This window comes from Salminus brasiliensis, chromosome 4 (assembly GCF_030463535.1).
Source record: "Salminus brasiliensis chromosome 4, fSalBra1.hap2, whole genome shotgun sequence".
Taxonomy (NCBI): Eukaryota; Metazoa; Chordata; class Actinopteri; order Characiformes; family Bryconidae; genus Salminus; species Salminus brasiliensis.
In genome coordinates this window covers 3,193,005-3,264,558 of record NC_132881.1, presented here as the reverse complement: position 1 = coordinate 3,264,558, position 71,554 = coordinate 3,193,005, and the positions used below count along the sequence as shown (strand labels likewise).

General features: G+C 42.4%; 4 protein-coding genes across 4 annotated transcripts; 2 read left to right on the top strand and 2 right to left on the bottom strand.

Annotated features, from left to right (window-relative positions):
• Positions 1 to 16,048: 16,048 nt before the first annotated feature.
• On the top strand, positions 16,049 to 27,491 carry sh2d4ba (SH2 domain containing 4Ba). The gene is made up of 8 exons (XM_072676767.1): positions 16,049 to 16,226; positions 17,148 to 17,307; positions 17,832 to 17,979; positions 22,294 to 22,432; positions 23,092 to 23,392; positions 23,537 to 23,664; positions 25,971 to 26,191; positions 27,399 to 27,491. Exons 1-8 carry the CDS (start codon positions 16,049 to 16,051, stop codon positions 27,489 to 27,491), a joined length of 1,368 nt encoding a protein of 455 aa, XP_072532868.1.
• A 3,275-nt stretch (positions 27,492 to 30,766) lies between these two features.
• Positions 30,767 to 32,811, bottom strand: LOC140553969 (immunoglobulin kappa light chain-like). Its single transcript, XM_072676766.1, has 4 exons — positions 32,749 to 32,811; positions 32,309 to 32,597; positions 32,000 to 32,037; positions 30,767 to 31,143 (listed from the first exon to the last, which is right to left on the bottom strand). Exons 1-4 carry the CDS (start codon positions 32,801 to 32,803, stop codon positions 30,815 to 30,817), a joined length of 711 nt encoding a protein of 236 aa, XP_072532867.1. The 5' UTR covers positions 32,804 to 32,811; the 3' UTR covers positions 30,767 to 30,814.
• Positions 32,812 to 35,808: 2,997 nt separating this feature from the next.
• Positions 35,809 to 38,435, bottom strand: LOC140553968 (immunoglobulin lambda-1 light chain-like). Its single transcript, XM_072676765.1, has 4 exons — positions 38,362 to 38,435; positions 37,933 to 38,220; positions 37,636 to 37,668; positions 35,809 to 36,295 (listed from the first exon to the last, which is right to left on the bottom strand). Exons 1-4 carry the CDS (start codon positions 38,405 to 38,407, stop codon positions 35,958 to 35,960), a joined length of 705 nt encoding a protein of 234 aa, XP_072532866.1. The 5' UTR covers positions 38,408 to 38,435; the 3' UTR covers positions 35,809 to 35,957.
• Positions 38,436 to 41,985: 3,550 nt separating this feature from the next.
• On the top strand, positions 41,986 to 62,990 carry lbh (LBH regulator of WNT signaling pathway). Its single transcript, XM_072676764.1, has 3 exons — positions 41,986 to 42,135; positions 54,540 to 54,642; positions 59,930 to 62,990. Exons 1-3 carry the CDS (start codon positions 42,107 to 42,109, stop codon positions 60,149 to 60,151), a joined length of 354 nt encoding a protein of 117 aa, XP_072532865.1. The 5' UTR covers positions 41,986 to 42,106; the 3' UTR covers positions 60,152 to 62,990.
• Positions 62,991 to 71,554: the final 8,564 nt, after the last annotated feature.

The following is a 71,554-nucleotide window of genomic DNA, read 5'->3' as shown; positions in this document are numbered from 1 at the left end:
TGTGACAAAACAGACAAATAGAGAAAAAGAACACTGTGTGCCAGATCTGTGATGCATTTTTATAGTCCCTGGTTTACTGTTTGTTCCCTTGTGTTGTGATCTTCTTTGTAAATCTGTCCTACATGTATCCTACAATATCTGCTGTAACCCAGAGGACACTGAGTTGCCTTTTCAAGTCTTGATTCCTCTCAGCGGTTCTTTGGATGGGTTTTCCTGCCACAGTCTCTCTCCGCAATGCTCCAAAAGACAACTTAATTATCAGCACCCTTACATAATTAATGCAGTTCTTTGTTGTTCATTATCACATAGAGATATTGAAGGGAACACGAGGTTGCCAGCACATTGCTCCTTTGCATCTTTTAATGTAAGTTCTTATGCTCTTCTGCTTTCTTAAACATCTACCAAAAAAAGCAGAAACCACAAAGATCTCCAGATCTATCTCAAAACCGCATGTTTCTGTAAACCCCACCCCAAAGTGGCAATCATGAACTGTCTACTGATGCCAGTTGTGAAAACAAAACTGCAAATACACAAACCCCTACTGAAGTCATCATGCTACTACAACAGTGGGGGATCCCTTGAGGCATGCCCTAAGAACACTTGATACTGCAGACACTGCAGGGTGATCTCTCTCTCTTTCTCTAAAAGCAATTCCCTCTACCTGCAACTCTTCTTCTAATGAAAGGGGACCCATATAACATCAGCTTGCTGGGTCTCTGGAATTAACTGGACCACACCAGAAGAGTTATAGGCCTCCTGTGGAGCTTTCTAACTTTTGTCCCTTCAAATTCACAGCTAGGGGTACTAGAGGATGCAACTGACTGCATTCTAATTGGAAATGGCCACATTGCTATGCAGCATACACTGTTAACACTCTTGGTAAAGATGAGGTAAAAAAACTGAACACTGAAAATGTGAGAGAACGCTTACCTCAGTAGGGTCAAAATATTCATCATTCAGGTGAGATAGCTTTGAAGTGCTGTTGCATAGACTTTCTGATTCGGAGAAATGTAGAAACTTCTGGACAGGCTAGACATGCAAAAGAGCCATTGTTAAGTGGCCAAAACTGCCATATATATACAGACACACACACACACACACACACACATATATATATATATATATATATCATTGCTGTCCCATGAAAAAAAAAAACATCTCCAAAATAGTGACTTTACAGGAGAGGGAAAAGAAGTCCTTAACTAAGTTAATTTAATGTAAATTAAAAGTTTATTCCAAGTAATTCAAAGCATTTCTATTGTAAAGAGTCTTGTGTACAGAGAATCTGCATGAAGATACATGTTTTTCATTGGACAGCATTTTAAACAGTTGTGCTCTTGTAGTCTCTAATAGAGATTGTGACATTTAAATATTTTTCTCCATGCTTGCCCCTAGGTCTGTAGTGCCCTATGAAAAAAAAACTAGTGGTGTTGTTTCATTTTGTGTTATGTTATTTCAAGTATCAAATTGCATTAGCTGTCTCAGTACCTGTACTGTGTGTCATTGATATAAAGTATGCAAAATTGTGTGTAATCTTATATTTTTAACCCAGTTAAATGGTCATGGTTTCCTTCATGTATTGAGAATGTATTGAGATAGCTGCTGCTGATTTTCCAAGCTTGAGGAAAATGTCGGTTTGCCATGATGAGCCTTTTTCAGGATTTAGTAAACATGACAGATGACAGGAAGGTTTAACAGTACACTGAAGCCATGGTTGGGTTTACCCCATGGTCTGGACATCATGGTTCTGTATGAGAGTTCATCACTCTGTCATAGTTCACTGGAAATTTTCCCTCACGGCTAATTTGAATAAAACGGGTAGGTTGTCTGTGTCATTTGCACTTGCCGTATTTAGATGCCAATCAGTTTAGCATGACAACCTGTGTTACCTTTCCTGATAAATACACCTCCTGAGTTCAAGGCTTTTTTCCCCACAAAGCTCCAGGCTTAAGTGAGTTTCAAGGTACCCAGAATTTGTGTTTAGAGTTATGGGCCAGAACTAAAAATACGTAAGCCATGCGCTCTCTTAAACTGGCTACTAATAACTCAAGTGCCCTCTGTACTTGATGGCAATGGTCAAATCCCCGTCATCCCTCAAAATCCACAGAAGACGAGCGTCCAGACTTTTTTCTGTCCTGGCATCAAAGTGGTGGAACAAGCTTCCCCTGGGTGTCCGAACAGCAGAGTCCAACGCTCGCTGTCTTCAAACCCAGACTGAAGACCCTCCTCTTCTGAGAGTACTTGGGCCTTATTGACTTGGGTTTAGTAGAGTCTAAACTTGGAGGTATCTTTGAATTATTAGTCTATTCAAACTAGCTGAGGTTTTTCTTGGGTAAATTGCAAAGCACTTTTGTAAGTCGCTCTGGAGAAGAGCGTCTGCTAAACGCCTTAAATGTAAATGTAAATGTAAGCAAGGCAATCCATACCATGCACCAAATGAACTGCTAAATATAATACAACATTTAATAACCTTGTCAGAAATTTTGTCCATTTTTAAGCACAAATAATAATAAAAAACGATGTTGAAGCTACAGTGCTAGATAAAAGAAACAGTCTAAAACTCCAACTTTAAAGCAAGCACTCTGAAGCCATAACTAGCACTCGGCAAATGGGAAATGGTAGCCACTGAAGGGCACTGGAGTGTATCATTAGTGCGCTTCAGTACCACTACACAGGTCAGTGATGCTAGCCTTCCGACATTACAGAGCAGCTATAGATTGCCCCACTGTTTCGAAATCGGCTCTTGCGATCACCGGCCCTGGTGCAGCAAAAAAAAACAGAAGACTCTGCATGAGGTGGATTACACATTGAGATAATTCAATAAGTGCTACTGCTTTCTGATGACGTTCAATACATTCACGATGAAGATGAGTCAGAGCACAGCAGGGAAAATCTCCTGCAGCATCAGTGAGGAAAAGAACTAGTGCTGGATTTCTGGCATGTCAGGGGGCTGTGAAACCAGTCACCATCAGTGCGGAGGTGGTTCGATCCTAAAAGTCCACCAGAATAGCAGACTGAACAGGAAATAGTGACGCTCTCTAAATGTCCATAAAGTCTGGAATATGGTATGATTATGTTCCCTCATTAAAGGTTCTGAAGACGTACCATTCAGGGTACCACCCCAGTGAAAGATGGGCACAGCTTATTATCTACTGAGGAGCAAAACGATTATTCTTAACTGGTCAAATGAGCTATCGCTTTTAATGCCCTTTTTACAGAGCCTCTGAGATGACATTTTTTTAATAAGGTGTGACCACAATATCACATATTGAGGCCACAAATTAAGCTGCTAGCAGCCACAAGATAATCTATTCAGGCCAAGAAATAATCTGTTGATGCCATAAGATAATATGTTGATGTAACTAACCATAATATAATATCTAAAAGCCACAACTACAAGATATGTACAAGATATATTGAAGAGACAACTACAGGGCAATATATTGAGGCGTCAAGGCACTGCATTGAGGCTACAGGACAATATATTGAATTCATAAGATAATATACAGAGAATGTTATATTACAGATCATGGTCACAAAATAATAATGTGGTTATGATATACTATATTATGGTAACAAAATAATATTTAGAGATTATGAAATACTGTATTGGGGTCACAAGATAATATGTTAAGGTCAAAAAATAATATATTGCCATAAGATAATATATTGAGTTCATGAGTTCAATATTAAGGCAACAAATTAAACTTTTTTATGACCACAAGATAATCTAATAAAGCCAATAAATAATCTATTGAGGCTACAAAAATGAGATAATGTATTAAAGCCACAACCACAAGATAATATATTGAGACCACAAGGTACTATAATGAAGCCATGGGATAATATGATGATGTTATTAGATAAAATATTGAGGTCACGAGATAGTATGTTGAGGCCACAACTGTAAGATTTAATGGCCACAAAATAATGGAATAATATGTTGACGGCCATGAGATAATATATTGAGGCCATGAGATAATACATAACAGCCACAAAATAATGGAACATCATATTAAGGGGCATGGGACAATATACTGAGGTTAATTAGGTAATATATTGAGATCATGAGATGATATATTGAGGCCACAAGATAATATACTAAGATCACAACCATGAGATAAAGTATTAAAGCCCCAACCACAAGATAATATATTGAGACTACAAGGTATTATAATGAGGCCATGGGATAATATAATAATGATGTTATTGGATAAAATATGGAGGTCATGAGATAGTATATTGAGGTCATGAGATAATATACTGAGGTCATAAGATAGTATGTTGAGGCCACAAAATAATGGGATAATATGTTGACGGCCATGAGATAATATATTGAGGCCATGAGATAATATATAACAGCCACAAAATAATGGAACAATATATCAAGGGGCATGAGACAATATACTGAGGTTAATTTAGTAATATATTGCGATTATGAAATAATATATTGAGGCCACAAGATAATACACTGAGATCACAACTATGAGATAAAGTATTAAAACCCCAACCACAAGACAATATATTGAGACTACTATGTACTATAATGAGGCCATGGGATAATATATTAATGATGTTATTAGATAAAATATTGAGGTCATGAGATAATGTACTGAGGTCATGAGATAGTATGTTGAGGCCACAAAATAATGGGATAATATATTGAGGGCCATGGGACAATATACTAAGATAATCCTAAGATAAGATAATCCTTTATTAGTCCCGCAGTGGGGAAATTTACAAATTTCTGAGGTTATTAGGTCATATATTGAGGTTATGAGATATATGTTATATATATATATATATATATATATATATATATATATATATATATATATATATATATATATATATATATATATATATGAGGTTATATTGATTGTATACTGATGGTCATTAAAGCTTTATAAAAATATTAAGTGTAAATAAGCAACTTTTTTTAATAAATGGACTGTGTGCCTTAGCTGTATATGTTCAGATCAGTTTGAATCTAAGCTGTAAAGCATCTGGCAAGAAAGCAGCTGACCAAAGGCTTACAGCTGAAAAGAACTGGGAGGTGAGGTCACTCTCCTCAAGAAATACAGCAGTGTCCAATACCACCATTGTGGAGTGGTGTTATTTCTCTGACAGCCTAGGGTAAACTAACCTGTATGAAAAGCAAGAGTGTTTTTTTTACCTTGCATTTTTGTTGCTATGTGAGGTTTTTTTTGTTCAGTGAAATTGCATTTTAAAGTCGATTAAATTGCTTTTTGTGAAAAAAAAAAACTCCCATATGGTACTGCTGTTCAGTCGCAGATCCTTCATAACACCCTTCCCCGCAGCTCTGCAGTTTTACAATCTGTTATTACCGCCACTGACAAACACTGATAGTGTTCTACAGCATGGCATTAGCAAAAACATGAAAATCAATGCTGGCATTCGCGTCGCACACTTTGATTTAAATGCTGGATTGCTGCCTCTTGAAAGAGGGATCAAACTCAGGCTGGTCACAAGCCCTATCCTCAAAGAAGGACATAAAATGCTCATTACTGATGGCCTAGATCACAGCTAATACATAGTTCTGCCCAGAGGACATCTCCGAGGTCCATTAAATTTCCAGTTGACTAGATGATCACGCCGAAATGAATATAATTTTAATCTCATTTCATGTTTTTTTCACATTCTAACTTTTTAGAAAACAGATTTAAAGTTTGATTGAGTGAGCTCTGAGCGGCTCTGCGAAAACTGAGAGTTTGGGAAGAGTTTTTGGTTGGTTTGTAGGTCTGGAGAGCCCTGCTCATATCTGCTATAGGTTGCATCCTGTAGGCCTGTAGCTCTGGTTGCTCACCAAAGCCTCATATTTGATGGTCAATAATAGGAACGAGGGGTTCAGTTCTGATATGGTGTAAATGAGCTGACAGAACATCTCATAAAATATGTACATATAAGACTAAATGTACACCCTAAGACAATTGTAACATTGTACCCAAATCCAGTAAGATCCATACATATTTTACCACTCACACTACACCTCCCAGCCACTGGAGGTGCTGTTTTGAGTTGTGCCACAGACTTTGGTGTTGCTACAGATACATGCATACTGCTCTGTTATGGAGCTTCTAAAAGAAGAGCTGATGGACTTCCTGCAAAACCTGTAAGAACTTTCTACACATTCCACTGTGGTTAAGTTTGGGTTTGGTTGAGGTGTAGGTTTAGGCAATAACACTGCCTGGATTAAGGTAAGGGTTAGGTTAAGTTTATGTTCGGGTTGAGGTGCTGATGAGTTAAGGTTGGGTTAACATTAGAAGTAGGTTAGGTTTAGGTTAGATTTAGGTTGAGGTGTAGGTGGGGTAAAGTCAGGTTAATGTTAGGACTAAATTGAGGTGTAGGTTAGGTTAAGTTTAGGTTAGTTTAAAGTCAGAATTAGGTTTAGGTGTAGTTTAGGGTTAGTTTGAGGTGTAGGTTAGGTTAAGTTTAGGTTCTAATTAGGTTTAGGGTTAGTTTGAGGTGTAGGTTTGGTTAAGTTAAGGTTCTAATTAGGTTTAGGTTTAGTAGATTAGGTGTAGGGTTAGTTTGAGGTGTAGGTTACATTAAGTTTGGGTTAGGTTAAGGATAAAATTAGGTTTAGGTGTAGTAGATTATGTTTAGGGTTAGATTGAGGTGTAGTATAGGCTATGTTTAGGTTTAGGTAAAATGTAGAACTAGGTTTAGGTGTAGTAGTTTAAGTTTAGGTTGGGGTGTAGGTTAGGTTAAGTCTAGGTTAAGTTAAGTTGGGTTTGGGTTTAGTAGGATAAGTTTAGGTTTAGGTGTACATTAGGTTAAAGTTAGATTAAAGGAAGGTTAGAATTAGGTTTAGGTGTAATAGGGTAGGATTAGGTTGAGGTGTAGGTTAGATGAAGAATAGAATTAGGTTTAAGTGTAGTAGGTTTAGTAGATTTAGTAGAATTAGGTTTAGGTGTAGTCGATTATGTTTAGGTTGAGGTGTAGGTTAGGTGAAGGATAGAATTAGGTTTAGGTGTAGTAGGTTTAGTAGGTTTAGTAGAATTAGGTTTAGGTGTAGTCGATTATGTTTAGGTTAAGGTGTGGGTTAGGTGAAGGATATAATTAGGTTTAGGTGTAGTAGGTTTAATAGATTTAGTAGAATTAGGTTTAGGTGTAGTCGATTATGTTTAGGTTGAGGTGTGGTTTAGGTGTAGTAGGTTAAGTTAAGGTTGAGGTGTAGGTTAGGTGAAGGTTAGAATTAGGTTTAGGTGTAGTAGGTTAAGTTGAGGTTGAGGTGTAGGTTAGGTGAAGGTTAGAATTAGGTTTAGGTGTAGTAGGTTAAGTTGAGGTTGAGGTGTAGGTTAGGTGAAGGTTAGAATTAGGTTTAGGTGTAGTAGGTTAAGTTAAGGTTGAGGTGTAGGTTAGGTGAAGGATAGAATTAGGTTTAGGTGTAGTAGGTTTAGTAGATTTAGGTTTAGGTGTAGTCGATTATGTTTAGGTTAAGGTGTAGGTTAGGTGAAGCATAGAATTAGGTTTAGGTGTAGTAGGTTAAGTTGAGGTTGAGGTAATAAAATTTCACTGGATGCTTTTTAGCATTCTCTGTTCACACCATTTGCTTTCTGCTTGTCTGGGTTGCATCAGTGCTTCCTGCATACATATGAGGGTCGACCTATATTTAGTCCCCATTGTATGATCCGTGAACTGGACTTGTAGCTGCATACATGGAAATTCCTCTTGAGACCAGGCTGGATATAAGGTCATCATCAATCGGCCTTTAGTTGGTGCTGGTTTTTCTTCAGCTTGATGTGTCTTGACCTTTAGTCTGGGCCATCAGCTGCCCTCTCCACCTTGCTTTCCATTTCAAGGGATTTGAGGTCTTGTTATGACAAAACACTAATTGGATTATCCCTGCTAGTCTCAACAAACCCATTCTGCGCACGTGTCTTCCTGCCGATGCCTTTCATTTATTACCATCCCAGCTTCTGATCGTTAGAAAACATCAGCATCCTATTTCTGTCCTCGTCATTAAGTATTTGAGCATCGTTAAACACAACGATAAGCATTATTACTTACAAGAAAGACGCAGACCACGTTCAGCAGAAGAGGTAATATGCCAGCCATTGAGCAATGAACTGCATGTCATTTCAGTTCTATAGCTGTTTTTGCTCTCCTCATATGTTCATCCCTTTGCTGTAAAGTGAATAAGGAGGCTGTGCTTGGAGAAAGAGCAATTACCAGTGCTCTGCCTTCTTCAGAGCTGTGATCATTATAACAGCAGTGGTTTTAGACCGTTTGTCTGGGGCACACGGAGTGACAAACTCCAAAATAAAATGTACTGATGGAGTGGTTCAAAGCCATGCTGATTATCTCAGAGAGCAAAACAAACAGCGCTTGTTCGTGTTGACAAAATGACACAATTTATTCAATTTATTCATGTGATTTGATTCCAAATGATTCACAGTAATTGCAGATTCTTTTTCATGCCCGGTTGTCTCTCACAGATGCATTTCTGCTCAACGCAACATCATTATGCTGAGAAAACTGTAGGCAATTGCTAATATTCCAGCTACAACTAGAACATAATTCGCTTGGACACACAGCGTAAGGAACGTAGGGGAAAGGCTGTGTAATTTTTACAAAGCTCTCTAAAAACATCTAAACAACATCTGAAAGGTTATTCTGTGGTTCATCATTCCCAATTGTCCTCACAAGGGTCCAGAGTGGCTTTTTTATGTTTTTTTAATGCCATACAAACTGGAGCTTACCTGACTCTACTTGATTGATCAGTTGATCTCTGAGTTGAGGTGTTTGGGAATAATAATCTGTACCCACTCTGGACCTTTGTGGAGAAGACTGCACACCCTTGATCTCCAGAATGGCTCCATATCCCAGCTAATGTAGGGTTCACATGGTTGGGACATGGACTCAGTGGGTTCCAGGTGGGCATGGGCTTTCCAAATGGGAACATTCATTATTACAGCCCACTTTATTAACAAGTGGGATCCATCCAGGCCACATGTGCCGTGTACAACACAGATGGAGCCATGCTTAAACCCTTCCTGGTTCCTTCACTGACCCTAGTGGGCATCCATATGTGGGGCCAACACTTTGGCCATGTTATATATGATCGTCTTTCATGGTATCTCTGTAATCTATGGATCTGGACATTTCTGGTATCCATCAAGAGATCCTGTCTCTCTGAGCTCCTTGAGAACTTTCCATGTAGAGCGACTGCAGCCTTTTGTGAACCTTTTTTCCTCAGTCTTCTTCAGATCTGAAAAATGGCGGACACTTCACTCACTGCATTTACGAGTGCACTTCCAATGCCGGGGCACTATTCATCTATATACTATTAACGGTTCCAGTGTGCGGTTTGCCATTAATGCTATGTAACTGCAGCATGGCACAATATACGAGTACATGTGCCCAGTACTAGCCATATGTCTTTTAACAGGTTCCACAAATCTGGGCAGGACAAGGCTGTAATAGAGGGAGATATGATTCACACATCCCATGTCCCTTCATTTAAGCCTATATAACAATGCAATGACCCCCCCAGGCACAGCTATATCCCACCTTCAGCCAATCTAGAGAAGAGCCTCTCGGAGTTTCAGTAAATGGACTGGCTATATCCCTCATCTGCTAAAGCTCTGCCCAGTTTGGTGCTCTTTGTAGTCACTGCCAACACGTCCTCACACAGTGTGTTGCACATGCAATCAGTGGCCAGTGATAGACCACCAACTGCTCTATTATCCCTCCTACATCTCCCAGTGAAATACACGACACCTTTTACTGAATTATTTCCCACTTGCAGCTCATTGGAACGAGCAGAGTCGCAGGAGTGGATTTTGAGTAAATCAAGACTGCAGAGAGGGCCATTGTATTAAACTATTGCATAGTAGATACTCAATTAATTATAGCTGTTAATGAATAATTCACAGTATATACTGAAGAATTCATAGTGGATACTGAATAATTCATAGTGCATACTGAACAATTCATAGCATATACTGAATAATTCATAGCATATACTGAATAATTTAAAGTGGATACTGAATAATTCATAGTATATACTGAATAATTCATAGTGCATACGGAATAATTTATAGTGCATACGGAACAATTCATAGTGCATATGGAACAATTCATAGTATATACTGAATAATTCATAGTATATACTGAATACTTCATAGTGCATACTGAATACTTCATAGTGCATACTGAATAATTCATAGTATATACTGAATAATTTAAAGTGGATACTGAATAATTCATAGTATACACTGAATAATTCATAGTATATCCTGAATCATTTACAGTGGATACTGAGTAATTCATAGTATATACTGAATAATTTAAAGTGGATACTGAATAATTCATAGTATACACTGAATAATTCATAGTATATCCTGAATCATTTACAGTGGATACTGAATAATTCATAGTATATACTGAATAATTTATAGTGGATACTGAGTAATTCATAGTATATACTGAATAATTCATACTTGACACTGAATTGTTAATTGCTGTTACTGAATGATTCACAATATAAACTGAATTATTTATAACTGTTGGTGAATAATTCATTGTGGATACTGAAAAGTTCATAGCTGTTACTGAATTATGTAAAGCTGAATATTTCCTAGCGGGTTCTGAATAATTAATTGTAGATACTGAATATTTCATTGGAGATACTGAATAATTCATAGTTTTTACTAAATACTTCATAGTGAATGCTGAATAATTTGACTTATAAATTCTTTATTCCTTTTCCTTGTGCACAAGCAGTTGTCAAAGCATTTCATTGCTAGTGGCACTGTGTTTGACTTTTGATGTGACAAACAAATTTGATTTGATAATTCATAGTAAATACAGAATATTTCATAGCTGAAATAATGAAGTAGTTACTGTGAAATTCCTTGTGGATACTGGAAAATCCATAGCGGTTACTAAATCGGAATAATTCATACCAACTGAATCATTTATACTCAATGCTGAAAAATTAATAGTAGATACTTTGTAGAAGTTACTAAATAAATCAAAGCAATTACTGAATAATGTAGCTACTGAACTGTTAATAATATTTACTGTTTAATTATTAGTAGATATTAAAGTACAGTTCATAGTAGATGCTGAATAATTGCGGTTTTTATATTCTGGGCTTCTTAGAGTTAAAGAGTTCTGTCCTGCTGTCTTTAGTTTCAGGCAGTGTCTGCCTGGCCGAACGGTCTGCCTTTGGCCAAATGAAGTGTTGGAACAGTGACAGTGTCTGATGAGGATATGCTTCTACTACAGTTCGCCCACCAGCTGTTCTTCTCTCTCTCTCTCTCTCTCTCTCTCTCTCTCTCTCTCTCTCTCTCTCTCTCTCTCTCTCTCTCTCTGGGCCCTCCCTCTCCCTTTTTTCTAATTCCCTCTATCTCTCAGCAGGGAGAGCTGGAAGACCAGACTCCTATCTCCTACATCCTCTTAGATGAAGACATAGTTAACATAATTAACAATTGTTCATCATATTCATACTAAACTTCCTTTTTTTCAATGTTGTGGTGTGACGTTTCTGAGATCCTCCACAGTGAAGTGTCTCCTGAAGAACCAGGCCTCAGCGACCCTCACTTTCTCCAACCTAAAAGCACATCGGACAGAACAAACATGTGGATCATCTAGAATTCGATCTGAGGACCAGGTTTAAAAAATGATCTGTTTTTGTGCATTAGATGTTTTTCAGAGTGATGAACATCTAAAGAACCTCCAAATAGTGTAAGATAGTGTTCTCTACCAAGCTTTTTTTTTCATTTTGCCTGAGGGTGAACTGAGGGTGGAGTCCAAAGAGTCAGACAAAGGAGGCGAAAGAAGGAGAAGAGAAGAAAGAATGATGAAGGAGAGGAAACCCAGGGAGACAAAAGACAGAGACAGAGATGGAGAACAATGAGAGAGAGAGAGAGAGAGAGAGAGAGAGAGAGAGAGAGAGAGAGAGGCACAGAGATGCTCCCAGGGACCACGAGAGAAGGAGTAGCAGACACCATTACTCAAAGCCTGGCACTAGACTGTGACTGACGGGTAGTGCCAAGCTGGCCATGGTAGCCTTGCTTCTGATTGGCCCTTAATGTTTGGGAGCCTTGCTGTTGATTGGTGCCGGTTTGGAAGAAGCTCCTTTCTTCTGGCTGCCAAACGTTCAATGCCAGTTCAACACTGCCCCCTGTCTTCCAGCATGGACATAGACTCCTGTTCTCAAATGTTCTAAGACTCTAAGGTTCCTAAATGGTAATTGTCCTGTCCAGGATCTTTAAATTTAAGTCATGTGCTGAAAAGGTTTCTTTGGGGAACTAGGAAGTGGTTCTTCATAGCATTTATTTTTTTTACAGAACTGCTTTTGGCGGCTGTATTTTGTTAAACCTGTGAAAAAAAAAACCTTGAGGGTTCCCTGTTCTACTTTTCATGTTCTTAAAGAGGTTCTCCTCCCTTTTGGCCTTTCTTCTTACACTTTCGTCTTGGTACACTTAGCATTGGGCTTGGCTTGACCTAGGTTCATAGAGGGCAGCTCCAAAGTGCCCTGTTCTTTTGGCATTGCCTTCCTATGGAGATCATACAATACAATGCCTCTAGCTCTATAGATGCTTCTACACCCAGTAGCACACACTTCAGGTAGCTCACTAAACCAACAACACCTCAATGCAACCTCAGAAGCATGATCTCTTTGTTCAGACCTTCAGAATTGTTTGTTTTTATGGAATAATAAGGGAAGCAGGCCCACATTTTCAGCCTGCCTACTTGACAGCATCTGTGCGGTCTGGAAGCTGTCCTGATCTGTATCGCAAGATGCATCTGGGGCATCGAGGCATCTGGTGTGGAAATTAGAAATGGCTAAAGGAGGTAAACACTGCTTGATTAGCGCAAAACGCCATTAGTCACGCAGCAACACCTATGGATGTTTCTCTTCATTCTGCCAATCGCATTGACTTTGCTCCCAACAGTGAATTAATTGAGATAATGAATTCAGTTACGTCACCATTACTAAAGCTTCATATTGCAAAACAGAGTGTAGATGAATATGCTAAATGCCACTGTGCATTTTGCAGAGCATAACAACCATTTAAACATTAAGCAAATGTTTAAAATGTGAAAATCTTAATTCTTCAGTATCAGGCAGCATAATGCCTTTGTGAAGCCCATGTTAAGCTTTAAAGCTCCTAATGAACTTCTAATGAAGTGTAAATGCACACAGTATGTGTTATAGAGATCTTCCCAAAGTCTAATAAATGTCTGCTGTATTTCACCCAGTATTGCCCTCCTCTCCATATGGAATGGTTGGTCCCGAAGCAGCAACTTAGCTGCTGCCCACCGTCCACCCACCTGTACCCTGCACTACTGGCGTAGTGTGTAGCCGGCCACTGTGGCACAGATGCCGAACTCGTGGCTCGAGCTTGAATCAATATATGGGCTGGTAGCTTGGTTCCAGATATCAGAACCTCAGGAAACCCTAAAGAAACTGAAAAAAATAACGAGCCAGTAGATGGCGCAATGACAGGCCGTAATGAAAACAAACGAAAATGTAACAGGAGTAACGAGGCTGTTTTTAAAATGTAAGGCGTAGAAAGTTCAACTAATTGGGTGAAAATGTGAGAAGTAGGAGTAAAAAGTCTGATAAATAAATGATTACTCCAGTAAAGTTTAGATAACTAACATTTCTACTTAAGTAAGATAAAGATGTATTTGTACTTTGTTACTTGACACCCTTTTGGTCTCACCCTAGATGATCTCATTAGTTTTAATAGACTTAACCAGTTGTTGAAAGTGCTACAGATAAAAGCAACATGGGATTCAATTTGCTGGTCGAGGGGATCACTTGCTTTTTCTAGCCTGCACCATGGATGTTTACTCAGTGTGCTCAAAACAACCGTGTATGTCTATATATAATGAATATATTGAATATTCTATAATTAAGCAATAGAAATGCTCCAAAATGACTTAGACATCAAATCTTTTCCCATTGATGTCCATTGGAAGTTAAAGTCAACAGTTGTCATTTTGGAAATTTTGGAGGCTTTTGGATGACATCAGCAGATTGTAGATGTCAGCCCCTCTGTATCGCGCCCTCTCCCGGTGCGATTCCGAGCCACCGCCCACAGGCCCAAATAAGGACTTCCTCCTCGTTTGTGTTTATGTTTGGTCCATTGTGTCAATTCAGTGTCTTGTTTCATGTTCATGCGTTTCACCTGAGGCTGGGGATATTTAAGGAGCCTCGACACTTAGTTTGAGGCCGAGAATTGCATGCTTGGAACCTTGAGGTAGCCCGAGGTTCCCGTTACTGCCTACGGTGTGTTAAGGCCAGCTTCTGATCTACGTCCTCGTCCGCGAGCAGGCCACCCGGCTAGGCAGCCCACGCTCATGCAGCAGTGCCAGGTTTGGTCGGCCTAGCCGTTCTTGCCTCGTAGCTGGTCTCTCAGCTAAACCCCCAGTCTCAGGTGTGTTTCGTGCCATGACAGTAGAAAGTAGATTGTAACCACTAGTATCAAACCATTGGAGTGCACTGGCTTATAGACATTAGCAATGTAGTGTTAGATAATATAATAATAAACGATGAGTGATTAAAGGAAAAAAGCAATTACAGTAAAATATTGCTGGAAAAAAAGTCTTTGTTAGCCAGGCAAAGACAAGGTTGAGGTCGTGTTTGTTGAAAAAAATCGCCCAACACTGGTCTGAAGGGAATTGTCTGAACGGTGTAAACAGCACAGGCTGCAAAGAGCATCAGGCCTTCATCTTCAGCTAGGTCTCTCCCTGCTCGCTGCTATTTACCAACATCAAAAATTGACTTTGCTATTCAATCCTTTTATCATTTATGAGTATCTCTTGAGGGCACAATTTAAGAGCAATGAATGTCAGCCGTGGCAACTTTCAGAATTCGGCTGGCTGCCATTTAGCATGAGTTGTACAACTTCGGGTTTCATGGGTTCAGAGCGAGCGGAGAACACATGTCACTGCCATGCATAATTTACCTGCTCACTGGGACTGTACTCGCAGGGAAGAAAAAACTGCTGACTTTTATCGCTGATGTCTTAATATACGTTCGTAGAGAGTTGAATTAATGAATTATTTTCCGGTTTAAAAAAAGGATTTCAGGCTATTACCGGGAAAGACGTGCCGCTCTCATCACGCTTTCTGCAGGAATTATTGCTGGTGCATAATGAAAGGGTGGACGTTCCGAGCAAGGCGGTAGGAGGTAATGGCTCGTTTCTTTTCCAAGTAGGGCGTCTCTCTCTCTCCCTCACTCGCTCACACATACAGATCCGGTTGCACTGGCGTGTTTTGCTTGGGCAGTGTAGGTTGACAGCAGCCTCCTCCTGTCCTTCAGTGGTGCATGGCGGTCGCCTAAAAGCCCAGGGAAGCTGAGACGAGGGTCATCACAGCAACGCCACAGTCATACTGAGCACACTCTTCGTTCGGTTTTTGGACCATGGCTTTAAGACACCATGTTCATCAAGATCCTCCTGGTTTCAGTCCAGGCTTCAGTGCCACGGCCAGAGGTTTGATGCTAGCTTGTCACTGAGGCATCTGTAGAACCTACGACATGAAGATTCAAGGTTAAATCGGATAGTATCTGAGGTATGTTCAAGTTTAAGTCTTAAAGGGGTTAACCTTGCTTGTGCAGTACTACGAATCCCACATGGGCCAACGGTGGCTCAGTGGTTAGAACCCTAGATTATTGCTCACAGGGTTGTGGGTTCGATATCAAAGTCTGCTAAGCTGCAACTAGGCCCTTGCAGCATGGCTTCTTTGCTCCAGGGGCACCATACCATTGCTGACCCTGCTATTCTAAGTTGGTCCTAGTCTATATGTATAATGACAGTACAGGCACTTAACTTAGCATGTAAGGTATATCGTTAAAATGGTCAGAACCTGAAATGTGGACCCATGGACCCTTACAGTTTAAGGTTTTAAAAGTAAGTGGACCATAATCTTTATCTCAGACATCTGCAAGGTTACCTACCTACGGTCTTGGTTAAAACCTTGGATCGACCCACTGAAACGTTTTTGCCCCAAAAAGCAACCGTCAGCTCTTCCCAACCTGGTCCTCAAGGCCGAGGTCAGGATGATGCAGCAGATCCTTCGGGACATGTACGTGGAGCCGGAGCTGCTGGCGGAGTTGAATGAAGATCAGAAGCAGATTCTCTTCTACAAGATCCGTCAGGAGCAGGTGCGGCGCTGGACTGAGCACGAGTGTCAGGGGGACGGCTGGGAAAGGTGCCCAGCTCCACCACGGCAAGAGGGTGAGTCAAGCCAGCATGGTCTTTTCCTTTCTAGATCGCCCCTTCAGAGCTGGAGGACAAATGTTGCTGGGTGCCTTCCATAAGCTGATTGTCAGCCTGATATCACGCTGTGGTAACTGTCATGGTGCATGCTGTAGACGTTCTTGCCAGAAATTAAGAAAGGCCTTGTTTCCATAGGAGCCGTCTTGCTGCCCATTGGAACTGCCATGTAATTCCGTGCCATATTTCCCTTCTCAGAGTTGGCCTGGAAAATGTCTTTACTCTTAAAAATGAAAGGTTCCTATATGGTTCTTGTTTTAAATTAATATAGAAGCTCACAAGGAGGGGTTTTAAAATAAAAAAAAACAGTTTTTTTTACATTCATCATCACCAAAACACCAGTAGAACATTGTTTAGGCACTTTTACTACGTATTTTTGGGAGACTTGCTTTCAGATTTTCCACACCTCCAAACATCAGTCTTAGAAGTTTTTTGTGTTTTTTGTTTCTCACCATCTGCTTCTCAAACAGATTTAGGGATGTTGAGGTCTGGACTCAGTGCATTGTTCTGAGAACACCTGTTTGCTTTTCTCCGAACAAGCTTCTTCATAAGCTCCACATTCTTTCAGACCCACATCATTAGCTAAGTCGTCTTCTCACAGATGAAGGACAAATGGAGTTTTGGAAAATCCTGTTGTTTCCCTTCTTAAAGATCTACTGGACTGTGATGTATTAGTCAAGCAGATGTACTGCAGACATACTGGGTACCTCAGTAGAACAGCATCTGGTCAGACTTGCTTGCATAATCTGGTGATTGACCTTTTCAAATAAACCCAGTTGGGCATCACCAGGACTAGTGACTTCTACATCTACAGTGGGTAACAGCTCTGAGCTCAACATTCATTCGGGGGTCGGGGATTTCTAACAATGCCATGGTCCCCAGGTGAGAGAAAGTGTGTCCGGTGGCTACATGGCAGCGATGGCGAGGTGTGGGTGTGGGTGATGGGGGAAGCTACTGGAGACATCCCTTACGAGCACATCATCAGAGAGCTGATTGAGGGGAGAGCCCGACGTCAGGCCCAGCTAGAAGCTCAGGAACTGTGGTAAGTGGCAGGAGACCTCCATTGAGACAAAATGAGTGGAATAAATATGACGTGTGAAACTGTGTGATGAGTGTGCTGGGGTTTGAGATGTGGCGTTATTGATTTGATAGGCAAGGTTAAAGTATTCACAATAAGTTAAATATATGATATTCACACATTATATATGACTAAGGCCTGGGAATGAATGGACTGGATCTCGGAAAAGAACCCTTAGGGCCTTCTAGGCCTTTAAAGAAGGCCTAATGACTTCTGAAAAAGTCATTTTTAATTCATTGCTGGCAGCTCTTGATCACTCTGTACTGCAAGAGCTAGAGTTAGTGCTAAAATAGTGTTAGAACTCAGAAATTAGCATAATAGAAATGGGGTTTTTGTCCATTTTTTTTTACATTTATGACCCAAACTAAAAGCCTAGGTGCACCACTGCTGGATATAAATGTTACATTAGGCCTTGAAAATTAGAAATACATCACAGTTGCTGGGCTCAAAATGGTCAGTAATGTTTCATGTCTTTCCTTCCCCTCAAGGCGAAGGAAAGAAGCAGAAATCAAGCAGAAGTTCAGGGATGCTGTGGCTAAGGAGAAGGCCCGGCTGGTAGCGGGAAAGTGGAAAGAGGAAGCAGAGGACAGGAAGGCAGCTAAACGTGAGGAGGAGCAAATACGGGAGGAGCTGAAGGTGAGCTGGTTTGCTTTGAGACTGGTGGAAATGCTCCCATTGCATTTGCGAAGGTTCGAAAGATGCTCTTCTGGAACGCTAACGTCTAAAGGCCAGTTTATGCTTCTGTATTGAATGTACATCATAGCCTAAGCGTAGCCTATACCTAGCCAGGAGGCTTACGCCGTAGCCTGACGCACACCTCTCCAGAAATGTAACTATGCATTGCGATGATTTGCGACCGCAACAACTGAGATTGGTCCACTCGGTACCATCGTATTTCCACCTTAGCCTTCCAATTCGGTTGGAAAAACATAGATCATGGATGTGAGAGAGATGATTGCTTATGATGAACCAGTTGTCAAGTTGTCAATCATTGTGTATCTCAGTGGACAGACAAGTTCAATGCCTCCATCATTTTAATGGCCATATGGATGCATTCTCTCTCTTTCGTTGCGGAAATTTTAGTAAAAGTGAACAACAGCTATTTTGCTCCTATTCTAACATAATCTGCTCAGTTTCAGTTCAATCCGTTGTTTGTAATACGCCAGAGAGTCAAGCCCCCCAAGAGTCAAACAGAAAGGCTTATTACACACTAAGGTGTATTGCTTAGTACCTACAGGGACTTCCGTACAAACTGGTAGGCTGTAATTTAGTAATAGAGCCCGCCAGCAGACCATAGGCTGTTAACCCCCTCCCTTGCCAGACTAGTGTTTTGGCTGCAGAGCTTGTATAAATGCTAGCAATGCTCGTAGACTCTGCAATGGCTCAACGCAGAAGCACAAATCAGCCTTAAATTGTCACACAACAGATTCAGTCACAAGATCCTGTAGCGTATTGGCAAATGATGGCACACATACACTTACTGGACATCCAGCGGTTCTTAAGAGACCCAAGCTGATGTCCACTTTAAAGGTCGTTCATTTGCTGGAGGTTTTGCTCACCAGTAGCTCACCAGTATTATACAGCCCCCTGGGTTGCAAGGTCAGGGTTGTGGAGAAGATTCATCCAGGTCCCACTGGGAGCCAGAGATACGAGCAAAAGATTGAGCGATCAATACCCAATCCGAGCGAGCGTCCAGCAGGGGAGTGTTCTGCTTCGGGAGGTGGAAACGGCAGCTCTGGATGTGTTGCATGCACACCGTGTGCCTCCAAACCTTTCTGAGGCTAATGACTTTCTAAGTGCTTTGCTGCACAACAAATAGATGAAGCACAAATGTGCTATGGTATGGATTCAGCGAGGAGATATGTTATATTTGAAAGTGCCAACTGCACCAGACGGAAAAATAAAGAAGGAAATGTACGTTGTTGTTGAAAGTTTGGAATCAATATTTGTTAAAAAAAAAAAAAAAATATATATATATATATATATATATATATATATATATATATATATATATATATATATATATATATATATAAGATCGACATTGATCCTGTACACCTTCATACACATCACAGATGTAACAGGGTGGTATACAAACATTTGGGCAACCCTGGTCAGAATTTCTGTCACTGTGAATAGTTAAGTGAGTGGAGGAAGACCTTTGCTTGGAGGGTTTTCACTCATTTTACCTTAAAGCTTTCCGCACTGCTCTTCTGAGGTCTGTCTACAGATTTTGGATGATTAGTTTAAAGTTTATAAGTTTGGACATCTTGAGGTGGTCCATTGTGGATTTTGGGGTGTTTTCAGGATTATTACCCTGCTGTAGAAGCATTACCCGACTTTGTTTTACTCTGCCTTCTGCCTATAAAATGTTCCCTGTGCCACTGGCTGCAACCCAACCCAACCTCAACCATCTTTTCATGAATTTCTGCACCTTTTTTCGCCCTGTTTAAAAGGTTACTGCAGCCAAAAAGCTTTATTTTGTCTTTTTTACCCAAAGTAATTCTGCCAATTAACCCACCCATTCGTAGCCCCCAGCCCCTAGCATCATCACTTCTTTTTAAACTGCCACTGATGCTGGGCTGCCATGGCTTCCCTAGCTCCACCGCACCAGCTAACAGATCCCTGTTTTGGCCAACATCGCTTAAGAGTGATGTGGGGAGAGAGCGCCATCTACCCACCCGGAGAGAGCACAGACATTTGTGCTCTCTCAGACTCCGGCTGCTGATGGCAATGGTAGCTCCCGGGCATGGTAGCAGCACATTAGACTACTGAGCCACAAAGCTCCGTTTTATCTTCAGCAGGCTTGTTCTGTAAACCTCGGACACTGAATTTTAAGGTGAGGCTGCAGGAATGGGTTTTCTTTGATGGCTCTTCCATGAAGGTCTAGAGTCTAGCGGTCAGGCCTGGAGACCTGGAGGTCTATTTAATTTAGACATTTCTTGATGACTATATAAAATGGTTATGTGGAACCACTTTTGGATCTCCTTATAGGATTCTCCTGCCTGGTGGGAAGCAATTTTAGGGAAGCAATTTAACTGATGTCCAGAGCAACTAACCAGGTTACTCATATTACAGAGGCGAGCCACCGTAACGTTAAGAGTCTTGCCCAACATTGTCCTTATGTAGCACAGCATAGATAGTCACCCAGACCCGAAATCGAACTCCAGTCTCCCACATTGTGTGGTAGCTTACTGGCCGGTAGTGGTGTTATCGGTTGCGCCACACCAACCGTGTTCAGAGTGCTAGCCAGCTGCTCAGAGAAGCACATAGCTGAAAAGAATGGTCTGTGGTCAACGTTATGCCTTTTGGAGATCAGTGTCTCTCCTACTCACTAAACTATCTACGGTAAGAGAAGTTTTGACCATGGGTGGTGCACTGTGCACCACTGGTCAGTTTCCTGTAAGAGATGAAAAACCTGGGTGGTTCTGTGACCTCCATTTCTGGTTGGAACAAATGAATGCAATATTAGTGTGGGAGACTTTGCTTGCCATTAATTTAGATTAGAGAAAAGAGGAATTTGGAGCCTCAGCTACCATAAACGCTGAGCAATTCCTCTTACAGACCCTGCAGGGGTGGCCTTATCTTCCCAAACTTTATCATAGAGCGAAAGAAGGAGATAACAAAGCTCGCTTTGGAGATAGGGCAGGCAGGGTACTACGAGCTCCATTTTTCAATATCGTCTGCTCAATAGATCCCCATTGAGGCATTGATGGTCACAGATTATTTAGGACCCAGTAATGAGATCTTCTTAAGAAACTCATCAAATATTAAAGAGCTCGTTTATCACGGACTGCACGCAGATCGGCCTCCCTGCTGGATGGAGCTGAGTCATTAAAATTTCAACCATTTTTTTTGGGCTCCCAGTCCTTCACAGAAATCTCGGAAAAGGACTGTCGACATGAATTGTGGTTGAAAAGAACCAAGATTGCCTCCCACACCTACGTCTTTAGTAGTCAGCTATTACCCTGGCTTGTTTGTACCTTGGAACGACTATGCACTATGAAGGGCGAACTGTTGTAAGTCATTACCTTGAAGTATAGCGGACATCTCAGACCAAATAATAAGAAACGAGCCAGGTGCCTGCTGACATTTTCTCCCCTGGAGAAACTTAGCATGGCCTCATTTGCTTATGTCGTTTAGTCCTGCTGCTGGTTTTCCCTATAAAACACCCTTTTCTACGTCTCTACTGTCTCCACTACATTGCGTAGATTGTTTTGCTGGATTCTGGCAGTCAACTTTTCCACTGCCCCCTTAAAAAGCCTATAGCCGTCCGGTGGGCTGAAAGAGTTCTTCTATTAGCAGAGAATAGCCCCACCAGTTTGTACAGACGCCCCTGTAGTTACTGAGGAATATGCCTTAGTGTGTACCACGCCTTGAAGTGCTAAGGGGTTAATTGTGGAGTTACACATTAACAATGTAAAGACATGTCAATGCATTGCATGTAGTGCTAATGTGCAATCAAATGGTTGGTAGAGTTGTGCAGCTTCCTTGCATTAAACAGTGAGCAATCCTGCTCTATTTTGTGAAATGCGAAGTGCGTAGGGTTGCCCAGGCTCTCCACTACTTTTACTTAATTGTAACGGTGCAGCCAGTGGGCCTCCATTCTAAAGCAGCACCTTTGCGGCAATTAGCCCTTGACACGAATTATGAAGTTTAATTGACTCATTACTAAAAGGCCGCAAGTTAGACCCCTGGGCTTGGATTATTCTGCCAAATTATTTCCACTACATAGATGATGAACCGTGGGCATGTATTTATCATTGCTATTAGCACTAGCACATGATTAGTGTTATTAAAAATATATATATAAAAAAAAACTGGCCTGTCGAGGCAAACATGGTAAACTAAGGCGGATTTGAAAGGTGACCGCTCATTTGGCCACATGCTAACTACTTTTGTCGAGGTGACTGTGTGTGTGTCAGAAATGAATGAGTGCTCTGCACACAGAGGCGAGAGGAGGAGGAGAGGCTGAAAGGAGAGGAAGAGGTGCGATGTGTGGAGGAGAAACGGGCGAGAGAGCTATACATCTCCCTGGAGCGAGAGCGGAAGAACAGTGAGCAGGATAATAAGGAATGGGAGGAACAATGCAAGTACCTCTTAACTGTGTATCTCATTTACATTCCACCAGCAACGCACAACACTGACAATGTGCTCCATGAACCCGAACCCCTGAACTACATGAGCTTTGATCTACATCAATGCAAGTCTATGCTCACCGGCCACTTTATTAGAATCCCCTACTTTGTGCTTCCACTCACTGGCCACTTTATTAGAAACACCTACTTTGTGCTTCCACTCACTGGCCACTTTGTTAGAAACACCTACTTTCTATAATCACTCACTGGCCACTTTATTAGGAACACACACTTTGTGCTTCCACTCACAGGCCATATTTAGAAACCCCTACTGTGTACTTCCATTCACTGGCCACTTTATTAGAAACACCTACCTTCTATTATCACTGACTCATTACTTTCATAGAAAAACATACCTTTATCTAATCTGGCTGGCCACTTTTTTGGAAACACCCACTTGGTACCAACACAGCCCCTTGCCTTATAGACTATTACAGCTGTAGGGATGTCAGGAGTCGGTCACTTTAAGGTCTGACTAGGAGAATCTCCAGACCTCCATCTCAGGCCCCCGAGTCTGCTGTAATCCACAGGACTGTCGTTAAGGCAGGCAAAACCAAGTGCGATGCACATAACCAAGTTTTGTATCCCATCACCCCCTATCTTTCTCTAGTGCAACGCTCAAAGGAAGCAGATGAGGAGATGACAAGGAAGGCCCGCTGGGCAAGAGATGAGTATAAACGCCAGTCTCTCCGAGCTATTGAGCAAGGCCATGTGGCCTGCCTCAGCGGGCACTTCCAGCAGCAGCCCCACATCAGCAGGAGACACAGTGCAGTCATAGAGCAGACAGAGAAATCGTCGCCCTGCAGCGAAAGCCGTCCTCGGCCTGGCCTCCAGCCTGCAGCTCCACCCCTGTACCGCCGGAGACAGAGCCGCAGGCACAGCACCATAGCGACCCAGCCGCTGATGGACAGGTGAATGGTCCAGAGCACAGGGTCACCCCGGCAAATTTGCTTCACCTGCTATCGTATTTCCTCAGCTTCCTCTTCAGTGTTAGACCAAGTGATGATCTCAACGTACACCCCTCACTCTCGCTCTCTCTCTGTCTCTGTCTCCAGTCCTGCCTGGGTGCGATCTCCTCGTCCGAGCTGCAGAGAGTCTGTCATTTTGTGGTTCTGTGAAGACCAGAAGCCCAAGCGGGCTGGCTACGAACGGAACAGTGACACCATCGCTCCGTGGTTTCACGGTAAAGCTTGTTATCTTGGTAAAACTTGGCTGGCTGGTATTGCACCTCAGTCCAACCTTGCAACCGTTTGGGCGACCACTAGAGCCAGCTAAGAGTCCTTTAATCCTTAATTTGGTGGTGAGGACACAGGAAAGGTGGTCTTCTGAGGACTCTTCAGTGGGGCTCATGTTTGTGCAGGTGTTGCTGCACAGTAGAACAGTGCACCACCACTCAGTGCCACATCTTCCTGGGCATCTTTTGCATCAGACAGGCCTTCTGATTTCTAGGAATTTCTAGGAATCCTATAGATAGGTCTCTTGAACATGACCTCGAGTATTCTTGCTAACTGCATTTCCTTAATTATTTTGCATCACCTGTTCCTAGCTAATAAGGATCGTCAACAAGCCGTTGCCCTTTATGGTCTGGGACCTTGGTAAAAGTTTCACAGATCTGGGAGTTGTTTGCCTTTCGTGCTTTACTCACTTAACTATTCACATTAACAGGTATTTTGACCAGGGGTCATTTCTGGGGCTTAGTTCCCGTAGGAAGACTGAATGTCCTGGGGCGTGACATCATTCATTTGTAAAGCACAGGCTACACAGCAAGCCTGTAGACTATCTATCATCGCTCTCAGGGCAGGAAAACAAGCTCTTCTTTTTTGCTCCTGCACGTACAACAATGCTCAGAGAGCGAAATGGCGAGCAGATGGCCTGGTTTTGTAACCAGACACTCCAACCTAACAGACAGTTGGAGGGCAGTGCCGTGTGAGCCACAGTCAGGAGAGAGGGATGGAGGGGAGCCCTAAATAATTCAGAGGCTTTACTAGGCTAATTACTGGCACAACTCCTGCAGCTTTGTCCTGTCAGGATGTTTCGGAGTGGGTGACTCCTGCTTAATTGACAAGAAAGCTGATTAATCGGCTCGCAAGTGTCAGAAATTCCACTGGAACGTGGGGCGTTCTTATCTTAATGAAGGTAAGAGTGCATGCGCGCAGACAAGCACCCAGCCTTGGGGGTAGAGTTACACCAACAATGCTGGTTCAATTACTATGGGAAACATAGTAACTACTCCCCAACTTGTGCTTGATGCCTTGTCTAGTAAAGAGATGACAAGATTACAACAGATGTAGAGTCTTTGTGCAAGTATTGAGAATAGGGTCATCTCAAGGTTACTTCAGGGTGGAGCTTTCTTCACCACTAACCGCTAACGTATCCTCTTATTTGTCCTTATATGTCCACTATATTCCCAACAGTGTCCAGATACTCCTTCTATTTAGCAAATCTAGCTACTTTAATGTGCACATGTATACACACTAGTAAAGCATAGCCAAGAGAATGGGCTGCTCATGAGCCAAAGTTCTCAATACCCAGTGACAAGTACTTGATGGAGGGTTTAGAGGCTCTCAGAGTTGGGCAAATCAGATCATCCAAGGACTTCCAAGTTCCATCCAATAGGTTTGGTGGCATTTTCCTGAACTTGAGTTGATGAGATGTTTCTAAACACCTCACCTTGGTGAAGATGAGTAAGCTGGTCCATATAGCAGCCATACAGACCAAGGCAATAATACCCCACCAAATGTGGTGGTCTGCTTGACCTCCAGCTCTTGTTCTCGCCATTGCTCTGATACAAGTCAATACTGGGCCCCTGGTCCCTGACCTTACTGATTTCTCGTGTCTATTTACAACCAGGTCCCTACAGCAATGTTCCTGCCAACAGCCTTTCCAGAAGAGTAGAGCCTGTTACTTCAGTAAAGGTGGCCAAACCTTTAATTAATACTCTTGATTTCATCTGAAGGGCTGGATGAGCATGTGCCTTAACCCTATGTTAAGCCTAATCATGGGCTATAAAAAACAAATTCAATGATGATACATCAGTGACTGTGCAAGTTAGTCTGAGACTAAAGACTAAAACGTAATCTACATCTTGGAAACTTGGCTTATGGAGAGGTTAGGAAACTTATGTCTTATAAGCCACGTTCATCTAGAAATTGGATTAATTGTGGACCACAGCCAGGATACACTGTCAACTGTGTTTATGGGGCACATGACCATAATTTTAATATCTAGAAGAGTGCTATATTAGATATTCGTAGAGATTCCTCATTAGAAACGTGATGATCCATAATGCCCTCCTCCAACCACTTTGGGGTTAAACCTTCTGGACCACCAATACCATCATATCATCTGAACATCCCAAATGCTTGTAGAAGTTTGAAATGCTCATACTGATGATTGATGCTTAAACTGATACTTCACACTGATGATGGACATTTGAGGCAATGTTCACAGCCATCCTCCTTATCTTCCGGCTATGATTTCCCCCTGCAGGAATCATCACACGAGAGAAGTCCGAGAAGTTACTGATGAATAAGGCTGAAGGATCTTTCCTGGTCCGTGTCAGTGAGAGGATTTGGGGGTACACTCTATCGTATCGCACAGCCAGCGGCTTTAAGCACTTCCTTATCGATGCCTCTGGGGACAGCTACAATTTTCTGGGAGTCGACCAGAACCGCCACGCCACTCTCACTGACCTCATCAACTTTCACAAGGTAGGCTGGCTTAAGGCTAATGGAGCTTGCAGAAGTTCACCCGACATGTTATCGGCTTGTGTTTGCTGACCTAAATGTGGACATGTCGTCATCCTTCAGACTTCTTCTTTCAAGTGGCTACAGGTTCAAATTGTAGTGGTGTCCATTAGGGACAGTACACACTGAGCACATGTTGGGAAAAGGCTTATTACTTAGTTACTACATGGGAAACAAGGCAAAATGAGTGTATGTACCTGCCTTTGACCACAGTGTTGATTTTCTGATCAGAACTGAAATCTAAACCACCTCCAGGCTTTCAGGCATCGAGAGGAGCTGTCCTTCGAGCATAACAAGGAGCTTTTCAGGGAGCCATGGTCCTTCAAGGGCAAATATAACTAGGTAACATCAACATAAATGTAAAAGCAGATGTCAGCAGCAAGGCAGCTGACACCAAAAGGCAACAATGGGATGTATTGTTTCTAGGTCACTTACTCAATCGGCCGTATTTAGAACATCGTACTGTGTGCTTCTTAGCTGTTTATAGCGAGTGCTATAAAACATGTACCAGTATTTACTAAATGCATCAGTACTTTTCTAATTGGGTGCTGTTGTTCAGATAATCCATATGTCGCTGCACCCATCCCTGTGAACCCATGGATACATATCTCGCTGCCAACACAAGCCGTCTGAGACGGAGGCGTAAACTATGATATCTCTGGCGTTAGTTCTATGCTAATGTGATGCGCATTGTACCACTGTCTGCAGGGCTTGTGTTCCCAGGCTATACCACCAGGCTAATATGGTAGGCTAGTAAGATCAGGCTCAAGAGGACCGTTTAGATTATGTAAGAAGCATTGGGATTTTACCTCAAAATGAAAATACAGATAAATATTCAACATGTTAGCCCAGGGGTGGGCAAATGGTAATGGTAATGTCGTGGTAAAATTTCAACTTCATCTCTGAAGACCTCTGGATGTGGTGTTAGGGTCTCCTGGATGTGTTTACATCTGGCTTTTTATTGGAGTCAAGTGAAGTCCAAGCGTGATCTGATCACTGAAAACCCACATTGATGCTTTGAATGTGTGAAGAACCCTCTGATCAGTGGTTTATAGGTTCTTTGACTCAATGGGATGCGAATCTGAATCTGCTGTAATGTCCTCTAGCACTGTGCTCATATCGTTGCATCGCTTTGCCAGCATGCATTCAGTGTTACCCACTGTCTTCTTAGGAGGAAGTCATTACCACCACAGGGAAGGAGCTGTTACAGGAGGCGTGCAAACAGGCTTCATCAACTGGAGACTACGGTGGACTATTCCCATAACGGTGGACCTTCCACTGGGCAGCGCATCTACTACACTAGTGACGTTAACAGTTAAAGCAGTTTGTGTTTCAACCAATATAAGCTATTTTGTTTCAATGGGCGCTACAGAGCAACAAGTCTGGAGATACGGAACTTGTGGACGGCAGTGGAGGCACTCTGTGGAGATAAATATATGTGGAATCATAGACTTTGATGTTGATGTACCAGGATGGTCCCCGGTCACATGGTCACTTTTTCTGCTAATGGAATGAAATGAGTTGGCTCGGCATACAAAGAGCATCCCGACATGTGTGGACCTTCGATAATGCTTCTCAAGAAGACTTGGCCTTGCAATTCTTGTTAATGGAAGAAGATCTTTGAGACGTGTAACATGCATTAAAGACTTTCTACACAAAGAAGTGTGTTTTTATAAGGAGTTAACTGCTTGATGGGCGAGCAGGGGTTATACAGTCCTGTGAGAAAGTTATAACACCCCAAGTTATATTTAAACATCTAGACATTTGATTTTCAAACACAGCTGTAGTCTAAAAGTCTTTTAGACATCATTTGTCAAATGTAATTAATAAAAATGCATTTTTTAAGGGAAACTTTAAGGGGTTCTTTAACACCCTTAACAGCCTATGGTCCACCGGTGGGTCAAAGGTGTTTATTACAAACTTCTGTTGTCAAAGAATTGGCCAGCCACTTTATACAGACATCCCTGTAGTTACTGAATCCTTGGAGTGTTAATAGGTTAATGTTTTAAATTATTTTAGAGGCATACGGGTGGAATGTGGATGGGGAAAGGTCTGATTTAAACAAATACTAGAGCTGGTTCCTCCTGGCAGCAAGAAGTAGCTTCTCCAAAACTGCTGTCAGGTTTGTTTCTATAGGCCTGACAGCTTTTTCCATGCGGGAGATTGCCTTTCTGTTTCCATTTCCACAAAGAGAAACCCAATCTGCTAGTCCTCGGCACAAGAGTACTCCTCCATACCAAACACAGATGGCCAACATTTGTGTTCTTTGTATTTCAGAAGCGCAATACTTGTCCATAGCCCATATTCGAACAGAAGAGGCCCGCAAAGCACACCCTTAATTAGGATCAGGTTTTGGAAAGAAGCTTGAGAAGCTTGAGAGATTGTCCTGCTCGGAAAGTAGGTTGCTGTAGTTGTGAGGGATGTGGGCAGGCTGTCAAGCCTTGGGTGTCAGGTTTCCTTAGTTTCAGCTTCACAAGGACATTCCCAGCATCCTGAAACACTGGTTTGGGTCAGAATCTGTGTCTTGTCAATCAACAAAAATGAAAAGATAGCTTCCAGGATGGTGTAGATCTTCCTGTTCTTGCTCCAAACCTGGCAAGGATACAATTGAGCAAGTATCCAACCATGCTTTGTGGCATGTATACCGATCAGCCATGAGCATAAACCACTGCCAAGTACAGTGAATAACACTGATCATCTGCTTCCAGTGGCAGTCATGGAGTCAGAACATCTACAAAACATCAGCAAGCAGGTCTTGTGGGGTGTTCCTGGTATGCAGTGGTCAGCACCTACCAAACGTGCTCCAAGGAAGGACAACCAGTGAACTGGCCACAAGGTCAAGAGCACCCAAGACTCATGTTCAGCAAAACTCAATACAAACTTGATTCTAATATAAGCTTTGATATTATGTATTTATTCAGCAGAAACTTATTGTATGAATTTTCTTCTTCATCAACACAAACACATACATCGTTCGTCTTGTGGTTCTCACTCTCTCAAACGATACACTCAACCTCATTATTTCTCCACCCTCAAAAGTAGCATCAAAGGCCATCCGTGTTCACTATTCATTGCCTGTGTTCTCTCTGTCAACTTGGCCTGTATTTTGTTCTGCTGCAGGCACCTGAGCTCACCCGAGCACTAATGAGCAACACATGCAAATCAGAAACACTAGAAATGGAGCTGCAGTACTTCTCTGTGGATCTTAAAAGGTGTTGTTGTGAAGCTGACAGCTGTCAGAGGGTGTACACAGCTTCAGAATTTCAGCCCCATGCTGGGTGGCAATAGAGCTAGTTTAGATGCAGTGTGCCTCAAAGACCACCAGAGAGCGCCCTTATACCAGAAATGTGATGTCCTTCATTTGCCTGGCCTTAGATTTTCTTCTGAGCTTCACTTGTGTTTTTACATTACCATCATTTATTTAATTTTTTTTAAGACTGATATTAAGAAAGAAGACATTCTAATAACACCCTTTATAACATCCGTCTAAATGGGCGGAGCTAAATTGCTGCATGCTGAATGTGCAGATATATGTAAGTGCTTTGATCTTGGTGACCTCACACAAGGAATTTCTTAACAGCTTTGTTTTAGATATAGAAGACAGGCAGGATTTCTGCAGGATGTGGGTCTATACAAATTATTACTATTACAGATTATATCTTCATCAACATCTGAAGTTCTCTACGTTGAGAGATTCATGTTATGGATGCTTCATTTTCGTATGAAGTCTACAGTTGTTTGTTTTTAGATATGCAGTATATTGGATGTATTTTCAATGTAACATTAATTATGCAAAAAAAAAGTTGGTAAAACTTTATTCAGCAAAACTACTAATAAAAAAGATTTGAATCATTAATATCATTTTTGCAATATTGCAATATAAATATTACTCAAAAGGCAGAAATAATATTGTGTTACTCAGTAAGGATAAATATATTCAGCAAAACCCAGCTATTAAAATAGACTAAGCTAGATTTTACTCATTAATATATATATATATATATTTACTTGTACAAATGTATCAATGCACATTTTACTACATTAATGATATTATGTATTTATTCAGCAGAAACTTATTGTATGAATTTTCTTCATAACAGTCCATAAACACAAATTGTAAAATAGAATTTCTCTATTCAGTAACTATATATTTATATATATATATATATATATATATTTACAGTTTTATAAACTCTGCAATAAAATGTGTACTTTTTTTTTACTCATTAATATAAATTTCACTGCATATTACTACATAATATAACTTTAACTGCGCAAAACTCGATAGAAATTTTATTCAGGAAAACTGGAAAAAAATACACCAAAACATCAATACAAGTATTATTCAGTAATATAAATCTTACTCTGCAAAGAAGAATTTATTCATCTTCAGAAATGTATTAAACTTTGCAAACTTCAGAAGAACGCATTCCTCTCAGTAATACAAATGAGTTAATTAAATGCCTTTCTTAAATCAAAAATCTAATTCTCAAATAATGTATTTCAGAAGGTTGGTGGAAAGATAAGCAGAAAGCTGTGTTAGCATCAGCATTTGCTCTTTATTGAACCTGAGCATCATATGAGCGTTTAGCTGCACTGTCCTGCACTGACGCTCTCGGTCAGGGGGCTGCTCAGTGCAGGATGGGTCACACGGCAGGCGAACGTGTGGCCGGAGCTCCAGCGTCCGGCATTCAGCTTCAGGACGCTGCTTTGGGAGACGGTGCCGTCGGCCTGGCGCTGGGATGGTCCTGTCTGGACCTCAGGACCCGCCACAGAGCTGCCGTCCTCAGCCCAGGACAGGGTGGCACTATCAGGGTGGAAGCCCCGTGCCACACAGACCACACTGACCTCATCTCCAGAGGGCACAGACTGGGAGGGGGCCAGCAGGGCCAGTGATGGAGGAGTTGCCGGGCGAGCTACAGTAAGGGAAAGATTTTTTTGGTCTTTAATATTATTGAAGTTCAGTAAAATCATTTAACTATATACAGTTCTGTGGGAAATATTAGGACACCCCTTGAAATGTATTTTCTTATATGAATGTATGGACATTTGATCTACAATTTTAACAATATTGAGAGAAGATAAACATCAATATATAGTTTTATCTTGCTTTCTAAGCCTATGAATGACAATAAGAGCTTTCATTAAACATGCTTCTTTTATTTAAAAAACATAAAAATTCTTTATTAAAAATATATGAAAAACTAAAAATTGATCACTAGCCTAAAAAAGGGGTGTTTTAAATTTTTTTTTTAAATAATAATGTTATTAATACAAATACCTGTTTGAATATTGTTAAAAATCTTATTTGTTTCACGTTTTATAAAATAGAATAAATTAAGTGAAGAAGGTTTTCCCATTTCGGAGATACATTATTTTGTGTCACTGACTACTTAAATTTTACTTATAAATTGCTTGATTCCTTTATTAATTAGGGGAAAAAAACATTATTTTTAAATATGTCAGTTTTTATATTTCTATTCTGGCCACTCGACTTCAACACACTAAACTTATGATTTCCAGGTTCAACAGATACAAAAACAAATTGGGGCAAAATTTAAATATATAAATAAATGAAAGGAATTTTTATTTTATTTCACCTTAAAAAATGTTTCTGAACTGTATATTCATACGCTAAATTACACATTTCCATGAAATAAAACTGACCACTCTACAGATCCTTAATTAGTTTAGGTTGATTTTGAAGAAGTAAAATTTAGGTTTGGTTCAAAATTATGAATTTCAGTTATAGCAATAACAAAAAGCACTTACCGAGCCTTAACTCGGTTCCTGCTCCAATGCTGCCATGCCACGGTGTCACAGTGCTTTACAAAAACCTCAGCCATGCAGCCCCCGACTTCTGCTTACCCTGGTCGCCTGGGTGCTCATGATGCTGGCTTTAACACAGACTAATCAGGAGGAAATGATCATAAGGAATAAGGAAAATCATGGGGAACTCATGATCTAGCTCATGCTCACTAGAAATTAGGCTATTGGGCTTAATCAGAGAGGCCCTGGTCCTGTCATGACACTCTGGAGGTTTTTGTACAGGTGTCTCATTGAGCTGGAGCACTGTGATGAGACTGACAGATGATGCAGCCACAGTAGTACACGGCCTCATCTTCAGCCTGAGCTCCGTTGATGTTCAGATATTCATTCACTCCATTGTCTGTGTATGTGAATCTGCTGGGAAGCCCACTGGCCCTGTTGCTATCAGCAAGCAGGAATTTAGGAGCATCTTCAGGCTTTTGCTGGTACCATGATATTTTCCAGCTACCGCTATCATCTCTTTTACAGAGAATTTGGACGTTCTGGCCCACAGTGAACTCAATGGATTTCTCCTGGGTCAGATGCACTATGGCCTCCAAACCTGTAAAACACACAAGAGAATATAGTGTTACATTAACAGAGTTCATCCTTCAGCAGAGAATTCAGTGCAGTCAGTGCGGTAATGAGCTGCTTATGGGGTGTAATTCACAGAATCTGAGTTTATAGACTTATTCTATAGATATTCTTCTTACCAGAGAGAGTGAGCAGGAGCAGGAGTCCAGCAAGAGATGTCGGTTTGAGGATCATAGTTTTGAGAACTGTAGGACCAGCAGAGGATCAGAAATGAGAGACGTGCTTTCAGATGCTTCTTATAAAGAGAACCAAGACATTCAGTCACATGACTCCACCTACAAACCCACAGGCGAGTGCAATCTACAGTCAACTGAATTTGTAAAATATTTATATCTCTCTTTGTACATATATATATATATATATATATATATATATATATAGTCACTGTCATGCAAAAAACTATTGAGTTTTGCAAGTTATTATGTGGAATATTAACTTATATTAATTATTATGTAGTAAAATTTGTATTGATGTCTCTTCTGAGTGAAATTTATATTATAAATTTATATATAAATGTATATACATGTATATGAGTAATAAAATTAGTGAAACTGAGAGAAATTTTCTTATGTAGTAAAATGTGTTGATGGACTTTTATGAAGAAAGTAAAGTAAAGCATAAGTGAAGTTATCTCCAAACTCATATCTCTAAAAAATAAAATAAATAAATAATAATAATAAAAAAAACTTATTAACTTTCAACAATTTAATTTCAAAAAAGTGAATGGGACCTATGTGTTTTATTGGTCAATTTATCATGAAATTCTGACAGATTCAAATGGTTTTAAGTATATAGTTTTTAAGTTAATTCTGCAATGCATTAAATGCAATTCTAATAAATATTCGTTCTACATCAGAGTATGCTCTTGACGATTAAAGGTTGCGTACATAAGAACTTACACTGATGATTAGTTTACCATTTCTTCCACTATTTACAACTGTGGGGAATCTGTAGATATTTCAAGATTTATACAACACTTATACATATAAGTAGGTATGGAGCATGTGTATATATCTAGATCTAGATATGCTCTTCTTTTTTGAAACTCAGCAACTACAATGAAAAGTCAACCATGACGAGTCATCCGTTAGAGGAAACCAGAACAGGAACAGAAAACGCATGCAAATCTGACGTCTCGGGGCTCTAAATGAAACTCATTTTAATAGCACTCAGTTCTGAATTCATATCAGCCAGATGTGAATCAACTGCACTGCTGCCAGTGAAGCACTGTTCAAAAGTTTGTAATTATTTGACATAGTAATATTTCTTATGAGAATATGTACAATAATGATCCAATTAATTACCATTGTTTTTGTTGTTGTTGTTGTTTTACTTTTCTACATTATTAAAATACATCTGTTATTTACAGATATACCAATATACATGCTCCAAAATTACTTGAAATTAATGTTGTTGTTTTTTTAACTTACATTAAAAGTTAAGGACATTTTTAACTTCTACTGTAAAATTTTAAACAAACTTAGTAACCAGCAACAATTTAACACATTGTCCTATTTACTTATTTAATCGTTTAAGACTCAATCAAAGGTAATTTTGGATATTCATTAAAATGTCTTTTAGAGTCATATTATATTTATATGACATTTATTTAAGCTATTTCATTTAATTTATTTAGTTTAATAATTATTTAAAAGCTGTGAATCATTTTAGACATTTATTTGCAGCCTAACTGGATTTATTTTATTGGATAGTGGTTAATTACCCATTTTACCCATTAGAAACTCTTGCTTTGTTCTACCATTCACTTCCAGTACTTCCAGAAGCTCCACTTTTTGCTCCGTTACACAGTTTTGTTCCCTAAACTTCTGTTTAATCTGTTCATTTACACTCGTTCTGGTTGTTGGTGACTTATAAAATGTAATAAAACCACTTATTGTGCTGCCCTTAAAAACATTGTATATCTAAAATGACAACAATACAGGAAAAGGGAAAACTTTCAGAGGAAGTAAACATGAAAAAAGTCATGAATTGAATAATATTTATGAAAATGGCGTTTGCAGTTGAACCATTCAATTACTGAATGTAGATCACATGTTTAATTAGCATAATGCTTAATTTATCAATCCCTGCCTCCCCACACCATTTATCATTGGTCAGAATCTGACCACAGCACTGCTGTTGACCAGAAATGTATTCACTTGGACATTTTTTCTAATGTGTATAGTGAAATGTGTACAGTTACATTTTCTTACTGCACACTTTCACACATTGTTCTACCAAATTACACTAAGATACATGTACCTCCACCTCAGGCAGACGTCCATCATCTTTCCCTTTGACCTTCAACTGCTTCAAGCATAACTGTTTTTTCCAATGAACCACTTTTATGTGCAGTAGAAGAATAGTTAAAATTAAATTATGTAAACTAGCAAAGCAACTAGCAAAATTACACAGTAAAACTAAAAATTAGAAAGAATGAACTAAAATTAAAATCCAAAGTGAAGTTAGAATAAAACTAGAAATTAAGTTAGAGTACAAATTTTAATCTTTACTGAAGGTTTAGTCAAACTAAAATCTAGAATAAGATTTCCTTATATTTAAATACAAAATGAAGTTGTGATAAAATTAAAAATGAAAAAGGTTCAAGTAAAAGTAGTAATCTAGACACATCTAAATCTAAAAACATCTGAAGTAATTTTCCCAACACTAGAAATACATTAATGCTAAAACTGATAACCCACACTGATAAATTATATTTGGTGAATGTGTCATAAAATATTATCCAAACTTAAGAATTCTAACATTTATTTAACATAGAATTAAACATTTTTTGAATTTGCACTGATAATAAAAAAGCTGAAGGGCTAAATTTCCATTATCTTTTAAAATTTGCCTATTAAATGTAAAAAGCCCAAATTCAATTGTGAGAACAATTGTAGGAAACATTCTACAAACGAAAGTCATTACGTTCAGAATGTTCACGTAACTTTCTGATAACTAAACATCTCTAGCAGGGATGGTTTATTTAGCATAAAAAATGAAGTAAATGTCCTCATTGAGCCTCACATTACTTGGACAGTGTGCTGTAGTGCGGATGACCGGAGTGACCAGAGTGACTGTGGGTTGAATATAAATACCTGACCACCTGAAAGCCTCAAAACACCCATTCTACACAAGGAAACCATTTAAAATACAGGACTCAAGTGTGACAACAGAAATTTTATTCAGCAAAACAAAAAGCAGAACAATAGTAGTACACTTAGCTTAGCTTAGCTTAGCTCATTGAATATATATATATATATCACTATATAGCTAGCTGTGTTAGCATTAGCATGGTATGTTTAATGGATATGAGCACGTGACCACTCTAGCTGCACTGTCCCGCACTGACGCTCTCGGTCAGGGGGCTGCTCAGTGCAGGATGGGTCACACGGCAGGCGAATGTGTGGCCAGAGCTCCAGCGTCCGGCACTCAGCTTCAGGACGCTGCTCTGGGAGAGGGTGCCATCGGCCTGGCGCTGGGACGGCCCGGTTTGTACCTCGGGACCCGCCACAGTGCTGCCATCCTCAGCCCAGGACAGGGTAGCGCTGTCAGGGTGGAAGCCCCGTGCCAAACAGACCACACTGACCTCATCTCCAGAGGAGACGGACTGGGAGGGGGCCAGCAGGGCCAGTGATGGAGGAGTTGCTGGATGATTAGAGATCACTGGATAAAGAGAAAAATGACCAGAAGAACAGAAGTTCACTGAAGGGTCAGAAAACAGTAAATTATTCACGCCACCATGGAGACATGCAGCTTGTTATAATGAGATTTTGAGAATTTTATTACTATAAAATGTATACATCCACAATTAAGCTTTAATGAGTAAAATTTGATATTAATAGATTCAAGTTATAGTAAAATGTAGGATTAAGTTATAGTAAAATTCAAATCCAAAATGATGTTATAGTAAACCTCTGAATGTAGTTTTAAAATTAAAATAAAAAAAATTAAGGTTTAAGGAAAGAGTTTAATCCAGACTGAAGTAATAGCAAAATTACACAGTGAAGCTACAGTAAAACTACAATCTAGAATAAGATTTACTAAAATTCAAATCCAGAATGACATTATATTAAAAAAATAAGTTATATAATAAAACTTAAACTAGACTGAACTTATATTTAAGCTAAAATTATAGTAGAGATTTACTGGAATAAAAATTCAGAATGAAATTTAATTATGTTAAAACTAGCAAGCAATTAGCAAAATTACACAATGAAGCTACAGTAAAACTAAAAATTAGAAAAGAGCTTCACTAAATTTTAAATCCAAAATGAAGTTAGAATAAAAGTAAAAATTAGTTAGAAAGTTAGAAAATAGTAATCTAAATCTAATAGTAGTAAAAACTGAAGTTATACAATTAAAATCCAGAATGAAGCTACGGTAAAACTAAAATTTTGAATTAGGTTTACTAAAATTCAAATGTAATGTATAGTTATAGATGAAGTGAATGAAGTTTTTAAAAGCTTAAATTAAATCTTAATGCAAAGAACATGCCAAAGATTGTTGTAAATAGACAGAATTTAAAGTATTTAATGTTAGAAATATAATTAAAATAAAATCTAAATAGTGTAACTAAATAACATATAAGAGTATCTACACTTCATTAGTTATCAGTCTGTTTAAAACAGCACTAATTATTAATAACTTTAATCATTAAAAACCTTTGAATTTGTGTCCAAAGATTATTAAAGTATACACACTGCATCTTTAGGTGCACTGAGATGTAAGAGGCTTAATGCTTGTGTTCGTAATATCGAACCGTGGATTTATACAAACATTTGGAAAGATCACAAGTCAACAGAGTGAGCATATCTAAGAAAGGTTAAATAGGATAGTAACTTATGGGGAGTTTGAGAGAATTTCCATTATTTCTGAGAAGGTGGATGACATAAATAATTTATAAATACATTATTAATTATTATTTTTGCTTTTGCTCTTTACCAGATATTCAGTAAAACACAGTGATTAGCTAATAGATAAGTCCTATCAAAGGTTTTACTTACCAACTGTGGTGCCTTGACCAAATGTGCTTTCTCCTCACAGTGTTAGAAGGCCGTACATAAACCTTAGTGCTGAAGGCTGAATCTGCTGCTGAATCTGGAGGCCCCGTGACTCTGGAATGCAGAATTCCTACCAGCTGAACAGGAGAAAATGAGCAGATTCCAGGTGATCTTGATGTCGAGGCCATCGGTCATTGGTTCTGAGACCCTGCTTGGCAGAAGCCGGTGATCATATAGATTTGTAGAAGCTCCAGTCAACCTAGAAGGTTTTTGTACGAGGGCCTCACTGGACTGCAGCACTGTGGACTGTAGACGGCTTAGTAGCACAGTAGTAGACGGCTTCGTCCTCAGCCTCGATTCCATTGATGTTCAGATAGTCCTGGTTGCCTGAGTCAGTGTAGGTAAATCTGCTGGGCAGTCCATCGGCTCTAACGTCGTTTCGCAGCAGAAACTGAGGAGCACCACCAGCCTTCTGCTGGTACCATGAAATGTAATAGTTATCATCTTCTGCAGTGCAGAGAATCTTCACCGTGCTCTTCAGGGTCACTGATTTGGACTTCTCCTGGTCCAGGGAGTATGCCGACAGACCTGATGGACATGAGTGTTATTAATGATGTAATAAAAAAGGTTCTAGATAGCACTTGGATCAATGGTGGGACGTTTCTGGTGGGGTATCTCAGTGGGGTCAGAGTGTATTGTGTTGTAAAGTCTATAATGAGGTGGTCTTACCGGTCAGCGTGAGCAGGAGTCCAGCGGCAGAGCTGAAGGCCATCATGGTGTCCGAGTGGAGATAGAGAGAGATGGGGGGAGAGAGAGAGAGAGACATTGGTTTATAACAACAACAGGACAGACGTCAGGCTTAGGTGGGTGGGAGGAGAGGGAGGTGGTGTGTGTGTGTGGGGGGGGGGGGCATTGCATTTATTACAAGAGACTGTAAGTGTGTATTAATGGTGTGTGTGTGTGTGTGTCTGTGTATTTGTGTGTGAGAGAGTATTACAATTAACTGGGTGTGGATGAGTGTGTGTGTGTGTGTGTGTGTGTGTGTGTGTGTGTGTGTGTGTGTGTGTGTGTGCACCTGCATCTGTGTACATTTGCATGTGTGTTTCAGTTCCTCTCTGAATCTCTGGTGTATGTGTGTGTGTGTGTTTGTATGTGTGTGTGTGTTTGTGTGGTTTAGCGCGGGGGGGGGGGACTTTTCTGCACACCTGCGCTGACCAGCAGCCTCCACCTGTCTCTGGTCTCTGAACTGCCCTGTTGGGCAGAGATGTAGACCAGTCCTGAAGTCCAAGATTGTCCACAAGGAGGTGCTGTTAGTACCCAAACAGCTTATGAGTGCTGAGAGCACTGAGACAAATGTGCTGGGAATTTGTACAGCCACCTGGACAAGCATGGGTGTTGTGTGACAAAATTATTGGGACGCCTACAGGAGCTTTTACAAAACTCCTGCTGCTGCTCGGCTACTAATCTACACCCCCTTACACATGATCACTTTACACCCATTCTCCTAGATCTTCACTGGCTTCCTGTTAAATACCGGATTTAGTTTTCTTTAGGCTTTTCTGCACTCTGCTCTGACCTCAGCACTCGGCCCTGACCCCGCTCTGTAACTTTACGTGGCTGAGCTGCTCTCTGTGGTTCCTCTAAACGCTTCCACTGTTCAGTAATAATAATAATACCACTCACAGCTGATGGGGGAAGATCTAGGGGGAGGAAATTTCTCTAATGTGTGTAAGAAAGGCAGACTACAGGGCTAAGGGCCTGAATAAAACACCTGAATTCAATGCCTAAGAGGTTTGTCCCAATACTTTTGTCCGTACAGAGTATTTGGCATAGTGAAACCATGTCCAGCACTCTCTTCAGCTCTGAGCAGTTCAGTGAGGGACGCGTGTGAAATGGTTCATTATAAGGAATCTCAATTTCTTTACAGAGGTGGTGATTGGAAGCAGGGGTCGTCATGACAACGCCCCTATAACCACTTTATTTACCATCCCAACCCACCAGTGCAGAGTTTCATGTGCGATGCTGATGATGGACGGTGGTTAAATAGTGGCAAATGAGGCTTTAATCTAGGGACTATTTTGCTGTACAGCGCCCTGCATGTATCCCTCCACCATGATCATGATTGATCATTGATCTCTCACACCATTCCTCTTCTGAATGGCTGTGAACTCTGAAAATTGGTGGAATTCCTCTGAAGTCAGCCGAGGAGCAACCTGTAATACCAACGCACGTCCACTAGAGGGCAGTCGATTTAACCAGAACACATCAGAAGCCCGGCAGATGGCGCTGTGGCATCACAAAGAACGAGGCGGAGCTACACATGCTGTTGCTGCAGATTTAGAGAGATTTAGAGAGAGGGCTGGGGTTGCATGAATATGCCTCCGTGCTAAAAACTGGTGGAGGACAACAAACAATGGCAAACCAGTTTAAAGAGGTCAGTGACATCACACACATTGCTGGTGCTCTCATTGTTTTTTCAACCCCAATAGTGTCCGATAGTGACCAAGGCTCCAGGTAGGACCAAGGATCTGCCATGTCCCTACACAGTCCAAGAAGGAAGAGACTGAGACTGTCTTAGGGTGGAGTAGCAGTAGACGTAGGTCCAGGAGGCTGTATCCCATCTGGGAGGGTTTACAGTCTTCAGATGCTCAATATGTAGTCTAGGCCTCCTACATCAGTGACACGGGTCCACGTTCATCCACCCTTTCCTCGTTTGCTGCAGTAACAGCTTCTGCACTTCTAGAAAGGCTAGAACACTGCTGTGAGGGCTGGTAGTAGATGGAGATCCAGCTCTACTGCTTTACAGCCCAACGCTGGGGGCTACTCTTTACGCTACTCTGGCATTAGGTGGATGGAATAATTTCTGGTGGGAGCCACCAGAATATGACATAGCTCATCCATTTGGATATCCCACACTTTAAGACTGATCTAGGAAGGCTGAAACACTCCTTATAGCTTCACTATGAGTAGGTGGGGCTGAATGGCTAGTCCATTGCTTTTACCCATTACATTTCCTTACCCAGTTTAGATAGCCAATCACCCAACCTACTCGTTAGTACTCAGGATGAGGACTGCGACACATGTGCAACCACCCACCGCCTCTTTTCGAACTGCTGCCGATGCAACATCACCGGGCAACCAACGTGCTCTGAGAAAAGCAGACGCCTCCACTGTAGTGATGCTGGGAATAAGACAAAGACGCCATCTACCCACCCAGCCAGGCCACAACAAGGCCAGTTGTGCTCTCTCAGGCTCCGGCTGCCGATGGCTGGCAGCATGACCCAGCATTTGAACCAATGATCCTTGGGTAAACTTCGCTTTAATGTATTTCTGTACTTTTAGATGGATTTGAACAGCTGCTTTACGGATCATATGTCCATTTGAATGACAAAAGGATTATGGGTTATTGTTTTTTTTTTTTGTAGGTTTGAATGTTTTTGTAGTACGTTGATTTTATAAATTCATATTTATAAACTTTGCATTTATATTTCTCAGTTTATTTTAATTGAACATCCTTGTGGGTGATTTAACGTTTGTTTGCTTTTTTATGTTTATTTGTTTGTTTGGTTAATTTGGTTGGTTGGTTTTGTGACATCACAAAAGGGGCAATTTAAAAAATAGCTTATATTCTATATATAAACTATATGAGCTATTATTATAATGGCCTTTTCAAATATTTTTTATAGATTATATATTCAGGATATTTCTGCATATATTTGAGTGCCTCTATAATATCCTTAAACAATATTTATTTTTTAATATTTCTCAAAAATATTGATCCTATTCTGATAAATATATAATTGAATTATTATTCTTGTTCAATTTTAAAAAATAATAATGTATTTAATTTCATATTTAATATTAAAGACACATCCTCATAGTGTTCCCTCCTATTAGCAGTCCTGCCAACATCTGCATCTACTGCCCTCTCGTTTCAGTGAGTCATTGAGAATCTCAAAGGATGAAGGCTGGACCAGGGCACCAGGGACCTCACACCCAAAAGGACCTCCTACATCCAAAAAAAAGACCCTCCGTAGACACGCGCTGGAAACGCTGGCTGCAATCAATGGGATTTACAACGCCAATCAAACTGGGAGCACTGGTTCATGCTCCGTCTGTCTGCGTGTGTTGCATTGTTTCCCCCCAGCGTCCAATCACAGCAGCCCTGCCCCATTGTCGTCATCCAGCGCCGTCGATGCAGCTCGCTGATTGGCTGCTGCTGCAGCTACGCCAGCTCTTTCATTCTTATGCTGCCATTCAGAAGATTCTGGAGTGGGCGTGGTCACGGCGGAAGACACGCCTCCTTTGATAAAACTTGCGCTTCAGCTGCGGGAGATTGATCGTGTGAGTCGGTGGATGCAGCGAGGGCTTGTTGTGGCAGTCAGCCCGTGCAGCGCGTACAGACCGGAGGCTGAAGAAGAGGAGCTCTCCCGAATCAGCTCAGCCCCTAAAGCGCGGAGACGTGAAGACCTACATGTCTGTATTCTGCCCTCAAGTCTACTGGTAAGACCTGCCTCTAGCGGGGGTCGGGGGTCGGGGGCGCAACAAGCAGCCCGACAAACTTGGCTTGCAGCGGTGGTCGTCCGGAGTCCGTTACGCGCCGTTCACCGCCTGCGCTCATCAGCGCGACCCCGACAGCCGGGCTGAATCGTCGTTTAGACGTTTCTTGTTTGTTTGTTTGTTTTTTAGTTACGTTTACCTTCGCTTGAACCTTGCGTTTGAGCGTTTTCCCTATTTCTCGTTTGTAAAAGAAGCTTGCGTTTACTCGCGCTTGTCTAACGTTAAATGTAACGCGTTTTTACGGTAGTTTGACTTTCTGTACGCCATGTAGCTAACTAACGTACACGAATCTGTAAAAACAACTAACTAACCCTTCGTTTATTTGCACTGAACGTCGTATAAATCCCTAGTTTGCGTAATTTACGCGTTTGTTTACGTTTTTTACGTCTTAAGATACCTCGTGTTTACGTTTTTCTCTGCGTTTATTTAAGTTAAACATCGTTTGGAATTGATCTTGACGTTGTTAGACTACTGTTTGACCCTAAGGTTAATTGTATGTATTTTTTGCGTTTGCGTAAATCCAGCAGGACGTCAGTTTTACGTTTGTTGACAGCCTTGATGCGTTTGTTAAACCTTGCGTTTACTATGGCCAATTAGGTTTTTACGTTTTTTACGGGTTTCTTTATGTCTTTTGTACATTTGGTTACGTTATTTACACATTTCTAAACCGTGTGTTTACGTTTTTGTTTGTTTGAATTGAAAATATTTTAGAATTGATCTCGCATCGTTTTTTAGAGTTCACTACAGTTTGAATCAAAGGTTAGTTGTACGTATTTTTACAATAGTATGAATCCACCAGGACTGCACTTTTATGTGAATTGACAGCCTTTACACGTTTGTTAAATCTTGTGTTTACTATGGCCTGTTTGTTTAGGTCATATCTGCGTTTGGTTACGTTATTTCTGCGTTGTTGTTTTTTTTGTTTGTTTAATAAATTTGTGTGTTTGTTTTGTTTATATGCACTTATTTGCAGCCTTGTTTTGTTTTAAATTGACCAACAAGTTTGTGTAGCTATGTTTGCGCCAGATAAGCATTTCTAAAACTTGCGTTCAATATTTGTTTGTATTGAATGATGATTTATGTATTTATTATCAGCTGATTTCACAGATTTGAATTTGTGTGCATTGTTTCTAATGGGTTTTTTTATTTATTTAAATAGAATTCCAAACTGGGGGTTTATTTTACAGATTTTACGTTGTTTTTTACGTTATTTGCACATTTACGTCTGCCCATCTTTTTAGAATTGGACATCTTTCTTTTTTTTTTGCATTTGGTTGAATGAAACATCACATATCACCCCACCACCCACCCCCCCTCCAGGTTTTGATTTTACTGCCAATTTAATCGGCGGAATTCGCCAGAAAATCCTACAGATGTTTGGGGATCTGATTGAATACATAGCAGCCCAATCCATATGTTAGGAGAAGTGTGTGACTCACGGTGGAATATGCATATGTATTTGAGGCAAAAGTTTCCACTCCAATTCAGTGCTGCGGTCGACAACACTAATGCCTTCCTAGCCTGCAAAAAAGGTCATGTTCCACAGTAAAAAGAGGGTTCCAATCTCTGCACAAACCAAAGAAATACAGTAGAAGTTGAACTTGTGTTGATGTTCATAGATTGGACCTTGGAGATGCTGATAGTAATGGCAGTCAGGGTAATTACATTTATTTTGAAGAGCAGGCCTGGCTAGACTGCCTGCCTTCCTCCCTCCCTTCTTAGCATAGTCTGCACAAGCCTCACGTTTGGCCCCATGACCTTGTTATCAGGTCGGCTTAGTGGGAGACCAGGTTTCTCTACCGGCGCGGCACAGTTCCCTGGGGTAATGTCTCAATTGAGCTTCTGCTGAAAGTAAAGCGGTGGAAAACCCCGGTGAAAAAGTAGGGGTTGTGAATTTTTCGGCTTTTGAGCGACTCAAGGAAATATTCGGCCCACCTCGGAGGAAAATGGGGGAGTATGCGGGCCTCGTGCTGGTTTGCAGTCTCTGACTGGCCTACTAAGCATTTCTGAGACGTGCAGCAGTTCGGCACTGGTGACCCTGCAGTAGCAACGTCAGTGTTGCTTTGTTTTTACATAATCACTTCAACCACTATGAGCTGTGTTTTGGGCAGGAAGTATGAACCTAACCTCCTTAAGTGAACCTTCAGATCTCTCTCCGTCTTTCTCTCCATCTCTGCAGTTAACTGTTTCCCTGCGATAGCTGGTGGTTTTGCTTGCAGAGGCCCTTGATCTGTCTTCTCTCTCGGTCTCTCAAACCCCTCATGTTGCCTCTCTAAACAGAAAGTTCTCTCAGCCCGTCGCTCATGTTGAAGGAAGCCTAGGTGAATCTGTAGGTGTCTGACTAAAGTTAAACCCCTGGGTAATTTTCCCCTTTTCAGCATTTCTTCACCACTTTCAAGAAAGAACCACAGTAAAGTTCTTCAAGCTTCTTGCTTGAGGGGGAATTCCTCAGATTCGTCACAAATATCTGCATAATTCAGTGGTTCAGTGTAGAGAACGCTGGTCTGTGAAGCGAAGTTTCGGGCGTCGGGCTGCATTTTCATGGCGGTGATCACATTTCTGCAACATTGCCTTGAGGTGCGTTCTAGAAGACGACGTTTTTAAGGGTTTAAGGACTGTCACTATAAACAACAGGGGTTTGGATGGAGCGTTTCCCACCAGAACCTCTCAGAATGGCTTTGTTTACATTGCACCCGTTGCACGATGCAGAAAAATTAAGCAATCACCCTTTAACAAGACACTGGCATGTAAAACGTCCCCCTTTTACTTATGAATGGAATGGAAGGGCGGGTCTGACCGAAGTGAATTCTCATTGGAGAATCTGGAAGGTCCATTTCCTGCTCCGTGAACTCACGCCTGGTGTCCAGGCCCCTTAAGCGATAGTTCTTACTTATTTCTGATGTAGGTTCTGGATGGGGGATTCTGGAGTCACAAGGCTAATTTGGCTAAGTAGGATGCATGCTTGGCCCCCAGTCAATTAGCATCATACAAGCTAGGTGCCGATATCATCCAACATTTGCTTTCATTTGCTTGACTTATCTGGAATAGACTTGCTTAAGTAGTTCCTGACACTTTACGATACACTACGATACAGCCATGTTGGCCAAAGTTTCCTAAAAGCCATAAACGGTCCATGTTTTAGCCATGAACGGTCCATGTTTCCACGGTAGCAGGAAGAGGTGGGCAATATGTCGGTATTTTATTGCTGTTGTGACGTAGAAGGATAACAATAATAATAATGGGCCCTTTTGAGTACTGAAGTACCCTGAATGCTAAAAACAGTAGCATGCTCTAGCCATGTTAATGGATACTGTGTAGTAGAAGTGGCTGATCTGACGGTGTATGGCGAGTAATGGGCCTTTCCGAGCAGCTCATTAGCCCTCTTTATACGGATGTACCGAAGCATAATCCGAACGGGTTCTGAGCTCGTCTCAGGCCTCCTTGAATTCCCTTGCGTCCACTACCCCGGTGTGCTCCGCTGACCATGCTATGAGCAATGACTTCCCTCCGTCCTCCCCTTCACCCCTCTCGCCGGATTCCTGGCTCCGCCGCGGCGCCTGCGTCAGCGGTGCGGGTTCCATCCGCTCAGCTCAGCTCTGGCCAGCGCGGGTGCCCGGCGCCAGCTTCCGTCCCTCTGGCTGTCGCACTGACTGCTCAGATTTACGGTCAGAGCAGATGGGAAACAATGAGAGTTATGCACGACCTAATACCTCAGCGTGTGCTGCGAGGATGAGTTCAGGGAGTGTGTGTTTACGTCAGTACTGAGGGATTCAGTGCAGGGCGGGAGGGGGAGGTGGGAGTCATGACGAATCATCTGCAGTCCGTTTCATTCGGCTGACTGAACCCCAAACGGAATATCAGTCATAGTCAAAGATGCTCCGATTTGATACTAGGTATCAAAAGTATCGGGGCCGATATCCGTAGGAAATGCTTGATCAGATATCTGATGCGCTCAGTAAAAAAACTACTGTTTTGATCCGGGTACAGTTTTGCATATCAGCATCGCGTAAATAATTATAGCATCAAAATATTGATTTTTAAAAATGTAATATCCGTCACTTTGTGCAAAAAGGTCAAAGGTTTGAATCCCAAGCCAGCCCGCTTTGCCATCAGCAGCCCGAATCCCAGAGAGCACAACTGTCTGGGCTCTCTCCGGGTGACTCTCCTTCCCCTGTCGCTCTTAAGAGATGTTGGCCGGCACAGCCACAGTCTGTCAGCTGCCGTGGCGGAGCTGGGGGTCCGGCGCTTTTCTCTAAACATGCCTTAAAGTGCTGCATTGGCGGGAGTTTGAAAAGAGGTGGTGGCTGCTAGTCCTTTTTCTCCCAGTGTCGGGAGCATTGCTAGTGTTAGGGGAAGCTATGAACGGGTGGGTTAACTGTAGGTACCAAATTCTGAGAAATGTGGTAAAATTTGATAAAACAGGTTTAAAAAAATGGGGTGAATGGACCAATAGAAATGCTCCAAAATGATTGGGAGTAAAATATTTTCCATTGAAAGAAGCAGGTTTAAGGTTCTTACTTGGCCATGACCATATACTTGCATTGGTCCGTTTGTGATGAGACGTTAACTGTGGGAACGGCGTTGGGTTCAGTTTAAAAATAAATAAATAAATAAAATAATAATGGATTGATGTGACTGTGACATTTCTCTCTTTCTCTTTACCTGTTTCTGTCATAATGTCTTTTTCAGTGTGAGCTGCTGCCAAGAAAAAATTCTTGTGAAATCTTCAGACCGGCTCTACATATAATTAGAGGACAAACTGTAAGTCAAGGGCATGGGAACCAAATGAGACGTTTATCTGTCTCTGACGCCATCTCGGTCTTACCCACTACACTCTCAAGTGTACCATGGTGTCCCAGTGGTACGTGGGGTTGTTTTTGTTTTGTTTTTGTTTGTTTTTTTGTGACTATTTATCACTGTGTCAGAATTTCATGACGAAGCGCGGGGTACCGAGAGTTTGAATCCCAATCCCATCAGCACAATTGACTATGTTCTCTCCAGGTGGGTAGATGGTGCTCCACATGCCGGCTGCCCGACAGTGCTGCATCAGTGGCAGTTCCAAGAGAGGTGGCAGGTGGCTTTGCATGGATCGGTGAAGGCAGGTGTTAAGTCCTTACCCTCCTAGTGTTTGGGAGCAATGCTGGTATGTCTTTAGTATCTGTAGCTACCTGGTAGTTGAGATTTAGATTGGAGTAGCTCTAAGGCTGGGCGATACGGTAAAAGTACTGTATCACTGTAACACTAAGTATCGACAGGTTATATTAAACTACTATTCAGGTATTCTCACATACTGAGTACAGTCATTTTTATTCAACATCTGCTCCACTTCATGTAATTAAACCAGTCTAATTACACTGCCAGTGCTTAATCAACACTGATCAGCTGCAGATTTCATTACTAAACAATATCCTCAATATGCCCAGAAAAGCGAATTCTGTATCACGCTACGATAAAATATAGTCAAATTGCCCAGCTCTAGGGTGGCCATATATATATATATATATATATATATATATATATATATATATATATATATATATATATATGAAATGAAACTTTATGCTATTCTGGACCTCAATCAAGAGGCCATCGAGCTTCAGCTTGGTCTCGGTACCCCCGAGGTCATGAGCAATGCTTCACACGTTAAAGAACCCCAGAGGAACCCTTCTGCAAGCTGGTAGAAAGGCTGCTGTCTCAGCTCGTACTCTGGCTAGCTCGTCCAGCCTCCCATAGGTGTAACGTGGAGGACATTACCGGTGACTCACTGGAGAACAAAGCCTTATTCCCCCAAGCCGCTCAGGGATGAGTAATCCACTTGTGCTCTCGACTGCATGCCCTGTGTTTCTTGTTAAAGTGGATGAAGAGATTCGACTGCTAGGCTGGTAACACAGCATGACCTGCCTAGAGCTTAAGAAGATGTTTGTGCTCAGTGCAGTTCAGAGAGCGCAAGCCAGTTGCCCAGAGCTCTGGGCTTAGAACCTGCTGGAATCTGCCAAACCTGGTCCACCCGGGTTTCTGGGGTGTGGGTTTGTTGCTCATGTCTCAGAAACCATGCCAGAACAGCTCTGACCTGTTGAGGCATGGACTCCACGAGACCTCTGAAGGTGTCCTGTGGTGTTGGACCGGTGTTAGTCCTGTTAGTTGTGAGGTGGCACCTCCATGAGCATCAGTGAGCCTTGTTCTTCCTTGGTGCACTTTTGGCAGGTGCTAACCACTGCATACTGGGTACACTCTATAAGACCTGCCTGATGTCTCGAAGATGTTCTGACCCTGTGGTCTAGACCTCACCGTTTTGGTTCTCGTAAAGATCCACATCTTAGATTTTTACACTTGCCTGTTTTCCCTGCTTCAGCAAGTCTCCTTAAAGAACTACACTGGGGATGTAGACAACACCCCTGGACAGGTTGCAAGTAGAACCAGCGGGCCTTAGAAATCGGACGACTTTTTCCCCTGCCCCAGCCGCCGCCAAGCCACCAGAGCTCCCGTCTGCCGCCCTGTCCTCCTGCCTTGGCGGCTGATGAGGCATTAGCCCTCTTGGCACGTGGCACGTTCGCCTCGTGTTCAGGTGAGCAGGTGCTCGTCCAGAGAGCTCTAAAGCTCTGCGTGTACGTCACGCCGAACAGCCCGGGGGAGATAAAGCCACGGAATCCTCTTTGTAGCCCTGCAAATCTCAATGGACAAATGTCCAGGCTTGACGTGCCTGCCTCATTCACGCAGATGCCGCTGTGCAGCAATCGTGGGCCGATATCTGGTATTAGAGAGCGCCCTTATCCCCCCGCAGCACTCCTAATTCCAGTGAATTAGCGCGATTGAATGAATTCCCTGCGAATGTCAACAAAGCGCTATTAATATCCGACCCGAGCGCTGGAAAATGTTGCTCACTTTTGATTCTTTTTCCCGCTAAGAATAGCCCTTCCCAGCTCAATTTTTTTTTATTCGGCTTGGCTGGTTGCCACCCTTTTGGCTTCTTGTTTGTTTTAGCGAAGAGCACTTTTGAATTTTAGCCGGGGCTCGGAGAAATTTCCAGTTCCATGCAGAAGAAGGAAAAAGCAGGGCAGTGTTGTGCAACAGCGGCCCCGGACTCCTGTACCAGTGATCTATTAAGGGAGGTGTGTTTCTCCAGAGCTGAATTGTTACATTCTTTCTCTCTGTCTCTCTCGCGCTCTCTCTCTCTCTTCCTCTCTCTTCCTCTCCTTCTGTGCCCCTTTGTGTTTTATTAGGGTGATGTTCTGTTATTCTTAGCCGAGCAGGATGTTTATGTGGCCTCGGAGTTGAAATATCGCCAGCAACGCTCGCGTGTTTACCTTTCAGGCTTCTTCTGCACAGGTCTAGGCAATTCAGCGCACATCCCTCGTCTCATTGTCGTACACTTTTAAATGAACGGTGCTACGAATATGTCTTCGAGGGATTCCTTAGAAGATGAGGCCAGGGTGTTCAGAACCTTCTTAATGGGACTAAAAGTAGCTCTTTCATGACGTCACCCTTTGGGATTCTGTCCGATCAGGGCCATTTGGATATGATTTCTGTAATAGAGCACAACGTTTATGATTTAATTTTACAAATTATTCCCAATATTCTTTAACCAACCCGTCCGTAGCGCTCCCTAGCAATAGCAATGCTCCCGACGCTGGGAGATGCATGCAGATACATGCAAGAGCCTGGACACGGTCTGAGAAAGCGCCGGATCCCCAGCTCCACTGTGCCGGAAGAGAGCATGGCCAATTGTGCTCTCTGGGACTCCAGCTGCTGATGGCAAAGCTGCGTAGCTCGCCACCCCTAGTGAGCAATATAACGATATTTTAGCGAATCATGACACATTTTGTTGTGGTGCACAGCAGTCCTCGGGACCTGCAACTTCTTGTGCAGTGTCCAGTTTGATTACTTAGAAGGTAAATTCACACCGCTCTCATTTCCAATGACCGATCGTCCCAATGTCACATATTTTACTCTAAAATTGGATATACAGAGTTTATTATTAATATTATGACATGTTTGTTTAAGGAGTTCTGGTGAAATTTGGTACGTTCTTGTCTTTTTATTTATTTAGTTTTTAATATTTTGATATGTATTCCACAGAAGATGTATTGCAATGTCAGTTTTTCAAAATATTGTGCAGCCCTAATACACAATATGCTTTTATTAGTATATCACCAGTACTTCAAGAACACCGACCAACTGCATGGTCTGTTGCCCTTGTTTTAATTGGATGGGGTAGATTTTTTTATTATAATTATTTATTTTTAATATAAAAATAATATAAAAATCATGGTTATAAATATTGTGATATAACATTTTTGTACCATATCGCCCAGCCCTGACTAAATGAGTAAAGTGCCATTGGACACACTGGACACTATTCATATTCCAAGTCTTAATCCATGTGGTGGGACGCCATGTTTTTGGTACTGCCTCTTTTTCTCTGCAGGGTCGACACTCGTGACTTTCAAACCAAACAAATCTCTTCGAGTCACGCGACTCCAGCGCTGCTCTGCAAGGCCGACTCTTTGCAAATACCCTGAGTACTGCCACTGCCATCACCGAGCCCCAGTAGCTGTTGTGCTATTGGCATGTTTAAACACAGGCCTGCTCTGTTTCGACCAAAAACATTTACATTGCTTGGATCACTTGAGCGATCTGATTCACCAGAACACCCACAGAAACTCATGTGGAACATCTGAAGCTGCTCAGCAGGGCTCATTTGCATATTGCAGAGGCCTCCTTTTGAACGTTGCAGCACAGAAGCAGCAACAACGACGAACCAGAGTCCCAGAACTGACACAGATCGTTTTTTTGAGGCCTGAGAATCGGTCATTCGGTCTTGTGTACGAGTGACTGACCACACGAAACAATGGTCCGAAATGGAACAGTAGGTTTACGCTGAGCAAGGAGAAAGCCCATGTCAGTCTTATGGACAACAGACAAGACTACGGTTGCTATAGCAAGCGGTACTCATCCTAAACCACTACAGTTCCCACAATACAGCTTGCGTCTCCCACGGGAATCTTAAAGGATCTTAAAGGATCTTAAAGGATGGCGGGTCAAGCCGAGCTGTAGAAGGGCTCTTTGCGCCGATCAGGTTTTGATACGGAGGAGCTGGTCCATTCTTTGCTTCATAGGCCAGTGTCAAGCTCGTTGCTACTCTTAAAAATAAAGGCGCTACAGGGTTCTTTGAACGATGCCCTAGAAGAACCTTTTGTTCTAAAGGAGCTGTGATCGTGAAGGACCTTCACCACCACCTTGTGCCGAAGTCTAACTCTCCAGTGTAGCCACAGTCTGCTTCCATCAGGGTGTCTGGAGGCAAACATTGCTCGCTCCGAGCAAATATTAGCCCTGACTACCTCCAGCAGGCTAGTTTCCATCTCTAATGTATGTACCAGGCTGTAACAGCAGCTTGAGAAGGTACCTAGTCACTTAGGGCTTCATGAACGAGTAACCCCTTTGTTTAAAATGCTAAATACATGGGCTTGGCTGGTGGTACAGGGATTGACTGACTGGGGTTACGGATGGCAATCCAGGGCTTAAAGCTAACTCATGAGGCGGCATCATGATCGCGGCGTTGGATTACAGCGCTGGCTGTCGCAGGCGTGTAGGGATGTGGCGGTGCAGTGATGCATTAGGATGTTTTGGGCTTGAGCTTTGGTTCAGGACACGATCAAGCATGTGTTTGGTTTCCAATAGCGTAGTAATAATAATGACCTAATAATAATTTTGCATGTGTACCTTGCTACATTGTGCGGTTGTTTGCAGCCCTATAGGAAGCTGGCTTTTTTTTTCCCTTTCTGTGAGAATTCAGCGACATTTTTTTTTTGTCTGTCTGGTCAAGCTTTTCTTGTCCGGCGCTTACGCAAGCGCTCCTGCTCCCGAGTTTGTTTAGCTTGTCCCTTGATCTGTTGCTCTGCGAGTGTATGTGTGTACTGACCAACGCACCACCGGACTTTAAATAACTGGCGTGAGAAAGGAGCCACAGTCGAGCCTACGTTCTCAGCTCGTACAGGAATAGATGCCCTTTCTTGCCGTCGCCATGACGTAAAAAAGGATTAAGGGCCACTTCAACGGGATGGGTTCAGAACCTCTTTTCTTGGGTCCCTTGATTCTCCAGTCATTAACCTTTTTGAGTGGAATCTGAGGGATGGTGAAATTGACCGTCCTCATCTCCTCCTGTGGTGCCATTCGGTCATCCACTTTCAAGTAGAGTTCTTGGAAGTGCACTAAAAATCTTATTAAATTACACCCCCCCCCCCCCCCCCAAAAAAAAAAACACACACACACAAAAAAAAGGTTCTGTGTGTGTGTGTGTGTGTGTGTGTGTGTGTGTGTGTGTGTGTGTGTGTGTTTTATTTTATTTTATTTTATTATTATTATTTTTTTTAATATCTTGCTTGCAAGTGTGTTACATGGCCTATACCAATCTCACTGAAGCAGATAAGCGCACTCGGCTTTAGAGTACAGGCTGACAGACGGTCCCCTGCACACCCACAACTTACTTTCATAATGACTGTAACATGTACACACACACACACAAATGTACTATATATATATATATATATATATATATATATATATATATATATATATATATATATATATATATATATATATATATATATATATACACATGCTAGATATATATTTATATATCTCCACACAGCAGAGAGCAGCTCTCTGAGAGGAGTCAGTGCAGCGCTAACCACTGGCCCAGTTGCGGTGCGTCCTGCTGACTGCTAGCGACCTCTGTGTGCATTTAATGTTTGACTTGGTGCAGACTAAACAGCACGCCCTTTAATGGCAATAGACATTACAAACGATGTATATAATTAAGACAGAACGATCAATACACGAGCATGAGGACCTTGTAAGGGGCTGCTAACTAGGGGTAGGCATGTCAAAAATACATGGACGGTGTCGCGATGCATTTTATGCACAATATATGTTCACTAATGTTCTTATTAGTGGCACACAGGTCTAAAGTCCCCAAGCTCAAGGCTGTGGGGCAGTCCACCCGTGTTCTCTGGAGTGATGGAGCTCCATCCGTACCCTTTTTTGGGTATGGAGGAGTTGGAGTCTCGAAGTAAAGTACCAAAATCTTGCCAAAAGCCAATTATGTTGAGCGTTTTAGGCCCTTAATGTTCTAGATTTTGGAAGAAAAATGTGATGAACATGTGTCCACAAACTTCTGGCAATAAAGTGCATCAGTGTTTTGCTTTTGTAAGGTTTCGCAGGTTGGAATTTTGGGTCTTCAGAGTTGGGCAGGACTTAAAGCAATTTAGAAAACAGTACTGAAGCCAAACTCCAGAGACCTCTGGAGGTCTGTCAAGAATCAGCGGTTTGGTGCTGGACTTTCCCAACCGAAACCCAATATCAGTGGAGGGCAATTTCGGTCCTGGAGGTACTAGAGCAGGGAACTGTGCTGGACTCCAGCCGTTGCCTACACCTCATCGATATATTGTTGTTATGAATAAAAAGCAAAAGCATTGAAGATTTAGTATGATCTGAACCTAATGGATTGGCTGATATGGAATGGTATGATTGTAGGGATGCAGTAATTTGCAGTACTTTTACATACATATCTATGGACCAAAGCCCATACATTTCTCTAATATTTAGAAATTAGGACTAGATTTGCAATAAAAACATGGATATTATAGTGCAGTGGCCCAGCATCTGTCCAGTTCAGTCCAGTTAAAACACACCTCAGCTTCAAATCTCAATTTTATATATATATATATATATATATATATATATATATATATATATATATAAAATAATTGGGCTATAAATACCTGAATGTTGTGCCATAGGACTCATACTTTGAGAATAGTTAATGCAGTGCAATGCGAGTGTCTCGTTGGAAACTTGGTCGCAGAACAGATATTAATATTTGGCTAAAAGGAGTGATTTTTAGCATTTGGGCGTGGCCAAAGATCATAGAGGGAAGGAAGTAGCTGAATCTGCAGGTGTATGGAAGCATACGGTCATACAGGTCTACCAGCAGTGGCAGAAACCCCAGTCTACAGGAGATTCTCTTCAGAATTGTGATGGACAGGCATTGTGAATAAAAATGTAGTGCCTTACGGAGTGTTCTTTCAGAAATGGGTGGTGAAAGACCTGTGTTGACTTCTAGAAGAAGTTCTTGCTTGAAGTTTAGTGTTTTAAGGATACATTCTTATAGTGCTGTTGTTTAATCAGAATAATTAATACGCCTTTTATGCTACAATCAATCGATGATTATTAATCAACACAATTGTCTTAATTGTGGCCGTTTGATGGTAGGTGGATGGCCTGACGCTCCTAGTCCCAACCAGACGCCTGATCTTTAACCTTGGCGTTCTCTGTCCGTGTGTTTGCAGCCCTGCGTTTGTGCCGTGCCGTGAAATGACCGAAGTGATGATCAGCGCTACCCCGATGGAGGACATGCGGCTCAGCCCCGGCAAAGAGAGCCTCGCCTTCCAGGTACGGCCTGCCTTCTACTATACATCACATTGCCACCGTACACATACACACGCACACACCCACCAGCACAGAAATGACAAAAGCAAACCTCAAAAGAGAGAAACAACCCAAAAACACAACTAAAAACAGCAGGTCAGAGCTTTCAGGATTTCAGAAAAACAGCTCACTTCTGTCATGACCCAGTCATTTCGAAAAGCCCCAGGTCGTCTTTTCCACTGTGGGCCTCCTTTCAGAACTGAGACTTGCCTTTAGCTTTCCAAAATAAGGTCAGAATAACAGAGTTGAAGGAAACTGCAGCTCTAGTGTGATCTGCAGGGGTGATTTTATTGGTGTGTGGGTGCAAATTAGGGAAGTTGGTCATTATGCCTCCCCTTTGCATGCTAAAGTAGCAGTAGCAGAAATAATACTACTAATAATGGCTGTTAGTGGAATTAGGATTGCTGGGCTGATGCAGTAAGTACTAATTAACCTAGAACTGAGTGTCCCTTATTTGCATATTAAGACAAGCTAATACTATAATAATATTTGGACTGCAGTGAGGGTAGGCCAGGTTTATGCTCCTATGTAGTGCTGTATTCACTCACTGAAGGGACCCCAGATATCTCTGGAGCAGATAAACATGAACCTATTGGCACCATGCTGCCTAATGTCAGGCGTGGGCTAGAGGGGTATAAAGCCCCCCAGCATTGAGCTGTGGAGCAGTGGAAGAACTGTTATCTGGACTGATTGATGGTGCTCCATCCAGTACTTTTAGAATGAGATGAGGATGATGAGGTGGGGTGGTGATCGTCCGAAATCCTGACCTCACTTACTACACTAGCTCTCTTGCCACTGAGTGCAATCAAACTCTCTCAAATCCAGTAGAAGGCCTTTCCAGGATCGTAGAGGCAGTTACTCCAACAAAAGCAGGATAAATACTCTTGATTTCAGAAGGAAATAATAATGAATGAGCAGGTGTCCCAATACCCTTTCTGACCTCATGGACACCAGCTCTTGCTGTTGAATGCAATCAAACCCTCACATCAGTGCTCCTGCAATATATAGTAGAAAGCCTCTCTTTTGAGGGCTACTCCAGCAAAAGGAGGATAAATCTTTTTTTTTTTTTTTTTTTTTTTTTTTTTGAAGATTTTTTAAAGAAATAATAATGAATGCGCAGGTGTCTCAATACTTTTGTCCTTATAATTTATAAGGACTATGCTAAATAGAACCACTTAAACTTACTGTATTGATTTTTTTTTTTTTTTTTTTAAGTCAGTCTAGTCACCTTCAGCTTTCCCATGGTTATCAGAATTGTCACGGTTCCATAAAGAACCCATAGGAATGCAGTGAGGGAGCTGTTGATAAGCGAGCTGTCTGCAGCCTCTTGAAACCCTTCGCACAGGTCTAGGTGTTGGTCAGATTGGACCTCGTCTCGCTTATCTAGAACCAATCCCTTCAGTAAGTGAATGCAACTCTGCGTTTCTTTAGGGGACCATTTATTTGACCTACAGGCTTGTGTGTTCAAGCTAAGCAAGTGAGCCTTTAAAAATGTGGGGTGGGGGGTTCTTTAAGGGTTCTATATAGAACTAAAACTAAATGCCTTAATGGTTCTTTGACAATAGTGGAACTGTGTTTGGTGCTATGTAGAACCAAGGAAAGACTGTTTCCTTGTATGTGAGGAACCATTTAACCAGCTTTTCAGATGGTTCACCCTTGAGGAATCATGTTGGGTGAAAAAAACACTTGTGTGGTTCTTTTAGAGAATCTCTGAAAGGGTTCTGCCTCACCACCAAATTGGGTTTCACCATTGTTAAGGGACAGAACCTTTTTTCAGTGTTGTATAGAACCCAATTATTAGCCAACGCCAATTCCAATAGCCAGTTCTGTTCCTAGGTTTTTTTAAGGGTTCTGTAGTGAGTAAATGCAGTGGTTCTGTATACAGTAGAACCATGACTATTAGAGACTAGTAGAGCTGATTTGCTCGCCAAGATGCTTTTTCTGTAAGTGACCATTAGCATGTTAGCCAGACTCTACTTTAGCTTATCTCACGGGCGCTTTTCTACACAGAGGCTGGGTGGCCTGAACGTCCAGCTGGGCTCCTCTGAGATCTCGCCCCCCCCCCCCCCCGCCTCCCCTCTTTACCCCTCGACTCCTTCATTCCTTTCAGATCTGGGGTTTGTTTTGCTAACCCCTCCGCAATAAGTTCTGCTGGACTGAGATACGCAAACAAGAATATTTCAGGCTCTCGGGGGAGAGCTATTTAAAGATGCAGACTGTGTGTGTTCTGTCTTTTCTCTTGACGTTGACCTGAGATTAATCAACGGGCCCGAGAGGAGGAATCGGAGGGAAAGGAAAAGTTTGGGCAAAGTTTAGGACTTTGTTTCTTGGAGACTGATTCATCTTGGGTCCAAGTAAAAGATAAAAAGAGGTCTGAACATTTAATTAAGAAAAAAAAGCAAGTTCTTCAATGAGTATCCGTCCACGAGTGGTGATCTTCCAAAATCCTGACCTCACAAACACTAGCTCTTTCTGCTGAATGCAATCAAACCCTCACAGTAACCCTCCTCCAAAATCTAGCAGAAAGCCTCTCTTTTGAGAATTACTCCAGCAAAAGCAGGATAAATGCCCTCGATTTTGCAAAAAATAATAATGAATGAGCAGGTGTCCCAATACTTTTGTCCTTATAATGTATCTTTCAAGGGAATCTTTTTAAATAGATTTTATTGATAAATACAACCACTTCAACCATTTTAGTACAGAACCATCTTCGGGTCCAGAAAGTTTAAAAAGTGTAGTGATGTTAGCGTTCCACGGTGTTAGCGTTCTACACATCCAGTGTTGCAGCTATCGCGGCGCTAGTGTTCAGTACCACGCCAGCTGCCGGTAGGGCCACAGGAAACGGCACAGGACTATTTTTTTTTTTTTGGCTCTCCCGAATGGAAATCCAGCCACTGACCGGAACCTGGCTAGATCTTCACTCGTATTCAGTCTTGTTGTTGAAGGGGTGAAAACTGGCAGGAGCTCTGTCTTAAGGTATCACCCAAGCTGCTAATCTGTTTAATCCAGACCTTCCAAACACACCCATGTGCACCAGAGCTAGCCTCAACCATGAAGGCTCTAAAAGTTGGACAGTATAAACCTTTCGTCCCATAATGTCAGCTTGCACCGCGTCACAATCTACAAATCACCAAGGGCTTTCTAAACCCAGTGAATTGTGGTGACCTGGACCCTGAACCTGGCCAGCCTGGACCGTATTGAGAAGCAGTTCAGCTTTTTTAAGAGAAGTTGGAGAGGGGGGGGTGGGTTTCCCAAATCCAGAAGATCCAAACCCATGATGAGAAGAAAGTTTAAGGGTACCTCACGTAAACGTACCATGACGTACCACCTCCTTCCAGGGTCTTAACCCCCAGTATATCCCAGGTAAGGGTTAGCGCTGACATCATCTGGGATGTATAAAGGGATAGTCAGCTCTTGCTCCTGGGCCTGAATAAAGGAGCTCTTTGACCAATGCCATAGGACAACCACGCAGAGGGGGGTCGATGCTCATACTAAAAGAATACTACCAGCCCACAGGGAGGGCAGAGGGGTCAAGCAGAAATTAGCATGGTCATAGGGGTGGGATTTGGACAGGGTTTTGATTAGGCCTAGCGCTAATCAACTGCGTCACTGTATACTGGATTTGACTGGGGACAGAAAGAGACACATGAACAAAGGAGAAGAGAGGGGGACAGCTGGAGACAGCGGGATAAACGGACACAGAAGGAGGCATTGACATGTCTACCTGCTCGGCACCACAGACTACACCCCTGTACGCTGGATAGGACTAGTGTTCGTTTCTCCTTATTGGTCTCTGGCTCTTTGTTTGATTAATTATGTGTCCTATCTCGTACAAAGCAGCGTCCTTGGTGGGCTCTATTTTGGACGAGCCCCTGCAGTCTTCCTTTCAGTCCTGTATGTGTGTGTGCAGGAGAGATGCAGAGTGTTGTCAGTCCCAGGCCTCCTTGCAGCTTTTTTTTTTGTTGTTGTTGCCGCCGCCAACACCACAGCTGTGCCACTGCCTCTGTTGAGTCGAGTCGAGTCGGGTTGGGGAGGGAGGGGGGGGGATTTATCAGCTTTTACTGCTTGCTGCGCCAGACAGACACGGGACACACACACACACACACTGCTTCCTGCTGAACCTTTTTTTGTACCACATCGCACCTTCTCTGTCTTCCTGTCTCTATATGTCCCTTTCTCTGTTCCTTTGTCTCTGTATGTCCTGCTCTCATTCCCTGTTCCTCTCTCCACCCCTTTTTCTTCTGTCCCTACATTTCCCGATCTCTTTTCGTCCCTATCTGTCTGCCTCTCTCCTCATTTATGTCTACATGTCTGCCTGTCCCTTTCTTATCTTCTGTCTCTTTCTGTTCCTCAGTCTCCATGTCTTTGTCTCCCTCTCTGTTAACCTCGGTCAACCTCATTTCTTTGGTCTCCACATGTCCCATTGTCTTTATCGTCTGTCTCTTCTTCTGTCTCCTCTTCTGTTTCAGTCTTTCCCTCTCTCTTTTCCTAGAAGTCTCTTTCTGTCCCTCTGTCTCTATTGCGGTCTTTTGGTCTTTCTGTCTCTGTAGTTATCTCTCTTAGAGTAATATGGTGTATCTTGTGTCTCTATGTCCATGTCCCTTCTGCGTTTCCTCTGTCTCCTTGTGTCTTCATCTGTCCTTCTCTCTTTCGCTGTCCTTTTTCTCCTTTGGTCATTGATGGAATGCTGTCTGGGTCAATACCCTGTTAGTCACCCAATTATGCAAAGCTACCAGCCACCAGCCAATTTTCTTGCCAATTTTCGCTAGCTAGCAGACTGTGTAATGGGTGTCAAGTGAAGAATTATGTCTTTTGGGGGACATTCATGCTCACTTAGACTCCCAGCCATAGTCGGCTGTGGCATTACCAAGGATTAAACCTGCGATGTCCCGATGAAGGGCATGGTGTCAACAGTTATGCATAGGAATTAAGCCAAAGCCCCTGACTTCGAGACTTGACCCGACCAGGCCTGAAAAAACAAAAAAACAATCCCACTCGCACATGTTAGTGAAACCACAAGCACTTACAGGAGTGCTAAACAGACTAGGACAGGGTTCCAGGATTCAGTTTGTGCCACTTCAGGGAGTCAGAAACCACATGAGCATTTGTCTATTTGAGATTACCCCACGACTCCAATGGTTTGAGGCAGCTAATGGCTAATTGGTGGAATGTGCGCTTTTACTTTTGCTTGTTGGCTGATCCTTGAAGATGATCCCATGTTAACCTTCGATCTTCTTCGCTTCCTCTGCAGATCTTTCCAGACCCTTCGGATTTCGAGCGCTGCTGCAAAGTGAAGGACCGCCTTCCATCAATCGTGGTGGAGCCTACGGACGGCGAGGTGGAGAGCGGAGAGCTGCGCTGGCCTCCAAAGGAATTCATCGTCAGCGAGGAAGAGGAGGAAGACGACGACGATGAAGAGGAGGAGAGCAATGGGAAGGCGCCGACGGGACAAGTGCAGAATTCTCAGCACTAGAATGGACTAAATGACTATTTTTCACTTACACACACACACACACTCACATATTGGTTTGTATTAATCTGAAATCTCAAAAAAATCGTTTTTAAGTCTCGGAATTTCTCTCCATCCACCCCGATCTTCCACCTGGTGCTAACCTGAAGGACAAAGGAGCGCCCAGAGCTTTGAGATGATTTGTGAATATGGCCCATTTGCTCACTCACCATGAAGAAACCCACACTGCACGTTTCCCCTGTAGGTCCCCACATCGTAGGTCCCCCCAAAGTTTACATACTGACAAACCTTCAGTCCCACCTAAATATCTCCACACACTGCCATATTAGTGCTGGTGAGTGGGGTGGCCTTGGGTCTCTTGGACTTCACGTAGACCTTTCTGTCCGATCCTGTCGTTTCTCGGCCACTGAGGAATTTCCCTCACAAGTGGAGGAGCTGAAAACTTCAAGAAAGCCATGTCTGGTCCACGTCTGGAGAAGTCTATGACTAGGACTTGATACAGAGCTGTTTTGTCTTTCTTTCTTCCTTATTGGTTGAACTGATGTCGTTGGATTAATTAGGTTGCCGTTGGGTCGTTCATTATTGGTTGACGGTGACCTTTTAGAATGTGGTGTTCTGTTTTTGTTTTTTTAGACCAGCAAAGGCAAGTGGTGGAAAGTTGAAAGAATGGTGTGACTGATAACCAAATGTACGCAGTCTTGCATTTACCCCACATGGAGCTGGCTAGCCAGGACACGTTTGGTGTCCACTAACCTGAAGAAGCACAAGCTAAAGTACCGAACGAATGCTAGAAGTCAATAGTCACCCAAATCTTTGTGGTAATTACGTAAATTTGTACGGTTCTCTCAGCCCACTTAAATCACTTCCAGGTCTTCAGGAACATGGTGTAGACTTTCTCACAGCCTCACGGCCTTACTGTGAGATGTAAATGATGAAGTTGGCACGCCAGAACTAAATCTGGGGGCCGTTGACTTCTAGTGTATGTTTGTAGTTTTTAGCTTCGCAGCTCCAGTGCGAGTAACTGCTGAAGGAAAATCTGGACGTCAACTCAATCTTGGCCCATTGACTACCATCATCTGGAGTGAGGGGAAAGTTGTGGAAATTAGATTGGAGTATTGAAGTATTGTTGAAGAGCACTGTTGGGAGCTTTGTTGTCTTGAAGAAAGCCAAACAGGTGTGTTAATAAAATGGGGATGTTTGCGTAGGCATGCTTAGCATGGAAGCTTTTTGAAGGGTCAGTCGTTTTACGAACACAGGGTTCACATAGCCTGGCTTGTTCTGTTGTTGGAACAATTCCATTCACCACCTTTATGCTTCTGGAAGCTCATTCCCGATAAGAACAAGAGAAAAATCATACCCATGGATATTTTCCGGGTTTCTTGGAGCAAGACTTCCAAATTTTGACAATTACTGACTTATTTTGATTTAGTATCTCAGTGTAGTGACTTGTTATCCCAAAACGTGTACTATGGTCAAAATGTAAGAAGTATTTTAATGTAGTATCTTGATTTGATTTTGGTATCTCAAATTTTGTAGTTCTTACAGTGAAATAAGGACTGATCCCAAAAGAATTCCTCAAATTCTCATTTTCACTTTTAATAATCTTATTTTCTTGAATATTTGACAGATTTTCACTTCAATTTTTGACTCAAAATTTCTTCAATATTCCTTAAATCAAATAAAAAAAATACTAATCTTGGGGGGGGCCTCAGAGTGGTTCAGCGATCTTGCGCACATCCACTATGGCCATACCACTTTGCCATCGGTAGCTGAGGTCTGGGAGAGCACAATCAACCGGGTGGCTCTTTCCGTGTGAGTAGACTGTGTTCACTCTAAAAGCAGCGTTGGCCGGCACAGGCATCGGAATCCCTACCAGTGTCTGGAGCGTTGCTAGTGCTAGGTGGAGTTATGACTGGGTGGGTTAATTGACTGCACCAATTTGGAAGAAAACGGGAAAGATTTGACCAATTATTCTAAAACGATATTTCCAAATGTAAGAAAAATTTTTAATGTCATTATTTTGAGATGCTATTTCAAATTTTTCTTAAGTCATAATACTGACAAATGTCTGCCAGAAACCCCAGTTGGGAATGAGCTTCCACAGCTCCTGTATGTAAATAGTGTTTGTATGCAGACATAATCTACTTCACTGTGAATATCCAGCACCTGTTGTGTGTCTTTTTGTACATACCAGTTCTCTTGTCCGATAGCAGTTCAGTGGCATTCAGTTGGACGTGTGTTTTGATGTAAAGGGGGGGGTGGGGTGGGGGGGTCCAGTAAATTCCATTTCAGAGCCTTTCTTGCATCAAAATGCTTCCATTTATCCACGGTCACTTCATCATGGGAGGCTTTACCTGACCTGACCTGTAAGTCTTCCTGCTTCCACTGGGGTGTCAGGAGGGGACTGTTTTTATGCACATTAAGAAACCTGACTGACATTTTGTCCCTGAAGCCATCCTTTTCCCTCAGTGGAAAGGTCCTGAAAAGTCACCTGGACACTGGGAGCACCTTGTATGTTGACCTGTAGAGGTGGGACAGATAGCCTTTATTTAAGAGGGTTTTTTTTTGTTGTTTCGATTTTTTTTTTTCATAACTTGTATAGATGCTTTCATGTGTGTGAGTGATTGGGGGGGGGCACTGTTTCAAGGTCGAGGACCCCCTCTTCTGTGTTGAACCACCTGTAGATTTGTTCGCTCTGTATTTGTGTACAGCTCAGGGAGAATAGCTGCCACTTTTTTTTTTTTCCTCAGTTTCTTTCCATTTGGTCTTGATTTTTCTCATCACCACTTTTCTCTGTGACGAACAGAGGCTGTAAATAAACATTTTTGAACGCAATTTGCAATTCTGCGTCACTGGTTCTTTGCCTCCCCTCCCCTCTCATACTGGACTAGACCTAGACCTTTTAGGAAATGGACTGAAGGCCTTACACAGCATGCGTTTTGCTAGATTTTGGAAGAGCATTGCTGTGTCCATGGAAGGGTACCACACCCTTCAATGGGTCGCGACAGGTCCTACCCAGAATTCTTGGGTACAAAGCAAAAATACCCCTATACAGGGCACCAGTCTACCGTAGGGTACCACACCCTGCAATAGGTCTTGGCAGGTCCAGAGCCTACCCAGAAACTTTGAGTGCAAGACAGGAATATGCCCTGGGCAGATTGCCAGTGTGGTACCCTGCAGTGGGTCGCAGCAGGTCTTGAGCTTACCCGAAACATTGGGTGCAAGGCAAGAATATGGCCTGGACAGATCACCAGTCCATCGTAGGGTCTTGGCAGGTCCGGAGCCTAGCCAGAATCGCTGGATGCAAGGCAGGAATATGGCCTGGACAGATCGCCAGTCCATCGCAGGGTACCACACCCTGCAATGGGTCGCAGCAGGTCTGGAGCCTACCTGGAATCATTGGGTGCAAGGCAGGAATATGGCCTGGAGAGTCCATTGCAAGGTGCCACCCCCTTGCGCACTACGTGCCGCCTGCCACATGAAATGTCTGAGGAAATTCAGCATTTGTTTTGTTGTTCTGTGATTACTCTGAAACCTGATACCCCCAACAGTAGTCGTTGCTTCTGAGTTTGACCGCTACTGCAGATAGCCATATTTTAGGTGTACAGCTGCCGTGGGCTATTTTTCTCTTTCTTCTCTTTCGCTGTGTCTTTCAGGAAACCTGCTCGTCTTTAAAACTCCTTTCAGTTTCACTTCCCTTGCAGCAGCTCGCCTCGCTTGATTGAGGGGTTTTAAAGCTGCGTGGTGCAACTTCCTGCCAAACACTGTGCACGAATCGGTGCGTGTTTTGTGTGCAGTATTTGAATGCATACTGTATTTAGCTGCACTAACCACACCATGCCTTCCTGCCTTCCTAAACTTACCTCAAGCTTTGTAAACATCCTCTCCAGAAGCTGCAGAAGCCGACATTTTTCATGCCTCTGTTTCTCACCAACAGCTGGTTGAAGGACTTGCGTTGCTGCTGCTGCCGTGGAAGGTTCTAGTCTCCAGCGTTCGCTGCATTTCCGTCCAGCAGTCAGTTGCAGTAGGCCTAGAAGTCTCAGTTGAACTATTTTAGCAGTGAATGGGGAAGGACAATCTAGAACACTATAAAGAGAGAATAATAATCTAGAACCCTGTGAATAGGGAAGAAATGCCCAACAATCACACACAGGTATGGCACACCATCTCAACGCTGGAGAGAACATTCTAGAACAGTGTTCCCATTCTAGAACAATCTAGGGGATTAACAATCTAGAACACGGTGGATGGAATAACAATCTAGAACACTGTAAATGGGGAGTAACTATCTAGAACAATGTGAATAAGGGGAGTAATCTAGAACACTGTGAAAGGGGAAAGGACAATCTAGAACACTGCGAATAGGGAATATAAGTCTAGAACACTGCAAATGGGGAATAACAGTCTAGAACACTGCAAATGGGGAAGGACAATCTAGAACACTGTGAATGGGGAATAACAGTCTAGAACACTGTGAATGGGGAAGGACCATCTAGAACACTGCGAATAGGGAATAACAGTCTAGAACACTGTGAATGGGGAGGGACAATCTAGAACACTGCAAATGGGGAATAATAATCTAGAACACTGTGAATAGAGAATAACAGTCAAGAACACTGCAAATGGGGAAGGACAATCTAGAACACTGTGAAATATGGAATAATAATCTAGAACACTGAATGGTGAAGGACGATCTAGAACACTGCAAATGGGGAATAACAATCTAAAACACTGTGAATGGGGAATAATAATCTAGAACACTGAATCTGGAATAATAATCTAGAACACTGTGAATGGGGCAGAACAATGTCAAACAGTGTGCACTGGAGGAAAGATATTCTAGAACACTGTGAATTGGGGAGAACAGTCTTGGACACCATGATTTTACTGGAGAACATTCCAGAATACTCTAGAACGTGTAAAGGAAAAGACGCCACCTCCAGTCCCTTCTGTTTGGGCTGGAAAACTACCAAACTGTGCTGGACTGGAACAGAAGAGCCCTGTTCTAGAACCGTGTACATGTGGGAGAACATTCTGAAACCTTCATCATATGAATCAGAGGCAGTTAGAGCTCCAGGCTCTCTCTATTGATGACAGGGTTGTGGGTTCAATACCCAGGCTGTTGGGCCCAGGCGCTCTGGGTGTGTGTGCGCTCACTGCCCCTACTTCACAAGTGTGTGTGTGTGTGTGTGTGTGTTCACTACCACAGATGGGAGGACAAAATGCGGAGGACACATTTCTCTGTACATAGTACAGTGACAAATACGTGCACCAGCACAGTCCTTTGGGACCGACTGGGAGACCCTGAGAACCAGTTTTAGAACCAGTGGCGTACGCCCCGAGCCGACTGCCCCAAAGTCCTCCAAATAACCCGAACGCTGGGTAGAGGTGCTCTACCCGGCTGCAGCAGACCCGACCTCCCATGTGGAATTTTTCCAGCAGTTAGATAACAGGTTGGAGGAACGGATCACGGATCACAGATTACGGATCAATTGTAGGCCGGGTGTGGGGGGTGGATGTGGGGGTGGAGGGGGGTTAACCGAAGACATGGTTGCCTGCCAAGGTGTTCAGGTTTCTTCCTGGAAAGAGTGAGTTGACATTCCACCCTGATAGAGGCTCTTGTTAGAGACTTCCTGGAAAACTGCCATCCGCAGAGTTATTTATACAGTGGACAATGTTACAGTTCACTCAGGCAACCGTGAGGTCATCAGAACGAACGGGGCGACAGGTGTGGTTGAATTCAGGTGATTACCTCCTCGCGCTGGCAGTCCGAATGCGTGCCTCGCTCTGACAACCAGGCAGGGTCAGGACGGAGCGAGTGTAGTGCATGGCGTGATGGGGTTTGGCCAGATGTGGTGAAACTTGAGGTTCATTAAACGGGAAAAGTAACTTTTGCTTCCTAAGGGATAAGGTCAGGTCAGGTCAAGAAGGCATGGAAGGAAGGCCTGACCTGCGACGAAGTCTGCATCGCATGTCCTGGGTGTGGTTCGAGTGGGTTGAGAGAGGTGTAGGAGCATTTATTTAAAGCAACGATTTGGGTGACTATTGACTAGTATTGCTCGTCAGCCATATTAGCCTTGTAACTTTAACAGAAAACTAATGAAGCAAACCTCAAACACAAAAATGTTCTGGTTGATCGATTACGGCTGAGGTAAGGGGCGAATTATGCAAATTAGTTTTTTTGTCAAACTACCCCTTTAATCTTTTTTTTTTCTTTTTTCTATGATTTCTATGAAATTTACCATAGCAATTTATTTATTGACCAAAAATGTACATTTGTACATCCAAGGGGTCTGTGTGGACAGTGTGTATGTGTTTCCCAAGCCACATGGACTTGCAGAGTGTGTGTGTGTGTGTGTGTGTGTGTGTTTTAAATTATTGTCAGGGTCATAGTGCTCAGTCACTGATAGCTCTTCTCTCTCATTCCTGGAATTCTTTCCAGTGGAAACAATCTGCCACTGATCCTTGTCTGTCAGCACACTTTGAACCACTTCACAACTACACACTCACACACACACACACACACACACACACACACACACACATACCACACACACCCCTCGCTCACACTTTCAGGCCTGTCACTTGAGTTCACACACTCGCACCCTCTTCTGTCCTCACACACACAGCAGCACCCACTCTCCAGAAATAATGTCATTTGCTATAGGTGTCAGGAACACACACACACACACACACACACACACACACTGATTTGTTGTACTTGTATGTAATAATCATATCCTATATGAATATATATATATATATATATATATATATATATATATATATATATATATATATGTATACACTCACCTCTTTATGTAGTAATATGCCCCATATGAGTTATATTACATACATCTAATCATAATAATAATTTATATCTCTCTGGTGTGTATATATATATATATATATATATATATATATATAGAGAGAGAGAGAGAGAGAGACTCTATCCTGCTTTTGTTAGAGTAACTGTCTCTACTGTCCAGGGAAAAGGCTTTGTACTAGATTTTGGAGCAGCATTGCTGTGAGGATTTTATTGCATTCAGCAACAACAGTGTCAGTGAGGTCAGGTTGTTGGATGAACTCCCCAACTTATACTAAAAGTACTGGATGGAGCACCACCATCCATCATTCCAGAGAACACAGTTGGATGGATGGACTGGATGGATGCACGGTTGGTTGAATGTATGGATAGATGGATGGAAAGATACACAGATATATATAATTGACTGGATTAATAGATGGATGGATGGATGGATGGATTGGATGGGTGGAAAGAGATGGAAAGAGATGGATTGGGTGGGTGGATTGATGGATTGGATGGATGGACGCATGGTTGGTTGAATGTATGGATAGATGGATGGAAAGATACACAGATATATATAATTGATTGGATTAATAGATGGATGGATGAATTGGATGGATGGATGGATTGGATGGGTGGAAAGAGATGGAAGGAGATGGATTGGGTGGGTGGATTGATGGACAGATAGAAAGATACACAGATTGGATGAATGGATGGAAAGAGATGGATGAATAGGATAGATTAATATATGGATGACTGGATGGATTGGACGGATAGATGATGGATGCATGGATGGATTGGATGGACAGATGTATGGATAGATTAACTGGATGGATGGAAGAAGATAGAAGGATAGATGGATGGATGGATGGATGGATGGACGGACGCACGGTTGGTTGAATGGATGGATGGATGGTTTGAAAGATACACAGATAGATATAATTGATTGGATTAATAGATGGATGGATGCACGGATAGAATGATTGGATGGATGGAAAGAGATAGATGGAAGGAGATGTATTGGATGATGGATTGGATGTATGGAAGATGATGGATAATAGATGGATGGATGGGAGACAAATGGGTAGATGGATGGACTGGATAGAAGGATAGATTGGATGGAGGATTGAAAAGGCGGATGAGTGAATAGATGGATAATTGGGTGGATGGAGGGATGTTTGATTGAATGGATGGAAACATAAAGATGGATGGCTGGATGAAAGACTGGATTGGTAGATTGATCGATAGATGATGGATGGATGGATGGATGGGTATTAAATCAAGGGTGTTAGTGATGGTCGGGATGTTGGATGATGATCACCATCTCAACTCACCTCATTCCCAACTCCCCAACTCATCCCAGACATACTGGAAAGAGAACACAGTTCTTCCACTGCTCCACAGCTCAATGCTGGGGGGCTTTATACACCCCTCTAGCCCACGCCTGGCATTAGGCAGCATGGTGCCAGTGGGTTCATGGGTACCTCTCCACAGATACTAGACAATCTATGTGTGTCTAAATTTGCACATCTGTGTCAGCAATGGTTGCAACCTAAAGTAGCTGGATACATTCATGACACGGGGTGTCCGCAAACATTTGGACACATAGTGCATTTGTTGTTTTGCGTTGGTGAGGATGCGTGAGCAGTTTAGTTAGAGTTAGCATGCTAATCTACGCCCTGGCCCGCTTCCATCCGCCGTCACTGATATAAATAGGAGGCCGCTGTCCTCCGGTAATCCTCCCTGCTTGGAGAACATGGTGGAAAAAGTGCACTCAGACAGAGAGCGAGAACCATGATATCTGGATATCTGAATGCGAGTCTCTGGAGTGGATTCCTGAAGCCAAATTAAACCGGGGTACGACATCACCAGCAGTGAGTAGCTCCAGGACGCTGAGGAGAACTGGAATACTGGAGATTGGAATGCAGATTAGAGGGAGAGAGCCAACGGAAATAAATGTGATGTGGCAACTTCTCGGGCATGATTTATCCCTCCTCTCCTCTCCCGAAAAAAAGGGAGAGGTCAAAGGTTGACAGGAACGTGGAAAGGGAGCAACGGTCCAGCCCGGATTCTTTCCAATAAAGCCTCATTACAGTGCTATCAATAGACTGCTTTTAAAATAAACCCAGGCCCGAGACACAATGTCCAAAAAATATTCTCTGTACCATTCCTTACTTGCTCCCCTGAGGCCTTTCCCCCACTTCTTGTCAGTCACCACACACACACACACATAAACACACACACACAGAGGACTCCACAAGGTCGCACGAGCACATTAAGAATCACACGGAGACTTTCCCTCGCACATAAATGAATACACACCCGAAGGAGTCACCAACAAGGTCACGCTTCACTCCCAATAGCAGTCAATACAGGGGTCTTCGGAGTTTACCCTTTTACTGGTGTGTCCTGCGGGGGAATCTCACCCGAATATGTCCCACTTTTACAGTAGCATCGTTGGCATCGTCCCAAGTTAGCACTGCCAGTGGATAACAACACATTAATCACTATTTTAGTCCCAAACACCATGGAAACACGTCCACAGGCTTGATTTAATGACTGAGTGAATGGCTACATTTCTGGAAATGCACCACGTCCCAACTCCTACAACCTCAAACCCCCCTCGAAGCCGCCCTGAACAGCTATCCCGAGTTCAGCTCCTCCTCATGCCAGCTTCATGGGCGTGGTCCATACATAGTGCATCCAACAATAAAGACGGCATGGAGCTAATCTGTAGGTTCTGACAGCGCCAAAACACAAAAATGGGAATGAGCTGTCGTGTGGCTGACTGTACCAACTGATTCAGCAGGATTTCGGCGATCTCTCCTTCTACAGAGAGCCGCAAGCTAACGAGAAGAGAAGCTAATGAATGGCTGCAATCTGCAGAAACAGCAGGCACCAAAACATGCTCTGAAAAGGTGTGTGTGTGGGGGGGGGGATAAGACCCCTGTAGCTGCGAATTTAGCAACATGTTAAGTTCAAGTAAGAGGGAAAGCAAGCAAACCTGGATGAGCCAGTCTACTGAATCAGGCTGAGAACAGCCTCGGTTAGCTGGACGTTCCTGGCTGCACATCTCTGACCAAGGACTATTGGTTATTTGGTCATTTGGATAGATCGCTGTTGAGTCCAGCTGCCTTTAGCTTGAGCAGATGATCGCTTGTATTGTTCTCAATTAGGCCGTTTTCCCTAAAAACGTGACATCAGTGCATTCCCTCCATTACTATTCCATTATCGTTATCTTCATTAGCCTTCCAGCTCCATTGTAAACTACAGATGCGAATTTCAGACATAGAACATGACTTGATGGCTGATGGACTACATTTGCTTTAAGGGGTGGGCGACAGAGGGTTCAAGGGGGGCCAGGTCGAAACAGCAGAGATGAGCGAAGTGAGAAATTGAACCAAAGAGTTGAACCAAAGGTTCTTTAAAGGGTCTCTAAAGTTACTCCTTGCTTCTTGTGAAGTTATCTACCTCTGTATCTTCTCTGGTCATCGGCTCATGGCGGCTCTTTATTCGTGGCCAGGTCACGGGGCTGCAGACAAATAGCTGGGCTTTGTCCTTGCTTTGGGGCTCCATGAGCGCGCCACTGCTCTGCTAATGGTGACAACACACCAGACTGATCCGATATGCCAGGAGGAAATGGCTGAGATGAGAAGACAAAGGAGCGTCTGATCTGCAGGAAATGAATTCGGTGCTTTAGGCTGAATGAGCTGGGAACTGGAGATTTCCCCAACACCATGCGCTAACAGCAAGCGACGCGAGCAAGCGTCCACGACAAAGCTCTTTTTCATGAGATATGCTAGGCTAACATTGCTAACAAACGCTGGACCTGTGAGCCGTGCTTAACCCTGTAAATACACGCCCAAAATATAGCATTTACTTATTTCAGTTAGAGAGTCGAGAGAGAACGGAGAGGAGTGGACAGAGAGAAGATCGGTGACTGAATAAGTCTAGTGATTGTTAGCATTGTTAGCACCTCACTAAACTGGTCAACCAGTATGACCAGCTTGATGACCACCTTGGTCAGGTTGGTCTAGTTAACCAGCTTATCTCCTGCCCAGCACAGGATACGGATTAGCTGGTCTACCAGCATCACCAAGCAGCCCAAACTAGCCAAACGATATGACCAATGTAGTTGACCACCAAGACCAGCCTGATCACACTGCTCAACTAGTATGACCAGCTAGACCCAATTTGTCCAGCATAATGGCCAGCCTAGCTCTAAACTAGAATAGCATAGTTTTTTTACCTGAGTTTGGTGTATTAGCTGGTATTAGCATGACCAGCCTGATCAAGCTAGTCAACTACTGTGCCCATACTTTCTTGACAACCAGGATGACCAACCTGATGAAGCTAGTCAACTAGTATGCCCATGCTGGCTTACTAGCATGACCATCTTGATCAAACTTGTCAACCGTCTTAGCTTTTGACCAGCATAGCGTATGTTTTCATTTGAGTTTGATGGATTGGCTGGACATCCAGGATGACCACCCTGCCCAAGCTAAGCTGTCTTTCCTTGTTTATACTAACTGGATGGTAACTAGCTAACTTTAGGCAGACGCTTGCTGTTACACCATGTATGGTAAGCTACGAAGTAA

Bases quoted from the DNA above. Each gene is read 5' to 3' on its own strand.
- LOC140553969 (XM_072676766.1), bottom strand. From the start codon at position 32,803: ATGATCCTCAAACCGACATCTCTTGCTGGACTCCTGCTCCTGCTCACT. The intron at 32,598-32,748 runs GTAAGAAGAATA...TGTGTTTTACAG, and splicing joins GCTCCTGCTCACTCTCTCTG to GTTTGGAGGCCATAGTGCAT. The intron at 31,144-31,999 runs GTAAGTGCTTTT...CCCTTACTGTAG, and splicing joins AGGAACCGAGTTAAGGCTCG to CTCGCCCGGCAACTCCTCCA.
- LOC140553968 (XM_072676765.1), bottom strand. From the start codon at position 38,407: ATGATGGCCTTCAGCTCTGCCGCTGGACTCCTGCTCACGCTGACCG. The intron at 38,221-38,361 runs GTAAGACCACCT...CATGTCCATCAG, and splicing joins ACTCCTGCTCACGCTGACCG to GTCTGTCGGCATACTCCCTG. The intron at 37,669-37,932 runs GTGCTGCAGTCC...TAACACTGTGAG, and splicing joins TAAGCCGTCTACAGTCCACA to GAGAAAGCACATTTGGTCAA.
- sh2d4ba (XM_072676767.1), top strand. From the start codon at position 16,049: ATGATGCAGCAGATCCTTCGGGACATGTACGTGGAGCCGGAGCTGCTG. The intron at 17,308-17,831 runs GTAAGTGGCAGG...CTTCCCCTCAAG, and splicing joins CTAGAAGCTCAGGAACTGTG to GCGAAGGAAAGAAGCAGAAA. The intron at 23,665-25,970 runs GTAAAGCTTGTT...TTCCCCCTGCAG, and splicing joins CATCGCTCCGTGGTTTCACG to GAATCATCACACGAGAGAAG.
- lbh (XM_072676764.1), top strand. From the start codon at position 42,107: ATGTCTGTATTCTGCCCTCAAGTCTACTG. The intron at 42,136-54,539 runs GTAAGACCTGCC...GTGTGTTTGCAG, and splicing joins TTCTGCCCTCAAGTCTACTG to CCCTGCGTTTGTGCCGTGCC. The intron at 54,643-59,929 runs GTACGGCCTGCC...CTTCCTCTGCAG, and splicing joins AAGAGAGCCTCGCCTTCCAG to ATCTTTCCAGACCCTTCGGA.